This window comes from Triticum dicoccoides, chromosome 3B (genome assembly GCF_002162155.2).
Source record: "Triticum dicoccoides isolate Atlit2015 ecotype Zavitan chromosome 3B, WEW_v2.0, whole genome shotgun sequence".
Lineage (NCBI taxonomy): Eukaryota > Viridiplantae > Streptophyta > Magnoliopsida > Poales > Poaceae > Triticum > Triticum dicoccoides.
This window is the reverse complement of record NC_041385.1, coordinates 750,751,450-750,816,561: the sequence shown is the minus strand read 5'-3', so window position 1 is coordinate 750,816,561 and position 65,112 is coordinate 750,751,450. Positions and strand designations below refer to the sequence as shown.

The 65,112-nt window shown below is 47.5% G+C and overlaps 2 protein-coding genes across 2 annotated transcripts; one reads left to right on the top strand and one right to left on the bottom strand.

Moving 5' to 3' along the window:
• Positions 1-13,103: 13,103 nt before the first annotated feature.
• LOC119278259 (aspartokinase 2, chloroplastic-like) lies at positions 13,104-17,696 on the top strand. Its single transcript, XM_037559618.1, has 13 exons — positions 13,104-13,544; positions 14,057-14,139; positions 14,222-14,262; positions 14,352-14,506; positions 14,948-15,097; positions 15,172-15,267; positions 15,438-15,554; positions 16,202-16,321; positions 16,412-16,504; positions 16,588-16,704; positions 16,929-17,045; positions 17,177-17,239; positions 17,364-17,696. Exons 1-13 carry the CDS (start codon positions 13,149-13,151, stop codon positions 17,505-17,507), a joined length of 1,692 nt encoding a protein of 563 aa, XP_037415515.1. The 5' UTR covers positions 13,104-13,148; the 3' UTR covers positions 17,508-17,696.
• An 8,247-nt stretch (positions 17,697-25,943) lies between these two features.
• LOC119278258 (auxin response factor 4-like) lies at positions 25,944-30,869 on the bottom strand. The gene is made up of 15 exons (XM_037559617.1): positions 30,648-30,869; positions 30,453-30,559; positions 30,222-30,317; positions 30,028-30,084; positions 29,767-29,928; positions 29,596-29,680; positions 29,268-29,358; positions 29,030-29,194; positions 28,806-28,925; positions 28,625-28,697; positions 28,378-28,546; positions 27,416-28,284; positions 26,923-27,113; positions 26,663-26,833; positions 25,944-26,462 (listed from the first exon to the last, which is right to left on the bottom strand). Exons 1-14 carry the CDS (start codon positions 30,688-30,690, stop codon positions 26,671-26,673), a joined length of 2,391 nt encoding a protein of 796 aa, XP_037415514.1. The 5' UTR covers positions 30,691-30,869; the 3' UTR covers positions 25,944-26,462; positions 26,663-26,670.
• Between the last annotated feature and the right edge of the window lie 34,243 nt (positions 30,870-65,112).

Genomic DNA, 65,112 nt, shown 5'->3' with positions numbered 1-65,112 from the left:
GTCGCCTCCGCTTGCTCGCCCACGTAGCCACCGGCCCCTCCTCGACGAGCCACTGTGTTCAGACGCGCCGTCGACGTCCACAACTGCGACCCCGACCACCCGCTCGAGTCGAAGCCCGCTACAGCACCGCCCCGACCAAGTCATCATCCTCAGCTCCGACGAGCACCGTCGCCCCGCTTCATCACTTCTGCTGCTCCTAAGCGTTCACGGGGCCACCGTGTGCCCGCTAGGTGAGCCTCCGCGTCGCTCCCTTCCCTCTCTTTCACGCTCTAGCGCGCTCCGTCGCCGTCCCCGCAGAGGTGAGCTCCGCCGCCCGCGCGCCGTACGCGCTCCCGAGCCCCAGCGCGAGCCACTAGCGCGCTCCAGGGCGCACGCAGCACCGAGCCATAGCCCCAACCGCACCCCCCTAGGCCGCTTCCCCCGCGATTCGAACGGGGCCCAAGCGCCACCGCCGCTCCCCGTCGCTGGTCCGGCCAGCTCCGGCCTCCCTAGCATCGCCTATTCCCACCACTCGACGCGGCATCGACCCAGCGATAAAAGGCCCACCCTTGACTCCGTTCATGCCCCTGTCGCCGACTCCGTCCTCGCCCAACTCCGGCGACCGCGGACCTCGACGCCGGTGCCGTTTCTGGCTGTCCCAGCCACTGCCGTTTCCGTGGTTGGACGCGCGATGACGTCAGCGTTCGAACGCTACCGGCCACGCCCTTTTTGACGCCCCCTAGCCCTTTTCCCGATCCCCTCCCGTGCGCGCCGCCGCGGAGTTGGCTCGCCGGAGCTCCCTCCGGCGTGGCGCCGACGTGGCCGACCTAGCCCCACCCCTAGGGTCACTGCCTGGTGGCCCCAAGGGCCCGGGCTGACCAGTTGACCGAGTCAACGCAGCTGATAGGGTAGCCCCAGTCGCTGACGTAAGGGGCCCGCACCACCTGCTAATTAATTAATTTGATTAAGTTAATTAGTTTAACCTAGTTAGTCATTGACATGTGGGGCCCAAGCACTAATTAACTCTGTTTAGCTAAAGTAAACTGCTGTTAGCCCCACTGTCTATGACAGGTAGGACCCAGCTGCCAGGTTTGACCTGAACAGCTGCGGTTGACCTGTTGACCTCATGCTGACACAGTAATTCCTTTTCTGTTAATTTAAATAATTTCAGAATTTGTTTTAAAACTTTGAAAAATCATAAAAAAATAACCGTAAGTCAGATGAAAATGTTTTCTACATGAAAGTTGCTCAGAACGATGAGGCGAATCCGAATACGCGGCATGTTTACCTATTAGATGCCTCTAACTATCTGAACATGAAACTTTCCCCCTCCGGTCATCTGTTTAACACAGGTCCGGAACCGGAAAAACATTTCCGGTTGAATCCCCCCTTCACCTATATTGTGTAGCCATGCGTTAGGTCACACCCGGCACAACATCTTGCCACGTTATGCTTTGTGATGCTATGTTTGCTTTATATTTACTGTTTCTTCCCCCTCTTCTCTCCGGTAGACCCCAACGATGCTGCCCCTGTGATCGACTACGTCGACGACGACCCCTCCTTGCCAGAGCAACCAGGCAAGCCCTCCTTTGATCATCCCGATATTGCCCATTCCATTCTCTCATGCTTGCATTAGATTTTGCTACTGTTATTGATTGCTCCTATTCTGATGCATAGCCTGCTTTTGTATCTGCTGTTGTACCTTACCTGCTTATTCTAAACTGCTTAGTATAGGTTGGTTAGTGATCCATCAGTGACCCCCACGTTGTCCTTGTTGCCCCTGCTTCATCATTGAAGACCCGATCAACGGGATCGAAGACCAGGCCCCGGCACCGCACATCACTTTCCCCTTAGTTGCTCGACACTGCCGGGTTACTATCGAGTGACGAGGGTGAGACCTCTACAGCACTTCTGATGTTAACCTTGTAGTGTAGCTATTCGGTCGTGGTCATCGAGGGTGATTCCGCCTTAACCACTTCCGATAACTATGTCGTGCAACCCCTCAAGTGTGAACCTCGGGGGTGATTCCTCTTACGTTCACCTTGATGATTACGTCGAGTGGAATTCACCGGGGGTGATTCCTCGGGTTTTCCCCTTGATGTTTAGACACACAGTTACTATGATTACTATGACTTTACACTGAACCATGTTACTAAAGATGGGTCGACCATGAGGGGTACCCGCGCGAGCATAATTGCGAGTGATGTGGAGTCGGGTTGACCTGGAAGGTGCCCGAGAGATAATTATGAGGCGTGGCCGGGCATTCTTAGCCCTTGCCGCAAGTCCTCGAGACGGGGCAACGGGGTCACATCTTTCCTGAGTCTCTGCTTGTTACCGCGCGTTCCTAATCCACTACGATTTGGATATTTGATCGGAGGGGCCTCTGGCCTGATAGCACTAACCATCACGTGGGCATAGTATGGGCGTTCTGCATCGTATACATCAGCTGAAGCTTAATAGACGTCAGCGACTGAGCGGCGCGCGCCGGGTTGGACTGGTAAGCACCTACCTTTTTAAGGAGGTAGCTAGGTCTGCTCACCGGCCGCGTTCACAACGTGCAGGAGTTCCCGGGGAGATGGCCCATGAGCCCTGGGGGCATAGGTTTAGTCCAGCGTGCTGGCCTCTCTATTAAGCCTAGGTCGGGTTGTGGCGTATTGTTTGGCCGAGGCCGGCATGACCCAGGAAAATGTGTACGGCCGGAGTTAATCGAGCGTGGTGGGTAAGTTGGTGCACCCCTGCAGGGAAGAAAACATCTATCGATAGCCTGTCCTATGGTAACGGACACTCGGAGTTGTATCCTGATCGATACAACTAGAACTGGATACTTATGATGAGAACTGGATGGTGATGAGAATTGGATTGTGATGATAACTGGATAGTATGGCTCTGGGATTGCTTTCTCGCAGGGTGTCGAGAAAGGATCTCCGGCCGAGGTTGATAACACTACTACTACTTTACTCTATGCTACTCTACTCCCTCCTGATTGCTGCAAGATGGTGGTTTTCCAGAAGATGCTAGTCTTCGATAGGACTAGGCCTTCTCTCTATTCTGGCATTTCTGCAGCCGTGTCCACATATACAACCCATTTCATTGATACCGATGCATATGTAGTGTAGATCCTTGCTTGCGAGTACTTTGGATGAGTACTCATGGTTGCTTTGCTCCCCCTTTTCCCCCTTTCTTCTTCTTTCCGGTTGATGCAACCAGATGACGGAGCCCAGGAGCCAGATGCCACCGCCGATGCTTACTACTACATGGAGACCGCCGATGACCAGGAGTAGTTAGGAGGCTCCCAGGCAGGAGGCCTTGCCTTTTCGATCGTAGATGCTTTTGTGCTGGCCTTCTTAAGGCAAACTTGTCTAACTTATGTCTGTACTCAGATATTGTTGCTTCTGTTGACTCTTCTGTATTCGAGCTTATGTATTCGAGCCCTCGAGGCCCCTGGCTTGTAATATAAAGCTTGTATTATTTTAATTTGTGTCTAGAGTTGTGTTGTGATATCTTCCCGTGAGTCCTTGATCTTGATCGTACACATTTGCGTGTATGATTAGTGTACGATTGAATCGAGGGCGTCACATGCAATAATGATGATATATGATGGACTTATTGGGATGAGAAAAGCTGGTATGAACTCGACCTCTCTAGTTTTTGTAAATATGATGAGTTCATCGTTCCTGAGTCAGCTTATTATGAAGTAAACATATTTGCAATGACATTTAGAGATTATAGTTGCTTGTGCCATGCTTGATTAGCTATGAGTTATAATGGTTGACCTTGCGTGCCAACATGCTATTAGAATGATTATGATGTGGTATAATGGGATGGTATCCTCCTTTGAATGAATTGAGTGGCTCGACTTGGCACATGTTCATGCATGTAGTTGAAACAAATCAACATAGCCTTCATGATATTTATGTTCATGGTAGATTATATCCTACTCACGCTTGTACTCGGTGTGAATTAATTTTAATGCATGTTTATGACTATTGTCGCTCTCTCAGTTGGTCGCTTCCCAGTCTTTTTGCTAGCCTTCACCTGTACTAAGCGGGAATACTTCTTGTGCATCCAAACTCCTTAAATCCCAAAGTTGTTCCATATGAGTCCACTATACCTTCCTATATGCGGTATTTACCTGCCATTCCAAGTAAATTTGTATGTGCCAAACTCCAAACCTTCAAATGAAATTCTGTTTTGTATGCTCGAGCAACTCATGTTTCAACTAGGGCTGCCTATATCTTCCATGCTAGGTGGGTTATTCTCAAGAGGAGTGGGCTCCGCTCCTCATTCACGAGAAAGGGCCTGTAATCGGGATGCCCAGTCCCATGATTCAAAAAGATCAAAGCAAATCAAAATAATTAAACAAAACTCCCCCAGGGCTGTTGTTAGTTGGAGGCACTCGTTGTTTCGAGCAAGCCATGGATTGATGCTTGTTGGTGGTTGGGGGAGTATAAACCTTTACCATTCTGTTTGGGAACTGCCTATAATGCATGTAGTATGGAAGATACAGCCATCTCATAGTTGTTGCGTTGACAGCAAAAGTATGCCGCTCAAAATGTTATTCAATCTCTACTTTAAAATCGAGCTCTGGCACCTCTACAAATCCCTGCTTCCCTCTGCGAAGGGCCTATCTATTTACTTTTATGTTGAGTCATCACCCTTCTTATTAAAAAGCACCCGCTAGAGAGCACACTGTTATTTGCATTCATTACTATTGGTTTACATTGGGTATGACTTGACTGGATCTCTTTTACCATGAATTGCAATGTTTAGTCAGTCCTTGGTCTTTAAAGGTGCTCTGCATTTATGTTTTCGGTCTCAGAAAGGTCTAGCGAGATACCATTTTGTTATATCATGTTATGATTGTTTTGAGAAAGTGTTGTCATCCAAGTTTTATTATTATGGCTCGCTAGCTGATTATTCTATTGATATGAGTAACTGTGAGACCTAAGTGTTATTGTGAGTATGGTTAGTTCATAATAATTGCTGAAACCTGAATGCTGGCTTTTCATGTTTACAACAACAAGAGCAAACAAAGTTTATAAAAGTTTTTCTTTATCACTTTCAGTTTATCAACTGAATTGCTTGAGGACAAGCAAAGGTTTAAGCTTGGGGGAGTTGATACGTCTCCAACGTATCTAATTCTCCAAACACTTTTGCCCTTGTTTTGGACTCTAACTTGCATGATTTGAATGAAACTAACCCGGACTGACGTTGTTTTCAGCAGAACTGCCATGATGTTGTTTTATGTGTAGAAAAGAAAAGTTCTCGGAATGTCCTGGAAATCCACAGAGGCACTTTTTGGAAAATATAAAAAATATTGACGAAAGAATCAAGACCAGGGGGCCCACACCCTGTCCACGAGACAGGGGGCGCGCCCCCTCCCCCTGTGCATGCCCCCCTATCTCGTGGGCCCCCTGGACCTCCACCGACCTCAACTTTAACTCCATATATTCATGTTCGGGGAGAAAAAAATCAGAGAGAAAGTTTCATCGCGTTTTACGACACGGAGCCGCCGCCAAGCCCTAATCTCTCTCGGGAGGGCTGATCTGGAGTCCGTTCGGGGCTCCGGAGAGGGGGATTCGTCGCTGTCGTCATCATCAACCATCCTCCATCACCAATTTCATGATGCTCACTGCCATGCGTGAGTAATTCCATCGTAGGCTTGCTGGACGGTGATGGGTTGGATGAGATTTACCATGTAATCAAGTTAGTTTTGTTATGGTTTGATCCCTAGTATCCACTATGTTCTGAGATTGATGTTCCTATGACTTTGCTATGCATAATGCTTGTCATTAGGGCCCGAGTGCCATGATTTCAGATCTGAACCTATTATGTTTTCATGAATATATGTGTGTTGTTGATCTTATCTTGCAAGTCTATAGTAACCTATTATGTGTTATGATCCGACAACCCCGAAGTGACAATAATCGGGATACTTCTCGATGATGACCGTAGTTTGAGGAGTTCATGTATTCACTATGTGCTAATGCTTTCTTCCGGTTCTCTATTAAAAGGAGGCCTTAATATCCCTTAGTTTCCACTAGGACCCCGCTGCCACGGGAGGGTAGGACAAAAGATGTCATGCAAGTTCTTTTCCATAAGCACATATGACTATTTACGGAATACATGCCTACATTACATTGATGAACTGGAGCTAGTTCTGTGTCACCCTATGTTATAGCTATTACATGAGGAATCGCATCCGGCATAATTATCCATCACTGATCCATTGCCTACGAGCTTTTCACATACTGTTCTTCGCTTATTTACTTTGCCGTTGCTACTGTTACAACTACTACAAAAACCCAAAAACTATTATCTTTACTTTTGCCACCGTTACCTTTATTATCATACTACTTTGCTACTAAATACCTTGCTGCAGATACTAAGTTATCCAGGTGTGGTTGAATTGACAACTCAATTGCTAATACTCAAGAATATTCTTTGGCTCCCCTTGTGTCGAATCAATAAATTTGGGTTGAATACTTTACCCTCGAAAGTTGTTGCGATCCCCTACACTTGTGGGTTATCACTAAGCACTACGGAAACTATGACGGGGGATAAACTAGAGGGGACGGGGTTGCCGGCACACATCTTGGTGTTTCTCGATGTGTCTTTGGTGCTAGCCCTGCCCCTCTATTTATATGTTGAGTCTTGGGGTCGAAACATGGAGTAAAGGCCTCCACAAAGTCGGTTTCACCCGAAAGGCAAGAGTCCTTCTCGGACTCCAGGGCCAGACGCCAGGGTTCCCGGCGTCTGGACCCAGACGCCAGGGACCCTGGCGTCTAGCCCCTGGACTCCGCAAAACTTCCTTTTGCGCTTTCCAAAAACCTTGTGGGCTTTCCCCTTTGGCCCAAATAACGTGTTCTCGTACCCAAACATTTTGGGAAACATCCGGAACCCCTTCCGGTGAATTCCATAACACTTCCGGAGACCAAACAACATTATCCCATATATTAAACTTCATCTCCGGACCATTCCGGAGTTCCTCGTCATGTTCGTGATCTCATTCGGGACTCCGAACAACATTCGGTTACCAACATACATAACTCATATAATACTATATCGTCAACGAACGTTAAGCGTGCGGACCCTACGGGTTCGAGAACTATGTAGACATGACCGAGACATCTCTCTGGTCAATAACCAATAGCGGAACCTGGATGCCCATATTGGCTCCTACATATTCTATGAAGATCTTTATCAGTCAAACTGCATAACAACATACGTTGTTCCCTTTGTCATCGGTATGTTACTTGTCTGAGATGATCGTCGGTATCTCAATACCTAGTTCAATCTCGTTACCGGCAAGTCCCTTTACTCGTTTATGTAATGCATCATTCCGTAACTAACTCATTAGCTACATTGCTTGCAAGGCTTATAGTGATGTGCATTACCGAGAGGGCCCAGAGATACCTCTCCGACAATCGGAGTGACAAAACCTAATCTCGAAATACGCCAACTCAACATGTACCTTTGGAGACACCTGTAGAGCTCCTTTATAATCACCCAGTTACGTTGTGACGTTTGGTAGCACACAAAGTGTTCCTCCGGTAAACAGGAGTTGCATAATCTCATAGTTGTAGGAACATGTATAAGTCAAGAAGAAAGCAATAGCAACATACTAAACGATCAAGTGCCAAGCTAACGGAATGGGTCATGTCAATCACATCATTCTCCTAATGATGTGATCTCGTTAATCAAATGACAACACATGTCTATGGCTAGGAAACTTAACCATCTTTGATTCAACGAGCTAGTCAAGTAGAGGCATACTAGTGACACTTTGTTTGTCTATGTATTCACACATGTACTAAGTTTCCGGTTAATACAATTCTAGCATGAATAATAAACATTTATCATGAAATAAGGAAATAAATAATAACTTTATTATTGCCTCTAGGGCATATTTCCTTCAGCTCCCGGCGCAAGGGATGAGAGGCGGCGCGGCGATCTTCTGGGATAAGCAAATCATAGATGTAGTTTCTCATCACCTGGCTAGGTTCTCCATCATGGTTATGATAGAGCCGTTGCTTACAGGCGAGCCTTTCTGGCTCACCATCATCTACGAGACAATGGACGACGCGCAAAAAGATGGCTTCCTCGTCGAGCTTGCTGCTGCTGCTCCGCCAACGGGAGAGCCATGGTTGATCAACGGGGATTTCAACATGATCTACCAAGCGTGCGACAAGAGCAACAACAATATCAACAGGAGGATGATGGGTAAATTCAGACAAGCACTTGACTGGGCAGGACTGAAGGAACTAAAATGCAGAAACAAGAAATTCACCTGGAGTAACGAAAGAGAGGAGCCAACCCTCTGCAGTATTGACAAATATTTCTGCAATGACTCCTGGGACTTGCTGTATCAAGACTACATGCTGATGGCAGCATCAACCTCCTTCTCTGACCACTGCCCTTTGATCCTGGCAAAGGCGTCGACAACATTCAGAAAAGCGAGATTCAGATTTGAAAGCTTCTGGCCCAAATTCCCGCATTTCCATGAAATTGTTCTGAGAGCTTGGCAGTAGCCTGTTCCGCACGATTGCCCTTTTGTGAGGATGAAAATAAGGCTGGCAAGAGTGGCCACTGACCTCAGGATCTGGAGCAAAGCAACATTTGGCAAGGTTAGGCTGCAGTTGCAAATTGCAAATGAAGTGATCTTACAACTCGACATGGTGCAGGAACACCGAACCCTCTCGGATGCTGAGTTAAACCTAAGACGATCTCTGAAACATAAAGTGCTCGGGCTGGCTGCAATTGAGAGAGCAAGAAAGCTCCGGGCCTCCAGAGTGAGCTGGCTCCGGGCGGGTGATGCTAGCACAAGGTTCTTCCATGCCAAAATGCAAGCACGCCGAAGAAAGAATCACATTCATGCTTTCAACAGCAACAACATAATGGTGGTTGATCACCGCAAGTAGGAGAAGCTAATTTTTGATCACTTCTCCGAAGCCCTGGGGCAAAGTAGACAGAGAAAATACACCTTGAACTGGCATCATCGGAGTTGGACGGCCCGTTCACCCCAGCTGAGGTTTGGGCGGCAATTCTGGCCTCCCCCACGGAGAAAGCACCGGGCCCTGACAGTTTTACAAGGCAATTCTATCGCTCCTGCTGGCCGATTATCAAGGAGGAGATCATGGCTGTCTTTGACAAGTTTTATCAGATGGCAGGAAGCAATTTCACCGAGCTAAACACTGCGCTCATCGCCCTGCTGCCGAAGAAAAGCGGCACGGCTGAGATCAGCCACTACAGGCCCATCAGTCTAATCCATTCCATGGCAAAGCTCATTTCCAAGGTGCTCACAATTAGGCTCTCCTCTGCGCTGAATGGAATAATCTCGCCAGCTCAAACGGCCTTTCGGAAAGGAAAATGCATACACGACAACTTTTAGTATGTGCAAGGATGTGTCTGGATGTGATACGTCTCCAACGTATCTATAATTTTTGATTGCTCCATGCTACTTTATCTACTATTTTAGGCAATATTGGGCTTTATTATCCACTTTTATATTATTTTTGGGACTAACCTATTAACCGTAGGCCCAGCCCAGATTTGTTGTTTTATGCCTATTTCAATGTTTCGAGGAAAAGGAATATCAGACGGAGTCAAAACGGAACGAAATCAACTAGAGAGGTTAATTTTGGAAGGAAACCAACCTGATAGGCTTGGAGTGCACGCCAGGGGAGTCCCGGGCTGCCCACGAGGGTGGGGCGCGCCCCCCTACCTCGTGAGCAACCCGGAGGTCCACCGACATACCCCCTGCACCCATATATACCTACGTACCCTAAAACTTCTAGAACAGAAGATAGATCGGGAGTTCCGCCGCCGCAAGCCTCTGTAGCCACAAAAAACCAATCGGGACCCTATTTACGGCACCCTGCCGGAGGGGGATCCCATCACCGGAGGCCATCTTCATCATCCCGGCGCTATCCATGACGAGGAGGGAGTAGTTCACCCTCGGGGCTGAGGGTATGTACCAGTAGCTATGTGTTTGATCTCTCTCTCGTGTTCTCTCTCGTGTTCCTCTATGGCACGATCTTGATGTATCCCGAGCTTTGCTATTGTAGTTGGATCTTATGATGTTTCTCCCTCTCTACTCTCTTGTGATGAATTGAGTTTCCCCTTTGAAGTTATCTTATCAGATTGAGTCTTTTATGAGAACACTTTATGTATGTCTTGCGTGGGATAACCGTGTTGACAATGGGTTATTCTATTGATCCACTTGATGTATGTTTTGGTGATCAACTTGCGGGTTTCGTGACACTTGGGAACCTATGCATAGGGGTTGGCACACGTTCTTGACTCTCCGGTAGTAGCTTTGGGGCACTCTTTGAAGTACTTTTATGTTGGTTGGATGAATCTGAGATTGTGTGATGCATATCGTATAATCATGCCCATGGATACTTGAGGTGACAATGGAGTATCTAGGTGACATTAGGGTTTTGGTTGATTTGTGTCTTAAGGTGTTATTCTAGTACGAACTCTTTTATAGATCGATCCGAAAGAATAGCTTTGTGGTGGTTTCGTACCCGACCATAATCTCTATGTTTGTTCTCCGCTATTAGTGGCTTTGGAGTGACTCTTTGTTGCATGTTGAGGGCTTGTCATATGTTCTATCTATGTTATTATTGTTGAGAGAACTTGCACTAGTGAAAGTATGAACCCTAGGCCTTGTTTCCTATCATTGCAATACCATTTACGCTCACTTTTATCGGTTGCTACCTTGCTGTTTTTATTATTTCAGATTACAAAAACCTATATCTACTATCCGTTTTGCAGTTGTATTACCATCTCTTCGCCGAACTAGTCCACCTATACAATTTACCATTGTATTGGGTGTGTTGGGGACACAAGAGACTCTTTGTTATTTGGTTGCAGGGTTGTTTGAGAGAGACCATCTTCATCCTACGCCTCCTACAGATTGATAAACCTTAGGTCATCCACTTGAGGAAAATTTGCTACTGTCCTACAAACCTGTGCACTTGCAGGCTCAACAACGTCTACAAGAAGAAGGTTGTGTAGTAGACACCAGGATGCTCCACAGGGAAAAAAGCAGGCCCTGCTCTTCAAGCTCGATTTCGCTCGTGCCTTCGACTCTGTATCCTGGGCTTACCTGCTCGAGCTGCTGCATCGCATGGGGTTCTCGCAGCGTTGGCGAAAATGGATGGCCCTGCTTCTCTCCACTGCTTCCTCCTCCTGTCTGCTAAACGGGGCGTCGGGCCCAAGTTTTTTGCACGCCTGCGGGCTCAGGCAAGGATACCCACTCTCGCCACTGCTCTTCATCTGACGATCGACCCTCTGTATCGTCTTTTGGACACTGCCACTTCAACCGAGCTCCTGGCACCGCTACCGGGACGGGGAGCAAGCATGCGGTTGAGCTTGTACACCGATGATGCAGTTATATTCGCCAACCCAGTCAAACAAGAGATCGACACCCTACTCGAGTTGCTGCACTCCTTTGGTGAGGCGACGGGTCTGAAACTAAACCAAAGCAAATCTTCAGTGATCCCGATGAACTGCGACGACGAACTGCTGGCAGAGGTTTTGCAGGGTTTTGGAGGCTCGATCGCCAGCTTCCCCACAACCTACTTGGGGCTGCCAATATCACCTAAACGGCTGAGGCTGGTTCACTTCCAATTCCTAATCGATCGGGTGAAATTGCGTCTGGCGGGAAGGAAGGGCAAGCTCATGACTCTGGCGGGCCGGCGCGTTTTGGTGCGTGCGGTGCTCTTGGCACTGCCCACTTTTGCGATGACTGTGCTCAAGGTGCCGAAGAAGATCCCCAAGGAAATTGACAAGGCTCGGCGCCGCTTTCTCTGGGCTCAAGACGATGCGCTATCTGGAGGCAAGTGCAAGGTGGCTTGGAGCACGGTGTGCTCCCCGACGGAGAAGGGCGGGCTGGGGCTTCCTGGCTTGCAGCGATTTGGCTCCGCCCTTCGTCTGCGCTGGCTGTGGATATCCTGGCTGCAGCCGGTAAGGCCCTGGGTTGCCTTCCCTTTGCCATGCGACAAACTGGACAAAGAGCTCATTGCCAAAGCCACAGCTGTCTCGATCGGCGAAGGCCAAAAAGCGGGGTTTTGGACATGCCCTTGGCTTGACAACTCCCCGCTGAGTGAATCCTTCCTAAGCCTCTTCAAGCACTCGCGTCGGAAGAATCGGACGGTGGCTGCTGCACTTGAAAATGACCAGTGGATCAAGGACCTTCGCCACGGTGACACGGCATCCATCATTGTCGATTTCTTGTGCCTCTGGCGGCGACTTCAGCAGGCTGAGATCGTTCTCGACAACCAATTGCATGACCAAATTGTTTGGACTACTGGAGGGGGCACAGCTTACTCAGCCAGTGCGGCATACAAGATGCATTTCAAGACCATGCCGACCACGAGCCACAGAAACATTGTTTGGAAATGCTAGGCGCCAGGAACTGTCAAGATGTTCGCCTGGTTGCTTCAGAATAACAGGCTATGGTGCAACGACAGACTGCAGAGGAGGGGATGGCCGAACGGATATTTCTGCAGTTTATGTATGCGGAACCTGGAGTCCGCGCTACACCTGATGTGGGAATGCCCCTTCGCCAGAGCGATTTGGAGATCTGCTTCGGGCTGGAAAGGATGCACGGCGCTGGGCTTGCCTTTGCAACCTGCTCATAGCTCCCTACAGCACTGTCTGGAGATGATCAAGCACACCGCCGTCAGCGAGAGAAGGGGCCTCAAAACTATGTTGCTCCTGATCGCTTGGCACATTTGGAAGAGAGAAATGCATGCGTTTTCAGAGGAAAGGCCCCACGAATCAACGACGTCCTCCAGGCGAAGATCAGGCTGGACTTTGCGCAATGGCGGCTCACCGGAGCAGCATACATTGAGGCCCCCTTCAGGGACGAGGCTGCGAGATAGTCTAATCGAGCTGGCACTAGGGTGCCTTTTCTCTTTTTTCTATTTCTTCTTCCTTTTGCTTGTCTCCGTTTAGCCATGATCACTTGATCCCCATGTTTTCCCGTATACTTCCTTCTAAATCAATGAAGCCGGCTCATCCCGGGTCTTTCAAAAAAAAAAAACTGGAAAATCACCATTACGCCTGAAGTGTCTCTATAACGTAATATAGGAAAGCCGCCTTCGCTCGTCGTACAGTGAAGGAGTCAGCAGTCCAGTCCCCCCCTGCTGCCGGAAGATATGGCGATCGCGCTCAGATTCGCCGCCACCCCGCCCCGCCTCGCCGCGCCGATACCTCCGACGAGTGCCCCTCGCGCACATGGAGGAGTTGCGCGCGTCGGCGCCCAGGGCGGGACTCGCTGTGGCAGGAGACTGGCAATGGCGGCCGCGGATTCCGCTCGCTGTCGGGCCAAGAGAGAGGGCGACGGCGACAGCGTCCTCGCGGGAGTCGCCGTCCACGGAGGAACCGGAGCGGAAGGGGAAGATCAGCTGAGCGTGGTAATGAAGTTCGGTGGTTCGTCCGTGTCGTCGGCGGCGAGGATGAAGGAGGTGGCGGGGCTCATCCAAGCTTTCCCCGAGGAGCGGCCCGTCGTCGTCCTCTCCGCCATGGGGAAGACCACCAATCTACTCCTCCTCGTACGACTGCTTTCTGGTCATTTTTTCAGACTTACAGCCAAAAAAAGTTGTAAGGCTCACTGTTTCAGTACATCAAGAATCTTCAGTCACGGAAGTGTTAGTTAAAGTGAAGTTTGCATCTTTTGTCATAATCAAGCTGAAATTCGTCAAGAATCTGTCAAGATTCAGCCGATGCTATAAATTATACCTTTGTACTCCCTCCGTCCCAAAATTCTTGTCTTAGATTTGTCTAGATATGTTAGATTTGTCTAGATATGGATGTATCTAACACTAAAACTTGACTTGATACATCCGTATTTAGACAAACCTAAGACAAGAATTTTGGGACGGAGGGAGTACATGATTGCAGAACTGCAGTAGGTCAACAATGGCTGTAAACAATACAAAGAGAATGTAACTGAAGACTAAACCTTACCTTGGGATTCACTATATCATTATAGCTAACATGTTTGAGTCTCTGAGCACATGTGAACTTCTGCTAAAATGCATGGTGTGTTTGCTCTCATTTTTAGGCTGGAGAGAAGGCAGTGGGATGTGGAGTGACCCGCGTTTCAGAAATAGAAGAGTGGAACAAGCTCAGAGATCTCCATATCAAGTACGTGCGCTTTTCAGTCAGTTTACTAGGGGAACGCGTTTCACACTTCCGGTTTACAGTGACTTCTTTACTGTCAATCCAGGACAGTTGATGAACTTGGACTGCCAAGATCTGTTATACATGGTAACCCCGCTAACTGATCTCTTGTGGATCTGCTTTCCAGTTTTCTTTGAAATTATAAGCTTACTGTTTGTAGTGAACAAAACTTGTAGCTAAGCTAGATGAACTGGAGCAGCTCTTGAAAGGTGTTGCCATGATGAAAGAGCTGACACTTCGCAGCACTGACTACCTTGTGTCATTTGGAGAATGCATGTCCACACGGGTTTTTGCGGCTTATTTAAACCAGATTGGCGTCAAAGCACGTCAGGTACTTCTTGATGTTGTTCTTGCTTTTCACTGTGAACCACTATGCTTCACAGTTTATGACTTATAACAAGTTAGCAACATAAATGAATACACTGGAGTATAGTTACGTCTATAATTTTGTTACAATAGCATATAAGTGTCCCTCCGCCATGGAGGATAGTCTCAAAAGTTTGATATCTTGTCCCTGAATTTCATATCACGATTCACTCCATGTTCTCAACACATGTGGTGTTAGTAGCATCACACCACTTCTCGGCATCATGCATTTCCATTTAGTTTCCACATTAGGTATGTGCTTCCTTCCCCTAAGGTCTCAGCCTGGTGCAAGGGCCCATGAAGTTAGCTAGCCTCTAAATTCCCAGCGGATTAAATTTCTGTTGCATTTTGTTTCATTATTCGAAATCTTGTTGGTTCTAAATTGTCTTCATTAACGCCTTTGCAGTGTGACGCGTTTGATATTGGTTTCATAACGACAGACGATTTCGGTAATGCTGAGATATTGGAAGCAACTTATCCTGCTGTTGCAAAGAGATTACATGGGGACTGGATTCGGGATCCAGCAATACCTGTTGTTACTGGGTTCCTTGGGAAGGTATTCTCACAGATGAATGAGCTTTCTGTTTGTGGAGCAACTTTTTAGTTCATTGCGGTTGCCATCATTTGCAGGGCTGGAAATCAGGTGCCGTTACTACTTTAGGCAGAGGTGGCAGTGACTTGACTGCTACAACCATTGGTAAAGCCTTGGGATTGAGAGAAATTCAGGTCCATGTGAAATCTGAAATAGATAATTAACAAACCATACTATTGATTTCTAGAAAAAAAATACAGCCTAAAATTGACTGTTCCAGTTTGTTATCATGCCAATTTGTTTAATAGTTGTATCCCTCGTTATTAGAAGTTTTGTCTCAAAGTTTACCTCTGCTTCGCGATAGGTGTGGAAGGATGTTGATGGTGTACTTACTTGTGATCCAAATATCTACCCAAATGCAAGGACTGTCCCGTACTTAACATTTGATGAGGCTGCTGAACTTGCTTATTTTGGTGCCCAGGTATGCTGTTTTGTGTATATAAGAAGTTAAGAACAATATGTTCAAGAAGAAGATTATGTACTGAACTGAATTTCTTTAGAACATACCCATGTGTGTGCCATTTGTATCAAGAGAAAGCGTCCAAATGATGCTGGAAAAACTGCACTGCAATGATATCTCAAAATGGAGATAATTCATGTTTCTTTGTTGCAGTTTCGTAGCACTCAGAAAGTTAGAAAATGAATTGTGTGGTTTAAATCCTTGCATAAGGAATACATGTTTGATTATCTTTATTTTTCTGGGAGGACATTTGGTGTGCTAGTCAAAGATCAGAAGATCTTATCGGTTTCAGCTCTTGCCTACCCCAACTTGTTTGGGACTGAAGGCTTAGTTGTTGTTGTTATTGTTGGGAGTCAAAGAACAGAAGATATATTGTTCTTCAGAAATTAGAGTTTTATTGAAAATATTCGTTATTTAGAATTAAAGGTGTACAGGCGTACTTGCATCTATCCATATGCATTATCTCAGTTTCGGTTACCCTTCCTGGAGTGGTTATCAGGCTATGAGCCTTTCATGCAAGGATTTGCGTATTCTGTAAAAAGTTACATCTACTGTTAAAAAGTTGTTTTTTTTGCTCATAGTTATTCATTGTCGTGCTTCTACAACAGGTTTTACATCCACAATCGATGCGACCTGCTAGAGAAGGTGATATACCAGTTAGGGTTAAGAATTCATACAACCCTAAAGCTCCAGGCACCCTTATTGCCAAAGGAAGAGATATGGATAAGGTTTGTACGTAGTATATTAATTAGGTATGTTCTCACATCAGAACCGTTTACCTCTGAAGCAGCCATCGACTTTGTCTCCCCGCTACATAGGTCGTGCTTACAAGTATAGTTCTGAAGTCAAATGTCACTATGCTGGATATAGTGAGCACTCGGATGCTTGGTCAATTTGGTTTCCTGGCAAAGGTATGTCAAGCTGCCGAAACATTCAGTTTGGTTCGCGTTTGTTGATTCTGATCGTTATCCACTATTTGTATACGCTTGAGCAGGTGTTTTCTATATTCGAAGATCTAGGCATATCTGTAGATTGTGTGGCGACTAGTGAGGTCAGCATTTCTGTGTCGCTCGACCCATCGAAGATCTGGAGCAGGGAACTTATTCAACAGGCAAGTTCATCCATGTCCATGCTAAGTGTCAAGTAGCTGTACCTGTGATTGAACTGTGCTCCTTCATGTGGAAAACTAGAACCATGGCTCTGTAAAATGAGTGGATTGTTTGTTTCTTGACCATTGCTTCGGAAAATGTAGTATGGTTTGGTAGCATATGAAGCAGCTTCCCCCCTTTGATACGCTCTCGATCTCCTCTTCACTGTCCTTTCTAAATTTTGTAGGAGCTTGACCATGTGGTGGAAGAGCTGGAGAAAATTGCATTCGTCCATCTTCTCCAACAAAGAGCGATAGTCTCGCTCATCGGGAATGTGCGAAAATCATCTCTCATACTAGAGAAGGTAGGGTGCTGATCTGGTAACCAACTTTACACAGAAACATTTCCTCAGGGGTGACAGTCGCAGACAAACATCACACTAACCTTTTTTTTTGCGGGGGAAACATCACACTAACCATATATTCTCATCTCAAGGCCTTCCACGTGCTGAGGAGAATCGGGGTCAACGTCCAGATGATCTCGCAAGGCGCATCAAAGGTAACCAACCAGCAACGCCCATTGCATCAAACTACTGCATTATAAAGAGTAAAAGAACATCTATCCACGGTGTCTGTCTGTCGAATTAAATCATTGTTGGCGCTGCCTTTGTGAACGTTGCCAGGTGAACATGTCCCTGATTGTCCATGACAGCGAGGCGAAGCAGTGCGTGGAAGCCCTCCACCAGGCCTTCTTCGAGGGTGATGACGATGGCGATGATTGCTTGATGGCAGAATTCGACGAGGAGAACCTGCGGCTTGAGCTGTGATGAGTATTCAGTAGTGTGTGTTTTCAGTCAGGGCGTCTGGGAAAACCGCTGCTGCAAAACCAAAACAACGGCCGGGTGTGGACTTGTAGACTGTGATGTATCTACACGTGGAGTCGCGGACGATGCGTACGTGCGTGCACACACACATGTACATGTACTACGTGGTATCGAAGCATGCAGCGTACAGAATGTCGGTCGTGGCTCGTGAGAGGCTAGCGGTTTGAGTTTGGCATGTACTCCCTCCGTTCCTAAATATAAGTTTTTGTAGAGATTTCACTATAAACCATATACGGATGTATATAAATGCATTTTAGAGTGTAGATTCACTTATTTTGCTTCGTATGTAGTCCATAGTGGAATCTCTACAAAGACTTATATTTAGGAACGGAGGGAGTACATACCATCCCCGAAACCTAAGGGCTCCCTTGGTGGCGACTTAGGGTTCGACGTGGAAACCGATCGGCGGCCGCTGATCCCATCGGCGGGCTGCCATAAGCATGGCGACGCGGACTATGGCGACACCCTCCCCTTATGCCAGCGTGCATGGGAACTCGGGCTCCAGCAACCCTAGGTCATAGCTTGAGGAAGCCTTTGGGAAGCTGGACATCTCCTTGGAAGAAGCAACACCGCTTGTGATCAATGATCGCGTCGACGGTGGTCCGGTGAAGTGGCTGCTAGCTAGAAAGATCCTGCACTGCAATCAGTACCATATCCAGACCATTGGCTCTTCGGCCGGCTTGGGGAAATCCGAGAGGACTGCAGTTCCGCTCGATGGGGATGAACATGTTCGTTGCAGAGTTCGAGGCCCAGAGAGATCGTGATAGGATTTGGGTCGGATCCCCATGGCACCTGAATAAACATTCGGTGATTTTGGCCGAGTTCGACGACTGCATGCAGCCTGATGAAGTCAACTTTGACAAGCTCCGGGTGTGGGCTAGGGTTTTGAACCTGCCTACAATCTGAGAGATGATGCATGGTCCCTATCGATCGCCCAGATGATTGATAACAGAGCTGAAAGTGCTAAGTTTGATCATAATGGAGGGTATCTTTGCACCAAAGTTACTATTGAAGTTGACAAGCCCCTCCGGAGATGGATCCTCATTGACTCAGCGAGGAGGAAGAAGGTGGACTCGTATGATATTCAATATGAACAGATACCTTAATTTTGTTTCTCCTGTGGATGCCTTGGCCACTCAGATCTGTTTTGTCAGAACCCAGGGACTAGAGATGAGAAAGGTGAATTGCCCTTTTGTCCGACGTTGAGAGCCCCTGAAGAATATAAGAAGCAACCGGCTAGTGAGAGTTCGTCCAGGGGACAAAGCTCGGACCCTAGCAAACAGGGAACGGGGAACTCGAGCACCAAGACCAAACCGGATGGTGAGAACGAGGTAGTCTCGCCTGTGAAAAACAAGGAGATGACACGTGACAAGAGGAAGGATGCCCCGAATGCGGTTTACAAACCAAAGCAGCCGAAGCAACTACTACTTACGGCTACTACGAGCGCGGATGCTCATGAGGACTCGGCCACAAACACAGCTGGTCGGGAGGATGGCAACGAGTTCGTTAAAGAACCAAAGAAGAAGAAGCCTACACCAGAAAATTCGGCAGAGACCGGTGACCGGTCCTGCCCGGCCAAATGAGTTGTATCAGTTGGAACTGTCGGGGGCTTGGGAACCCCCAGGCAGTTCGAGAGCTTCGCAACATTGCGAAGTTGGAAGGTCCCACTCTCCTGTTCGTCATGGAAACAAAAATCAAAGGGAAGAGAGTTGAAGCTTTGCAAAATCAGCTAGGTTTGGGTGGATGTTTTGCCGTTGATAGCATGGGCCTAAGTGGTTGCTTGGGTCTCTTTTGGTCTAAAGATGTAATTGTTGAATTGAAGAATTTTAGTTCTGGACACATAGATGTGATGGTGAAATACAAGGACCAACACTCTTTTGAGTGGAGGTTTACTGGTTTTTTCGGAGCGCCCAGAGTGGAGGATCGACATCATAGCTAGTGTTTTTTGCGTACTTTGCACGCCTTGCCTCATTTGTCTTGGATTTGTGTGGGTGATTTTAATGAGACTCTCTTTGCATGTGAACACTTCAGCCGGTCGGCACGTCCGGAGAGCCAGATGAGAGCCTTCAAAGAAGTTACCGATGAGGTGGCCTTCCAAGACTTGGGATGGTCTGGTACAACCTACACCTGGGACAATCGTCAGTCAGGTGCGGCGAATGTTAAGGCAAGGCTAGATAGAGCTTTTGCCAATGAGGAACTTCGGCAACATTTCCAGCATTTCGGCAACATTTCCAGCATATCAGAATTAGACAGCTTCCTTCCATAGAGTCTGATCATTGCTATGTTGTAGCGGAAATAAAAGAGAATCTACCCAATGTTCCGAGAGTTAAGAAACAATTTAGATACGAGAATGTGTGGGCATCGCATGTAGATTGTGATTAGCTTGTCACAAGAACTTGGTTGCAAGCTAACCGCGGCCCAGGTCTCCAAGGTATAGCTGCGACAACACTCGCGAGTACCATGGCTGCGCGAGGGCGACCATAACACATCTTACTTCCAAGCACAAGCAACACAAAGGAAACGAATGAACAGAATCCAAGGGTTGCATCGGCTAGATGGTTCTGTATGTACTAGTGAAGCCGAGGATAAGAGTGAGGTTCAATAGTTCTTTCAAAATCTATATGAATCTCAGGGTTTCCCACATGCAACCGAATTACTCAATCATGTGCCAGCCAAGGTATCTATGGATATAAATGTTGATCTGACGAAGCCATATACTCTGCGCTCTTTCAAATGGCCCCTTCAAAGGCGCCAGGAGTAGTAGATGGATTTACTGCCGGTTTCTACCATCGACATTGGAGTCTAGTTGGTACCGATGTTACCCGGGAAGTGCTGGAATTTTTTGAATGGGGGCGAGTTACCATCAGATCTGAATGACACGTCCATCATGTTGATCCCGAAGGTACGACACCCCTAGTCGATTTCTCAATATAGACCTATAGCTCTCTGTCCGGTTTTGTACAAAATTGCAGCCAAATACATTACAAACCAGATGAGATCAATGATGGGTATGATTATCAGCGAAGAGCAAAGTGCCTTTATTCCCGGTTGCCTGATTACTGACAATGTTTTAGTGGCATATGAAAGTGTGCACACAATGAAAAGGCGAAAAAAGGAAAAATTATGCTTGTGTTGTCAAGCTAGACATGATGAAAGCCTACGACAGAGTTGAATGGCATTTTCTGGAGGTTATTCTAATTCGGCTAGGTTTTAGCATGGTCTTTGTTTGACTGATCATGAAGTGTGTATCTTTAGTACGGTTCTCTGTTCGTGTTAACGGAGAATTGCTACCCTATTTTACTCCCTCTCGTGGATTCAGACAAGGTGATCCGATTTCGCCGTATTTGTTTTTAATATGTGCTGAAGGTTTCTCCTGTCTTCTCAAGTACTAGAATGAGGCACATATAGACAGAGGTATTAGAGTCAGCTACAGATCATCTTGGGTCACACATCTTTTATTTGCAAATGATAGTCTTATATTCATCCATGAGATTCTTCGAATTTACGGAGAAGCGTCGAGGAAGTGTGTAAACCATGATAAGAGTTCAATATACTCTCTCCGTCCCAAAATTCTTGTCTTAGATTTGTCTAATTACGGATGTATCTAGTTACATTTTAGTGTTAGATACATCCGTATCTTGGCAATCTAAGACAAGAATTTTGGGACGGAGGGAGTATTTTAGTTTGAACACACCAGCTCAGTTGAGACAATAGTTGAAAGCTATTCTGAATATTGCAGTGGAGGCTTTCAGCGAACGCTACTTGGGCTACCTACCGTTGTTGGACGTATTACAAGTGGAACTTTTGATCACATCGGAGAGAGGGCTCGTGGTAGAATGTAGGGATGGTCTGAGAAGCTCCTGGCGTGTGCACGACGTGAAACACAAATGAGTATTTTTTCAGTGGTACAGGCAATTCCCACGTACTCGATGAGTATTTTTCTGCTCACCAAGAAAGTTTGTAAGAGTCTGACTTCCCCCATGGCAAAGTTTTTCTAGAGCAATTCTCTTGACAAGAATGCTATGCACTGGGTTTCATGGAAAAACCTTGCTACACCAAAGTGCAAAGGAGATATGGGTTTTTGAGAACCCCATCAGTTTAATCTTGCACTATCAGGGAAACACAGATGGAGGTTCTTAACGAACCCAGATTCTCTATGTGCGAGAGTATTAAAATGACGTCACTTCCCTGATACGGATTTCATGCATGCATCTGTTCCCAAATCTGCTTATGCAACTTGGAGAGATATTATAGCAGGCAGGGAAGCTTTGGTTGTTGGTCCAATAAAAAGAGTTGGTATGGGACTTCCATCAATGCCTAGACGGATAAATGGATTTCTGGAACTATTTCTATGTCCCCTATGTTGAAACCCATGAACACCAATGTCCAGTTTGTTTCGGACTTGATTGATGTGGACAATTGGTCATGGTGGCATGATCTTGTACGATCAACATTCATCACACCTGACACCGAGGCAATCCTTAACATACCTATTAGGCGTGGGGGTGGAGATGATTCATATGCTTGGGCCTTTGAGAGATCGGGCAACTACACTATTAAATCGGCGTACCGTGCTCTAGTGACTCAGAACGAGCATCAAGCTCTAGGAGAAGGGACGACTACCGACACCTCATGAGATGAAAAACAGTTGTGGAATGCTTTGTGGAAGCTCAAAGTTATCCCAAAAGTTCACGTGTTCTGGTGAAGAGTACAAGGAAGATCCTTCCATATGAGTGCACTCTCAAACACCGGCATATTGCAGTCATGGACCGATGCAATGTTTGCTTAGCAAAGGAGGAAGACCTCATGCATGCTCTCATTCTGTGCTCCCATGCACAACGATTCTGGGAGGAAGCTTGGGTTGGTTCGGCATCAGGCTACCACGTCTACACCTGGATTCTTGAGCTCGGGATATTCTATGTGATACACGGTTTGCAGAGGAAGATCGCGCTAAAATAATCACCATCATGTGGACAATATGGCACTCTCGCAATCTATCAAGCATGGAGAAGAAGGAAGAGATCCGACTGCGGCTCTCGAAAATACCAAGGAGGCTCTGGCGCTCCTCGAACTCCCACGGAACCTTCCCATGGTTCTGCCAGGGCATAGTTGGAGGCCACCGGAATCAGGAGTCATCAAGATCAGTACTGACGGGGCTCTAAATTTTGTTGACGAAAGAGGCGGTGCGGGCGGTGTAGCACGCTCCTCCTCGGCACTTTTGGGAGCTTGGAGCAAGCCCTACATGGCTATCTCAGACCCACTGATCATCGAAGCCTTGTCACTCCAAGAAGGAGCTCGGTTTGTGACACTTCAAGGTTTTTCGCATGTGATCATGAAGGTGGACTGCCTGGAGTTGGTGACACTCGGAACACTCGCCACAATTCCCGTTCAATTTTGTTGACGAAATAGGCGGTGCGGGCGGTGGACCTATCTAAGAAGAAATAGGAGAGCTAGTTCATAATTTTGCTGTCTTTAATATTCAGCATGTAAACCGGTCGGCTAACTTACCGGCATATCTTTGTGCAAAACGAGCTTGCACCCTGATTGTGACCGAAAGTTGGCTCGACAAAACACCACCTTTTCTGGTAACCAGCTTATTGGCTGATTGTCCAGGAAACACTTTCATGCAATAAAGCTCTCTGATTTGATCGCAAAAAAAAGTACTCTGTGTGAATTTTTTATTTCTTTTTGCAGGGATACTACATGTGATGAATACTGAATAATCGAGTCAGATGACCGGGCCTGTGGTGGTCGTCCCGACCGTCTGGTACATGTAGACGATGCCCACGTACGTACGTACACACTACACAACACCTGTACTTCTACATGTGATGAATAATCGAAGTCCCATGACGGGGCCTGCGGTCGGGCTCGTCTCGACCGTCTGCTCACCGGCCGGTCGATCGCCGTTGACAATGTGTCAACGATGACAGTGGTCTCCGGTGGCCGTGTAAACATACGGACGAGATTTGTCAAAAAAGATGTCTTGCTGCTGCTAGTCTTCGTTCGCGGTGCAGAACTGCAGACCACTGTTGCCATGCCATGATCAGTCTCTCGTGATCGTGAGCCTCCCTCCATCCACTACGGCACGGCATGGATGATGATGGATGGATGCATGCACCACCAACGGAGACGACCAACCAACCAACCAATACCTAGCACCACGACGCGGCGGCCGGCCATGGACAGTGCATGCATGCACATGCACCGATGCACCGTGCACGCGAAGGTCCATGCCATTGCCATGCCACTGCGACCACACAAGGGAGCACGTAGCATGAGGAAAACGAGCTCATGATGAATGCCGACCAAAACCGACGGGCCGGCCGGCCGCCACCCCGGCGAACCAAAGTGCGGCAGACGGGACGAGAGATCCGAGGCGAGCGGCAGGGCGGGCCCCTTCCTTCCCCTTGGCGCCAGCGGCCCACGGGCACGCACGCAGCAGTAGGGGTAGCGACTAGCGAGTGAGCAGTAGTAAAAGCGAGGCTTGTCGCGGCGCGCTTGGACTCGCGCGGATTCGATTCGCCGTGTCAGCCCGCGACCGGCGCGGCGAGAGGTGTGGGCGTACGAAGGCCGGCCGGCCGCCCGGGAATCGACCGATCGATCCCCGGTGGCGGGCCCGCCCGAGCCTGCCTGCGCCAACCCACGCGCTCGCCTCTGCGACCACCCACGACCGCCACGACGACCGGCTGCCGTGGAGCCGGGGTCATGTCACGTGACCGCCCGCGCGCGCCAACAGTGCCGGCCGCGGGGCCCACCTGTCGGTGCCCGCGCCTGCCGGTCACGCAGGACGGGCGGGGGCCCGCGGGTCAGCCGGGCAGGCAAAGATTCCACGTCCTCCTTCCCGGCCACGAGGCAGACTCCGGACGGTGTTCGTCACCGCCGTCGTGGTCGGCGTCACGCTCCGTTCGCTCCTCCGGTGCAGGCCCAGTCAAAGCTGCCCGCTGGTTAAGCGTGTAGTCAGATAAACTTACCAGTCCTGGTAACATGTTTTTTTCGAGTAATAATAATCCTGGTCGTGGCATTTCGGGGGCGCCCGTGGTCAAAGCTTTGCTCACTCGGTCCTCCAGGACCAGTATGCATGTACGTGCGCAATCCCTGGCTGGTTGGTTGGTTGCACCCGCCGTGCCGCTCACTCCCTCCCCACTTCCGGTCACTCGTGACCACGCCACGATCCATCTCCGTCAGTCAACACCCTCTCCCAGCCATGATTAGCAGCAGTGGTATATGCTAAACAGTGGACGGGATCACAGAAGAATCCACGCACTTGGTTAAGAAAAAGCTTCCCACGAGGACGGGCCGTTCATCACAAAAAAAAAAAGATACGTACGAACGCTGATCTATTGGCACTTCTGTTGGTTGTTTGCATGGTTCATACGATACGAACCTGTGGGCTGTGGCGCGTTGGTATCGACGCCCGTGCCGAGCCTATCGCCTCCCCCTCCGGCCGCCGGAGCGGGGAGGAAACGAACGGGACTTGCTTGCACACAAGAGAGACCTCGCGCACGCCCCCCACGGCCGTTGCGGTTGCTTTACCGGCACGGCGGCTGGCTCCAGCGTGTCACTCCCTTCCACCTCTCTTCCCAGCGGCGTGGACCAACAGCACGCGCGCCACAGGTCGCCCAGCCAACCGAGACAGATACACACACGCAGTAACACAGACAGGCATACAAATACAGAGCACGAGGCCAAAACGGACACCTCCACCGTCGACCTCATCTCGGTCTCGCCGGCGGAGATGGCACGGCACCTAGTGGCAAAGAGATTGGCGCTTTCTCCCCACGGAGAGGGACGGGCGGGGCAAGCTGGTTGGCCCGTGTTTGTTTTCCACGGGAACGGAAACAGGGCCGAGACAAGGGAGGCATGCCAACCAGCGACGGCCACCACCACCAAGTCCGCGACGCCTTTCTTTGCCCCCTTCCTACCACTTTCACCTCCCTCGTACCAACCAACCCGGCACCAACACCGCCACTGCGTCGACCGAACAGCAGCCCGATGCGTCCACACCAACGGCCTCCATTTGGCGCCGGCCTGTAGTCCCCCACTCGGCCAACGACAGATGAGGCCAGGCAAGGGACCCACCGGAGCCACTCAGCCGAACGGGTGGATGGACGGACGGACACGCTTGCCTTCCACTGCTCCGTGGTATGTATCCATCCATCCGACTGATAAATCAATCATGCCGCCCACAGCGGATCAGTTGTGCGTGCGTGTGGGATTGCATTGCGATTGCACATACGGTGCCCAGCGCCCATCATGCGTCCCGGGATCGATACAGACAGCGACGGGCCACCGCACAGCACCACCACCGGGTCTCGTCCCACACACTCTATAGCCATTAATAGTACTACGTGAATGACTTATTCACCTAGACGGAGGTAGTACATTAAACAGGATCAGACGTACATATACCATCGTCTTTGCCAGTGTTTTACTACTCCGGAACAGCTACTGCGGGTCGGTTAAATAATACAGGGTACTTGCTTACGTACTTACTAACGCTAGCTAGCAAGGTAGATAAATATTTACATCAGGGTGGTTGGGGGGGGGAAAGAGGAGGGAGGGCTAAGGATCAAGCATGCATTCAAGCAGGGGGCAGCGACAATAATAAATCTTGGCCCTAAATCTTACTGCCAAGAGCAAGCAAACCAGCGGATAAACAATCGCGCAGCGCAGCAAAGTCGCTCTTCTCTCTCTCTACATTACCTAGCAAGTAATAACTAAATCCAAAGGGTTGGGTTGGGTTGTCGTTGCTGCATCACAAGGGGGAGGGGGCGATCACCAAAAGACATCAGGAGTTACTTCATTGGCTGGCTGGCTGGCTGGGACCCGAGCGAGGGCAGGACAAAGCTCCCCGTCCGATACCTCACCTCATGCCTCAAATCGGCTTAACGCAACCTGCAGGCACCAAGGCCAACAACGACCCAAAGGTTAGTCGCTTTCGGTGATGCGAATCATATCATAGCAAAAACAATAATATCCTGTGACCATGCTTGCACGATCAGGAATCCACCGAGGGAGTTAAGGTCAAGTAGAATTTGATGCATTTGAACGACATCAGCTTAAACCAATAGAAAGGATTCGGGAGGCACACATACCTAGTTGCCTAGTTATCTAAATGGCTTGACGTGGCGAGATGAGCCTTCTCGTTTGCGCCATCAGCATCTCCAGAACCTTCTTCCTTTCTTGGGGCAGATGATTTCGAGTTCATCTTCTGGACCTCCTCCTTGGTGTAGATAAAGATCTTGCGCACTATGTTGCAGAACTCCCTGCTCACAAAACAATGCAGTAAGTAACAGGAAGCGGATTTGTGTGACGTTCGTATCAAAGCAAGCACGAAGATAGATAGAGGGCTTACTCCCATGGATCATCTCCCACCAGCATCATGTCACCCTCAGGATCAGTATACACAATCTGCCAATCTTTGTTTGAAGACATCAGTTCACCATCAAACTCAAACATCCTGTCTAGCTCAGCTGTGAGTTCGTCATAGTCACCAAACTTTGACAGATCCACTGATCTACCAAGTGCAACACCTTGCTTGTGAACCTGCAAAACCATGGGGAGTATCATAAAAGTTAGTGGTCGGACCAAACAAATAACGCAAGAATACACGATTAAGCAGACAGGATAGTGCAATTGAATTCAGCTACCATGTATACAGTATTTAAGAATGTGCGAACACATAGTATCCTGCTATATCTTGCTCATAATAACATAAGTAACAAAGAGATTCACGCACAGAGGCAACAGATTTATGACAAAGTGCTCAAGGCTTGCTCAACTCAGGTTGTAAATAGCAAGTATATTGACCAGCATATGGCATGAACATAAAGAAAGCATGACAATACCTTTGTGCAACTCCTTGTGGAAGCACCATGGGACTTGCTTTGGACGTCTTTCGAACTGTGAGGAGCTTGCTGAATGCTTTTTTCATTCTCAGTAGTCCCAGCAGTGCTTACGGACAGCTCAGGAATACAATCAGCGTGTGTATGCTGCAGTTGAGTTAACGATGCGGATGCTTGAATTTGTAGCACAGGCTCGTGGATTGCAGCCATTGAGGAGCTCAAATGGTTAGAAGGGGTGCTGGTAGTATCAACTTTAAACCCAAAAATCTTGAAACCACTGCCTTCTCTTGCTTTCTCCAAGTCAACAGGAGCTATTGATGCGTGAGGCCGGATCACTCGGGGTTGTTCAACCGGGGAGAACTGCTGCTGCCTTAACCAATTTGATGGGTGCTCTTCAAATCTGAAACCTTGTGACTGATCTCTTGGATTACCGTACACGGTGCTTTGGCTATTCCAGAAATGAAACTCATTGGCCTCTGTCTGCATCTTTGTGTACGGGTCTGAGAAGTGACGAGCAGAACTGTGATCCTGGAACTGGTTCTTGAATGAGCCATGACGATTAGGAGCCTCATCAAAGGTCTGCATGAAGAAGCCCTGGGAATCACCAAAAGATTGAGCACCAGAACTAGCATCACATCTTCCCAGCTGCATCCAATTATCCATAGAGGGCCTCTGCTGAAACGCGGATGCATGGTTTTTTCCGATGTTGGGGGATGGAGACCACATCATAGGCTTCTGAACAGTAGCATCAGAGTCATTGCTGGCAGTCAGGTTGTTGGTCCTCAAGGTCATGTGCTCTTGACCTTGCAAGACCATGTTATTTTGATTTCTTTGTTGTGCTTGAGCAGAATCCATATCAATCTTAGTTGCACCTGCAAATGGCAGCAACATTTCAAGAGCGTCACATTTGGAATTATATTTTTTTCATCAAGCTTCTAGTAAGACTAACGAGCTTATATGATTACCTTCTTTTGTGAGAACAGATGATTCAGGAGAAACTGGAGGAACATTTGGTCTAGGTCTTTTGACACGAGAAAGAGGAAGCGGGTTAACAGGAGGTGATGAAGCAGGCTCTATTTTCCAAGGAGAGACTCTATCTGGACGAGGAATAGTTGACGGCTCATCCCAACGCACCTATGTTTCAGAAGAAATCCTCCATGAACATGTCACCCTTCAAGTTGTACAAAATAACAATAGTGATCAAACAGTTACCTTAAGGGATCTCCAGTTTGATTCAGGCCACAATTGGTCAAGATTTTCACTGCCAACTATAGTACCAGTAAACCTACATGACAATGGAAACAACAGATTAGAAATGATCTACTCGGTGCTGTTGGGGGATCTTGCACACAAAACTATACTTGTAGGGAAAGCAAATACAACAAATAATCACCTCTGCTCTGGTGCCTCTTCGCCTTCAAACCTCATCCTGAATCTCATCCCAATTGAATAATTGTTTTTCACAGACTCCATATATTGATCATATGGTATAATGAACTCTGAAGGGCTCGTTCTAGAATCAACCAAAGATTGGACACAAGTGTAAGTACTCAGAATGAGCCGATGGGAACAAATATTACATATAGAAGAGTATGATTGCCGTAGACATGTTCATACCTAGGTTTGTAGTAGACAGTGAACATGCTTTTCGTGTTGATGGCGTGCCATGCAGTTGCAAGGACTCCAAGGTGCATGCTATGACTAGATATGACTGAAGAAGGCACGTTGGACAGCTGTCTCATAGCCCTCCTAACACCAACACGAAGCTCACCACTCTCTCCTCTGCATGGAGCACAACACATTTAGCACCGGGTTAAGAAATGTTATGCTGGTGATCAAGGAAACAGCAACAGACCTGAGGAAAATGAAGGCATCCCCGGCTACAAGCCTTTTGGAACTGACAAACACACTCCAACCGCTCTGAAGGAGATGCCTCCTAGGTTGCCCTGTTGATTTGCACTCGGTTAACACAATTATCATCGATGCCATCAACATCATCAAGTACAAGATAAACCCTCACAATTTATAGACAGATTTGATGCGTAGATGTGTTGGGGTGTCACTGATTGCTAAGCTACAACCAAATGGTCTACTGAATTTATCAGCTTCAGATCACACACACTGGCATACATGGCGATGTAAAACTGGCACAGATCAGAGCAAGGCAAGGAACAAAAACTTACCACGGAAGATGTGGCGGAAGCGCCAGTCCATGCCATGCAGATCCTTTGCCACAAGCTCTTGTGTTGGAGGCGACTGGGTCATGTCCTGCCAAATAGATCAGGTCAGCAAATGCCACAAAACCGAAGGCAACAAGCCCCATACGCATAATCTGGTGTAGAATGGACACATACCAGGGGAGGGAGGCACTCGTCAGCGTGGCGGCGCAGCACGGAGAAACCGCCATGCGTGCTGGTGTCGGATGCCGTCAGAGTCTTGCAGAAGGACCGTACTGCCGGCCTCGGAGGCGTGGCGCCCGTCGTTGAGGTCGACTTGTCCACCGCCATCTCATTTTGCTGAGGAATTACAGGGAGAGGAGGGAAATTAGCACCTCAAGCGGAAGAGGACGAAAATCCCCAAAGTTTGAACCCAGCGAAATTCACGGTAGAGCTTACTTCGGGCTCCGGCATGAGCATGACCTGCGCGTAGACCTCGTCGGTGTCCGCCTCCGCCTGGCAAAATCCCTCAGACAAATCAGCTGACCGAATCGAATTTCCCGGCAAACGAACAAGTAGAAGACAATTTTCCTAAGGCGGGGCGGAATTGAGCAAGGGAAGCGGGCGAGAAAGGGGAGGGGTTAAGCAGGCACCTTGAGCTCGACGTTGATGACCCGGCAGAGCAGCTTGGAGGGCAGATCGTAGAGGCGCATCTGGTTGCCGGCGACCTGGTTCATGGAGGCCTCCACCTGGAAAACGAAAAACACCGCGAGAGACAAGCAAATTCAGCGCGCGAACCGAAGCAGAAGAGCCTCCCCGCACCAAACCGCGAGGCGGGGGTAGAATTAAGCGAGGAGGAAGGGAGGGGGGCGGGCTTGACCGACCTGCTCGATGTGGCCCTGCGGGAAGTAGAAGACGAGGTCCCCGACGCGCGGGACGGTGACGAGCGGGCCGGCGCAGGCGTGCCAGAGCTCGTCGTAGAGCGGATCCCCTGCTCGGAAAACCAGCGCCGGTAAACGTCAGTAACCAACGAGGTGGAGGATTGCGGCCCTGCTGGCCAGATCCGGAAGCCTGCGTACCTGCGGAGGGGGCCTGCGGCGGCGCCATGGCGGCGGGCGGCATCTGCTGCTGCTGCTGGCCGGCGGCGTGGCGGGAGGAACCCTAGCCGCTGCGCGAGGCGAGGGGGCGAGGGTGGGGTGGGAGATGGAGGAAAGGGGAAGCGAGAGGAGAGAGGAGTAGTAGTAGCGGAGCGGCAGTAGAAAGAGGAGAGGGGAAGGAAATGTTTTGTGGGGAGGACGGGAGAGGGGATATGGGGTAGGCGGATTTGGTGGTGGTCTCTTTGTAGGGGGTAGAGAGAGAAACACACTCACCCACGCGCAAAGCGGAGGAGAGAGAGAGACAGACAGACGGGCGCCCGAGCCGGGTCGACGGGCCGGGAGCCGACCCGTCAAGCCGAGCCGACTGTGGTGGTGGTGGTGCTGGCGGTGCTGGACCGGTGGCGGTGACCGGACCGCGTGGACGGGGGGTCGGGTCGGGGTCCGGCGGGCTCGGTGGCGCGCGGTGGGGCCGGGGTCGTGGTCTGCGCTGCGCTGCGTTGCGTGTGCGGGGGCGGCCTGTCTGGTCTGGTCTGACCGGGGTGCAGCGAACGGGGTGGGTGGGCGCAGCACTGCCGCTGCCGCACCTACGGGACAGCTTTTTACGACCGAGCCCCATTCATTTCCCGCTGGGACGCGCCAGCCAGCCAGTCAGTGCCGCCCGCCCGGCCTCCACACGCGCGCCACGCCCTCACCTCCTCTCCTCTCCTCTCTCTGAAAACATTTATTTTTGGATCATGTCTCTTTTTTTCTAATAAATGAAATGAACGTGCTTCGGTTTCGTAGAGTGAAGCGAGTAAATTGTCGCCAGTTTCACTTGCTACCGTCAGGCGTTGCGATCCATTTAATTATATTAACCGCAAGTAAATCGAGAAGGATATAAATTAACAGCATATACAACTACTCCTAGTACTTGTGTTCTAAATTATTCCTCTCCTTATTTTTGTGGGCGTTGATTTGTCAGGAGTTGGGGGGTTTGTATTCGTGTGTGTACGCGGGTGGTAACAAGCTCGCTGTTGGAGCAAAAGGATGGGTATTTCCTGGTGGATTGATGTGGACGTGCGAGGCGCCTGCTTTGCTTCCTTTCGCCACTTGTTTGCGTCGCCCGGTTTTTCTGCACAGACTCGTCGATCGGGCGACAAGGCCTTTCTTTCTTGGGCTCGGGCGGTAACGCGATAAGCACACATGACGGCAGCACATGCTTTTCCGTTTCCTCTTTTGCGGGTGGTACACACTGCGGTGTTGCAAACGGCTCAACGAGATGGGGTTACTGACTGATTAATGCGGGGTACTCGACTCGACCCAAACGAAAATCAGTGTGGAGCGACGTGGATGTCTGGGTGTTATCCTTCTTTTCGAGAGAGGGGGGAATGGACGATGATGATGATCAATGAGGCCACCGCCCCTTCTTCTTTTGCAGACCGAATAACTATATTATGCTTTGCGGTGTTTATTTGTCTGTGGCCAATTTTCGTTGCCGTGCCTGAGAAATTAAGAGAATGATTTGGAATCTTGATGTACACTCTCCATCCCTGCCTGGATAAACGTATTTTTGAACGACGATGTCCTGCAATATGTGTCATTGCCTTCTAAAACAATTTACGTTTTCCAATTTTACCTGTGTGCTTCCGAATAATTTTACTTCCTGGCGTCGTATGCGAGGACACGCATTTACTATCGCAAGACGGTAGAGCCGTAGAGGTGTGATCCCCGCAGCCTACAATCTCTCATAGCCGTTGTCATCCACCAATACCCCCTCCGCCCAGTTGCTGAGACAAGTGGATGTAACGAGTACATACGAAAATATAACTACCCGAAGACACGTCCCCAAGCTTTGTGTGCTGAAGTTTTCAAATTTTGGGTGAGATCACGATGGATGAATGAATAAGAAGCGGCATGGCACTAAGCTTGGAAATGCCCAAGGTAAAAATCAAGGAAGACTCGAGCTTCTAAGCTTGGGGGATGCTGTAGGATCTAAAGTATGTATAGAGGGAAGGTGATTAGACTGCTTGACCAAATAAAACCTAACTCTTTCCCAATTTTAGCTGTGGGCGGATTTTAGCAATTCTAACAAGTCAAGCATCACCTTACACATGCAATTCTACGAGTATAGCAGCGGAAAGTAAAACATTGCACATGTAAGTAAAGGAGGGGTTTGGAGAAGACAAACGCAATGGGGACACAAAAATTTTTGGCGTGGTTCCGGTAGGTGGTGCTATGGTACGTCCATGTCGATGGAGACTTCAACCAACGGAGGGTAATGATACGTCCATTTTGCATCATGCTTTTATATCAATATTTATTGCATTATGGGCTGTTATTACACATTATATATCAATACTTATGGCTATTCCCTCTTATTTTATAAGGTTTACCATGAAGAGGGGGAATGCCGGCAGCTGAAATTATGGCTGGAAAAGGGGCAAACATTGGAAACCTATTCTGCACTGCTCCAAAAGACCTGAAACTCCACGAAACTTATTTTTGGAATTAATAAGAATTATTGAGTGGAAGAAACACCTCAGGGGGCCCACACCCTGGCCAGGAGGGTGGGGGGCGCGCCCACCCCTACTGGGCGCGTCCCTGTCTCCTGGGCCCCCTGGTGGCCCTCCGGTGTCCATCTTTATATGAAGGCTTTTACCCTGAAAAAAATTATGGGCAAGCTTACAAGACGAAACTCCGCCGCTACGAGGCGGAACCTTGGCGGAACCAATCTGGACACTTCCCTCCAGGAGGGGGAAATCATCACCATCGTCATCACCAACGATCCTCCCATCGGGAGAGGGTCAATCTCCATCAACATCTTCACCAACACTGAAAGGATCGATACGGTTGACTAGAGGGGGGGGGGGTGAATAGGCAACTAACAATTTTTAAGCTTTTCTTTAACAATTTAAACCTTGCGACAAAGTAGGTTGTCTAGATATGCAACTAAGTGGACAACCTATATGATGCAATGACAACTAGCACACAAGCAAGCAATAGATACAACACAAGTAAGCTTGCAAAAGTAAAGGCACGAAATAACCAAGAGTGGAGTCGGTGAAGACGAGGATGTGTTACCGAAGTTTCTTCCTTTTAAGGGGAAGTACGTCTCCGTTAGAGCGGTGTGGAGGCACAATGCTCCCCAAGAAGTCATTAGGGCCACCGTAATCTCCTCACGCCCTCACACAATGCGAGATGCCGTGATTCCACTATTGGTGCCCTTGAAGGCGGCGACCGGACCTTTACAAACAAGGTTGGGGCTATCTCCACAACACTTGGAGGCTCCCAACACCACCACGAAGCTTCACCACAATGGAGTATGGCTTCGAGGTGACCTCAACCGTCTAGGGTGCTCAAACACCCAAGAGTAACAAGATCCGCTAGGGATTAGTGGGGGGAATCAAATTTCTCTTGGTGGAAGTGTAGATCGGGGCCTTCTCAACCAATCCCGAGCAAATCAACAAGTTTGATTGGCTAGGGAGAGAGATCGGGAGAAAATGGAGCTTGGAGCAACAATGGAGCTTTTGGGGGAAGAGGTAAGTCAACTTTGGGGAAGAAGACACCTTTATATAGTGGGGGAAACAATCCAACCGTTACCCCCCCAAACAGCCACGCACAGAGCGGTACTACAGCTTGGGCAGGGCGGTACTACCGCTGATAAGCGGTACTACCGCTCCCTTCCAGTGGTACTACCGTGCTAACAAGGAATGCAGGGTCCTGGCCCCAGAGCGGTACTACCGCGGAAGTATTGGCGGTACTACCGCTTGGAGCGGTACTACCACCCCTACTGCCGCTACTAGTACCGTAAAACCCGACACGAAAAACAGCGGTCGAGAATCGAGGCGGTAGTAGCCCGGAACCACCGCAGTACTACGGCCGAAGTTCGCAAGCGGTACTACCGCTCGGGGAGCGGTACTACCGCTTGACGTGCTTCGGCAGTTCTACCGCTGAGGACCGCGGTACTACCGCTGGGACAGGACAGGCAGGCACAGATAGGAAAGATAGCTCCAATGAAGCGGAAAGAAGCATCGGGTGTGATAAGGATGTGTACGTGTTGATTCCACCCTAGCCTTACCAAAGCGGATCCCCTCTTGATAGTACGGTGACTCCTACGAAACTAGATCACCAGCAGAGAAACGAAGGAGCTACACCATCTTGAATAAAACACCGAGGGGAAGTAATCGTCTCGTGCCAAAGGATGAATCTCTGAAAGAACTCAACGCACACGATTAGTCCGCAAAAGCATTGTCATCAATCACCAAAACATCTTGGGGATAAATATGCCCTTACAATCTCCCCCTTTTTGGTGGATTGATGACAATGCGGGATTTGCACAAATAGGAAAGATATAGGATAGGCGCAAAGCCCCACTGTCCTAAAATGTAGAAGGGCTCCCCCTGGATGTGTGATGTCTAGATAAGTGCTTTGGACTGCACGACACAGATACCAGGATCAACGCTCCCCCTACATTTTAGAGACCAACTACATAAGCAGGATATATGAGAGCAACATAGATAACATGATAAGCATGCAACTCATAAGCTAGATAGACATAGATAATGATACTCGAAAGATAAGGTAGCATATGTCTCACACCATATGACTGGAACTTAGGTCTCACTGACACAAACCAGACACAAACCAAACAAGGCAAACTGCGAGAAAACACAGAAGACGGAAGACACAACACAAATCCCTAAACTCTCTCCCCCTTTGGCATCGAGACACCAAAAAGGAGAGGGAGTGTTGCTACAGCTCCAGGTGATAGCAAGAGAGGGACTCAAATATCAGGTCTCAGCGAGATCGTCTGTGCCACCATCGTTGGTCGAGAAGTGCTCGGCATCAGAATCGGTCCACGGGCAGTGCTGCTGAATCCACTCCTCCTCCTCAGTAAGCTGGTCCTCAGATCCACTGTTAACGGTGGCACCCAACTGACGCATGAGCTCCTTGTGACGACTACGAGCCTTCTTCTCACCCACATGAGTCGTGTACTGACCGTGAGCCTCCATGCAGAACAGCTTCTTCATCTTGAGCTTGAGCTTCTTTGCCCAAGAGGGCTCTGCCGCAGAAGGCACATAGTCATCATCATCCTCAGCCTCAGCCTCAGCCTCCTCCTTGGTCTCCATGGCAGTAGAAGACGAAGGGCCTCCAGATTTAGGGACCTGAGAGCCCCAGTTGTCCTTCTTCCTCAGACGCTTGATGTCGTGAGAAACCAACTCTCTGGTCTCTAGCATCACCTTGGGATAGACACGATCCCAGGCCTTCTCAATAAGCAGCATGATGAGCGGACCATAAATCGTGCACTTGCGCTCGGAGATAGCAGATAAAAGCTCAGACCACATAACATGGGATATATCCAGGGACTCTCCGGTGTTTTGTTCCTTCTCACGCTGGCAGAAAAGAAGCATGTCCACGAGATAAGAATGAATCATATCCAGATTCCCGATGCGAGGGAAAAGAGTCTCATGGAAGACACGGTTAATAATGTCCAGAAAGGCAGGCAGCTCATATGTTTCCTTCTTCGTCTCAGGGTTGATCTTCAAAGTGCAGTAGGGCCATAGAGCTTGCTTGTGAGTGGAGGTGGTGTTGTGGTGTGGGCGAAAGCCGACAGGAGACGCAAGCCCTTGATCTTCCACCCCAATCAATTCCATGAACGCCTTCCACTTGACTGAAAGCAACTTGCCATTGGTCATTCAAGTCAGTGTCCTGTCCTCATCAGTTCCGAGATGAACCGTGGCATAGAATTGGGGCACAATATCAGCATCATAATCTTTGTTGAATTGCATGACACCAAGAATGTTCAGTTGAGTGCACATCTGAAGAGCTTCACCAAAGTATTTAGGATCCTTCTCCATATGGTCGATGTCGATGGAGTGCACGTTAACAAAGATGTTCTTCTTGGCCTTGAGAACATCAAAGAAGATGGCAAACTGAAACTTGTTCTAGAACGGACGGTTGACCAAAGTGGGATCTTGGTCTGCCTCATAGGGGTTGCGGCGACGTCTTGCCCAGAACTCCTTGGCTTGCATTTCTGGCACAGTTTTGCCAGATTGCTTCGGCTTGACACCAGGCTTCTTCTGGAGTTGGGGTGGAGGAGGAGCACTTGAGGAACCTCCTACAGACTCAGTTGTGCGGTACCGCTTTGACGTGGCACGGCCGGGGTTGATACGCCGAGCCTGATGCTCAGGAAGCTCATCACCTGGAACCACACACAAGAACACGCAAACAACCAGAAAGAACGAGCATAAGCCACCAAACACAACCAAAAAGGATCACTGATTTGTTGGAAATATGCCCTAGAGGCAATAATAAAAGGATTATTATTATATTTCCTTGTTCATGATAATTGTCTTTATTCATGCTATAATTGTATTATCTGGAAATCGTAATACACGTGTGAATACATAGACCGTAATATGTCCCTAGTAAGCCTCTAGTTGACTAGCTCGTTGATCAACAGATAGTCATGGTTTCCTGACTATGGACATTAGATGTCGTTGATAACGGGATCACATCATTAGGAGAATGATGTGATGGACAAGACCCAATCCTAAGCATAGCACAAGATCGTGTAGTTCGTTTTGCTAGAGCTTTTCCAATGTCAAGTATCTTTTCCTTAGACCATGAGATCGTGTAACTCCCGGATACCGTAGGAGTGCTTTGGGTGTACCAAACGTCACAACGTAACTGGGTGACTATAAAGGTGCACTACAGGTATCTCCGAAAGTGTCTGTTGGGTTGACACGGATCGAGACTGGGATTTGTCACTCCGTATTACGGAGAGGTATCACTGGGCCCACTCGGTAGTGCATCATCATAATGAGCTCAAAGTGACCAAGTGTCTGGTCATGGGATCATGCATTACGGTACGAGTAAAAGTGACTTGCCGGTAATGAGACTGAACGAGGTATTGGGATACCGACGATCGAGTCTCGGGCAAGTAACATACCGTCTGACAAAGGGAATAGTATACGGGGTTGCTTGAATCCTCGACATCGTGGTTCATCCGATGAGATCATCGAGGAGTATGTGGGAGCCAACATGGGTATCCAGATCCTGCTGTTGGTTATTGACCGGAGAGCCATCTCGGTCATGTCTGCATGTCTCCCGAACCCGTAGGGTCTACACACTTAAGGTTCGGTGACGCTAGGGTTGTATGAATATGAGTATGCAACAAACCGAATGTTGTTCGGAGTCCCGGATGAGATCCCGGACGTCACGAGGAGTTCCGGAATGGTCCATAGGTAAAGAATTATATATAGGAAGTGCTGTTTCGGCCATCGGGAAAGTTTCGGGGTCATCCGGTATTGTACCGGGACCACCGGAAGGGTCCCGGGGGTCCACCGGGTGGGGCCACCTATCCCGGAGGGCCCCGTGGGCTGAAGTGGGAGGGGAACCAGCCCCTAGTGGGCTGGTGCGCCCCCCCTTGGGCCTCCCCTGCGCCTAGGGTTGAAAACCCTAGGGGAGGAGGCGCACCACTTGCCTTGAGGGGTACTCCAACCCCCCTGGCCGCCGCCCCCCTTGGGAGATTGCATCTCCCAGGGCCGGCGCCCCCCTGGGGGCTTATATAAAGGAGGGCAGGGGGAGGGCAGCAGCACCCTGTGTCTTGGCGCCTCCCTCCCCCTACTACACCTCGTCCTCCTCCCGCAGCCGCTTGGCGAAGCCCTGCCGGAGTTCTGCTGCATCCACCACCACGCCGTTGTGCTGCTGGATCATCATCAACCTCTCCTTCCCCCTTGCTGGATCAAGAAGGAGGAGACGTCATCCGGTCCGTACGTGTGTTGAACGTGGAGGTGCTGTCTGTTCGGCACTTGGTCATCGGTGATTTGAATCACGGCGAGTACGACTCCATCATCACCGTTCTCTTGAACGCTTCCGCACGCTATCTACAAGTGGTATGTAGATGCAATCTCTCTCCCATGACTCGTTGCTTAGATGAACTCATAGATGGATCTTGGTGAAACCGTAGGAAATTTTTATTTTCTGCAAGGTTCCCCAACAGTGGCATCATGAGCTAGGTCTATGCGTAGTTCTCTATTGCACGAGTAGAACACAAATTTGTTGTGGGCGTGGATCTTGTCAACTTGCTTGCCGCTATTAGTCTTTTCTTGCTTCAGCGGTATTGTGGGATGAAGCGGCCCGGACCGACCTTACACGTACGCTTACGTGAGACAGGTTCCACCGACTGACATGCACTAGTTGCATAAGGTGGCTAGCGGGTGTCTGTCTCTCCTACTTTAGTTGGAGCGGATTCGATGAAAAGGGTCCTTATGAAGGGTAAATAGAAGTTTACAAAATCACGTTGTGGTTATTCGTAGGTAAGAAAACGTTCTTGCTAGAACCCAATTGTAGCCACGTAAAAGATGCAACAACAATTAGAGGACGTCTAACTTGTTTTTGCAGCAATTGTCATGTGATGTGATATGGCCAGAAGTTGTGATGAATGATGAATGATATATTGTGATGTATGAGATCATGTTCTTGTAATAGGAATCACGACTTGCATGTCGATAAGTATGACAAACGGCAGGAGCCATAGGAGTTGTCTTTATTTTTTGTATGACCTGCGTGTCATTGAAGGACGCCGTGTAAATTACTTTACTTTATTGCTAAATGCGTTAGCCATAGAAGTAGAAGTAGTCGTTGGCGTGACAACTTCATGAAGACACAATGATGGAGATCATGATGATGGAGATCATGGTGTCATGCCGGTGACGAAGATGATCATGGAGCCCCGAAGATGGAGATCGAAGGAGCTATATGATATTGGCCATATCATGTCACTACTATATAATTGCATGTGATGTTTATTATGTTTTATGCATCTTGTTTACTTAGAACGGCGGTAGTAAATAAGATGATCCCTTATAATAATCTCAAGAAAATGTTCCCCCTAACTGTGCACCGTTGCTAAAGTTCGTCGTTTCGAAGCACCACATGATGTTCGGGTGTGATAGATCCTTATGTTCACATACAACGGGTGTAAGACAGATTTACACATGCAGAACACTTAGGGTTAACTTGACGAGCCTAGCATGTACAGACATGGCCTCGGAACACAAGAGACCGAAAGGTCGAACATGAGTCGTATGGAAGATACGATCAACATGGAGATGTTCACCGATGATGACTAGTCCGTCTCACGTGATGATCGGACACGGCCTAGTCGACTCGGATCATGTAACACTTAGATGACTAGAGGGATGTCAATATGAGTGGGAGTTCATTAAATAATTTGATTAGATGAACTTAATTATCATGAACTTAGTCTAAAACTTTTGCCAAATATGTCTTGTAGATCGAATGGCCAACACTCATGTCAACATGAACTTCAACGCGTTCCTAGAGAAAACCAAGCTGAAAGATGATGGCGGCAACTATTTGGACTGGGTCCGGAACCTGAGGATCATCCTCATAGCAGCCAAGAAAGCATATGTCCTAGAAGAACCGCTAGGTGAAGCACCCATCCCAGAGAACCAAGACGTTATGAACGCTTGGCAATCACGTGCTGATGATTACTCCCTCGTTCAGTGCGGCATGCTTTACAGCTTAGAACCGGGGCTCTAAAAGCGTTTTGAGAAACACGGAGCATATGAGATGTTCGAGGAGCTGAAAATGGTTTTCCAAGCTCATGCCCGGGTCGAGAGATATGAAGTCTCCGACAAGTTCTATAGTTGTAAGATGGAGGAAAACAGTTCTGTCAGTGAGCACATACTCAAAATGTCTGGGTTGCACAACCACCTGTCCCAGTTGGAGATCAACCTCCCGGACGAAGCGGTCATTGACAAAATTCTTCAGTCGCTCCCACCGAGCTACAAGAGCTTTGTGTTGAACTACAATATGCAGGGGATGGTGAAGACCATTCCTGAAGTATTTTCAATGCTGAAGTCAGCAGAGGTTGAAATCAAGAAAGAACATCAAGTGTTGATGATCAATAAGACCACTAAGTTCAAGAAGGGCAAGGGTAAGAAGAACTTCAAGAAGGACGGCAAAGATGTTGCCGCGCCCGGTAAGCCAGTTGCCGGAAAGAAGTCAAAGAATGGACCCAAGCCTGAGACTGAGTGCTTTTATTGCAAGGGGAAGGGTCACTGGAAGCGGAACTGCCCCAAATACTTAGCAGACAAGAAGGCCAGCAACACTAAAGGTATATTTGATATACATGTAATTGATGTGTACCTTACCAGTACTCGTAGTAACTCCTGGGTATTTGATACCGGTGCCGTTGCTCATATTTGTAACTCACAGCAGGAGCTGCGGAATAAGCGGAGACTGGCGAAGGACAAGGTGACGATGCGCGTCGGGAATGGTTCCAAGGTCGATGTGATCTCCGTCGGCACGCTACCTCTACATTTACCTATGGGATTAGTTTTAAACCTCAATAATTGTTATTTAGTGCCAAGTTTGAGCATGAACATTGTATCTGGATCTCGTTTGATACGAGATGGCTACTCATTTAAATCCGAGAATAATGGTTGTTCTATTTATATGAGAGATATGTTTTATGGTCATGCCCCGATGGTCAATGGTTTATTCTTAATGAATCTCGAACGTAATGTTACACATATTCATAGTGTGAATACCAAAAGATGTAAAGTTGATAACGATAGTCCCACATACTTGTGGCACTGCCGCCTTGGTCACATTGGTGTCAAGCGCATGAAGAAGCTCCATGCTGATGGAATTTTAGAGTCTCTAGATTATGAATCATTTGACACATGCGAACCATGCCTCATGGGCAAAATGACCAAGACTCCGTTCTCCGGAACAATGGAGCGAGCAACCAACTTGTTGGAAATCATACATACCGATGTGTGCGGTCCAATGAGCATTGAGGCTCGCGGAGGATATCGTTATGTTCTCACTCTCACTGATGACTTGAGTAGATATGGGTATGTCTACTTAATGAAACACAAGTCTGAAACCTTTGAAAAGTTCAAGGAATTTCAGAATGAGGTAGAGAATCAACGTGACCGAAAGATAAAGTTCCTACGATCAGATCGTGGAGGAGAATATTTAAGTCACGAATTTGGTACACACTTAAGGAAATGTGGAATCATTTCACAACTCACGCCGCCTGGAACACCTCAGCGCAACGGTGTGTTCGAACGTCGTAATCGCACTCTATTGGATATGGTGCGATCTATGATGTCTCTTACCGATTTACCGCTATCATTTTGGGGATACGCTCTAGAGACAGCTACATTCACTTTAAATAGGGCACCGTCTAAATCCGTTGAGACGACACCGTATGAATTATGGTTTGGGAAGAAACCTAAGCTGTCGTTTCTAAAAGTTTGGGGATGCGATGCTTATGTCAAGAAACTTCAACCTGAAAAGCTCGAACCCAAGTCGGAAAAATGCGTCTTCATAGGATACCCTAAGGAAACCATTGGGTATACCTTCTCCTTAAGATCCGAGGGCAAGACCTTTGTTGCCAAGAACGGATCCTTTCTGGAAAAAGAGTTTCTCTCGAAAGAAGTAAGTGGGAGGCCCTGTTCAAGAATTCATCCAATTAACCAGTTAACTTGCCGATTAATCCCTACTCCTAGGGTCACCGAGTAGCCGATAAACCGATAAATCGTCCGATTAATTGATTAAATGGCCGATTAACTTGTCGATTAGCCTATTAATCCCCTACTCGCCAGCCAACTGAGCAACTACCAGTTAACGATTTCCTCAACAATGGTGGGAGGAAAGTAGAACTCGATGAAGTACTACCTCTTGAACCGGAAAGTAGTGCAGCTCAGGAAAATGTTCCTGTGGTGCCTACACCAACTGGAGAGGAAATTGATGATTATGATCAAGGTACTTCGGATCAAGTTGCTACTGAACCTGTAGGTCCACAAGGACACGTTCCACACCAGAGTGGTATGGCAACCCTGTCCTGGAAATCATGTTGTTAGACAACGGTGAACCTTCGAACTATGAAGAAGCGATGGCGGGCCCAGATTCCAACAAATGGTTTGAAGCCATGCAATCCGAGATAGAGTCCATGTATGAAAACAAAGTATGGACTTTGACAGACTTGCCCGATGATCGGCGAGCGATAGAAAACAAATGGATCTTTAAGAAGAAGACGGACGCGGATGGTAATATTACCATCTATAAAGCTCGACTTGTCGCTAAGGGTTATCGACAAGTTCAAGGGGTTGACTACGATGAGACATTCTCTCCCGTAGCGAAGCTGAAGTCCGTCCGAATCATGTTAGCAATTGCCGCATACTATGATTATGAGATATGGCAGATGGACGTCAAAACGGCATTCCTTAACGGGCATCTTAAGGAAGAACTGTATATGATGCAGCCGGAGGGTTTTGTCGATCCTAAGAATGCTAACAAAGTATGCAAGCTCCAGCGATCCATTTATGGGCTGGTGCAAGCATCTCGGAGTTGGAACATTCGCTTTGATGAGATGATCAAAGCGTTTGGGTTTATGCAGACTTATGGAGAAGCCTGCGTTTACAAGAAAGTGAGTGGGAGCTCTGTGGCATTTCTCATATTATATGTAGATGACATACTTTTGATGGGAAATGATATAGAACTTTTGGACAGCATTAAGGCCTACTTGAATAAGTGTTTTTCAATGAAGGACCTTGGAGAAGCTGCTTACATATTAGGCATCAAGATCTATAGGGATAGATCGAGACGCCTCATAGGTCTTTCACAAAGCACATACCTTGATAAGATTTTGAAGAAGTTCAAAATGGATCAGTCCAAGAAAGGGTTCTTGCCTGTATTACAAGGTGTGAGATTGAGCTCAGCTCAATGCCCGACCACGGCAAAAGATAAAGAAGAGATGAGTGTCATCCCCTATGCTTCAGCCATAGGATCTATTATGTATGCCATGCTGTGTACCAGACCTGATGTAAACCTTGCCGTAAGTTTGGTAGGAAGGTACCAAAGTGATCCCGACAAGGAACACTGGAAAGCGGTCAAGAATATCCTAAAGTACCTGAAAAGGACAAAGGACATGTTTCTCGTTTATGGAGGTGACGAAGAGCTCGCCGTAAAGGGTTACCTCGACGCTAGCTTCGACACAAATCTGGATGACTCTAAGTCACAAACCGGATACATGTATATGTTGAATGGTGGAGCAGTAAGCTGGTGCAGCTGCAAGCAGAGCGTCGTGGCGGGATCTACATGTGAAGCGGAGTACATGGCAGCCTCGGAGGCAGCGCATGAAGCAATTTGGGTGAAGGAGTTCATCACCGACCTAGGAGTCATACCCAATGCGTCGGGGCCGATCAAACTCTTCTGTGACAACACTGGAGCTATTGCCCTTGCCAAGGAGCCCAGATTTCACAAGAAGACCAGGCACATCAAGCGTCGCTTCAACTCCATCCGTGAAAATGTTCAAGATGGAGACATAGATATTTGCAAAGTACATACGGATCTGAATGTTGCAGATCCGTTGACTAAACCTCTATCGCGAGCAAAACATGATCACCACCAGAACTCTATGGGTGTTCGATTCATCACAATGTAACTAGATTATTGACTCTAGTGCAAGTGGGAGACTGTTGGAAATATGCCCTAGAGGCAATAATAAAAGGATTATTATTATATTTCCTTGTTCATGATAATTGTCTTTATTCATGCTATAATTGTATTATCCGGAAATCGTAATACACGTGTGAATACATAGACCGTAATATGTCCCTAGTAAGCCTCTAGTTGACTAGCTCGTTGATCAACAGATAGTCATGGTTTCCTGACTATGGACATTAGATGTCGTTGATAACGGGATCACATCATTAGGAGAATGATGTGATGGACAAGACCCAATCCTAAGCATATCACAAGATCGTGTAGTTCGTTTTGCTAGAGCTTTTCCAATGTCAAGTATCTTTTCCTTAGACCATGAGATTGTGTAACTCCCGGATATCGTAGGAGTGCTTTGGGTGTACCAAACGTTACAACGTAACTGGGTGACTATAAAGGTGCACTACAGGTATCTCCGAAAGTGTCTGTTGGGTTGACACGGATCGAGACTGGGATTTGTCACTCCTTATTACGGAGAGGTATCACTGGGCCCACTCGGTAGTGCATCATCATAATGAGCTCAAAGTGACCAAGTGTCTGGTCACGGGATCATGCATTACGGTACGAGTAAAAGTGACTTGCCGGTAACGAGACTGAACGAGGTATTGGGATACCGATGATCGAGTCTCGGGCAAGTAACATACCGTCTGACAAAGGGAATAGTATACGGGGTTGCTTGAATCCTCGACATCATGGTTCATCCGATGAGATCATCGAGGAGTATGTGGGAGCCAACATGAGTATCCAGATCCTGCTGTTGGTTATTGACCGGAGAGCCGTCTCGGTCATGTCTGCATGTCTCCCGAACCCGTAGGGTCTACACACTTAAGGTTCGGTGACGCTAGGGTTGTATGAATATGAGTATGAAGCAAACCGAATGTTGTTCGGAGTCCCGGATGAGATCCCGGACGTCACGAGGAGTTTCGGAATGGTCCGGAGGTAAAGAATTATATATAGGAAGTGCTGTTTCGGCCATCGGGAAAGTTTCGGGTTCATCCGGTATTGTACCGGGACCACCGGAAGGGTCCCGCGGGTCCATCGGGTGGGGCCACCTATCCCGGAGGGCCCCGTGGGCTGAAGTGGGAGGGGAACCAGCCCCTAGTGGGCTGGTGCGCCCCCCTTGGGCCTCCCCTGCGCCTAGGGTTGAAAACCCTAGGGGGGAGGCGCACCACTTGCCTTGGGGGGTACTCCAACCCCCCTGGCCACCGCCCCCCTTGGGAGATTGCATCTCCCAGGGCCGGCGCCCCCCCTGGGGGCCTATATAAAGGAGGGCAGGGGGAGGGCAGCCGCACCCTATGTCTTGGCGCCTCCCTCCCCCTGCTACACCTCGTCCTCCTCCCGCAGCCGCTTGGCGAAGCCCTGCCGGAGTTCTGCTGCATCCACCACCACGCCGTTGTGCTGCTGGATCATCATCAACCTCTCCTCCCCGATTGCTGGATCAAGAAGGAGGAGACATCATACGCTCCGTACGTGTGTTGAACGCGGAGGTGCTGTCCATTCGGCACTTGGTCATCGGTGATTTGAATCACGGCGAGTACGACTCCATCATCACCGTTCTCTTGAACGCTTCCGCACGCGATCTACAAGTGGTATGTAGATGCAATCTCTCTCCCATGACTCGTTGCTTAGATGAACTCATAGATGGATCTTGGTGAAACCATAGGAAATTTTTTATTTTCTGCAACGTTCCCCAACATGATTAGTAAAAGTATGGTGGAACCTGGTAGAGAGCGGTAGTACAGCGACCTGTGAGCGGCAGTACCGCTCCAAGCGGTAGTACCGCTCCAGAGGGAGCGGTAGTACCGCTCGAGATGGGAAACAACAGTTTCCTACTGCCGTGGTAAGATCCGGCACTACCGTCCTACCAAATTCAAAAATACTCCTACCAAACACCAATCCAAACTGCCTAGATGCCTTCTCCATCCTACTCAAGCCTAGATTTGGCCAAAAATCTAGAGATGCAACTACTATTGCCCCTAAGATGCTAGATTGGAAATCTAGACAAGAAGAGAGAGGGAACGGGGGCAATACCGGCATCCATGGCAAGAGGACAAGGTGGGGATCGTCTCCATCGAAGGAAATGGAGAGGAGCGCCCCGGAGAGGGAGATCCGCTGGAGCCCTCCCGCGGTGCCGATTGCTAGAGAGACGAACAGAGCGTGGGGGCGAGCGAATGGGTATGGGGGAGAAGAAAACTCCCCCTGCCCCCGATATAACCCCCTGCCCCCGCCTCACAGCAGTAGTACCGCGCTGGTGGGCGGTAGTACCGCTTAGAGCGGTAGTACCACACACCACCAGCGGTAGTACCGCTCAGCAACCAAGAGGCCTCTAGACACACGGCTTAAGATCAAAAAGGAATGGAAAAACACAGCCAAGAAGGAGGAAAGACCAACATGGCCACAAACACACTAACAACGGACCAGAACACACCTCTTCAAGAGAGGGCGGTGGCCGAGGCCACCTATGTTTGAGTCAAGAGGTATGGCGTCGCGAAGATTTTAACCTTGGACCCATGACCAAAAATCGTCCTTGAAGCACTAGTACCATAAAAAATATGGTTAAAGTGAAAGACTAGATCAATTTATGCATAATGGGGGGAGGGAGAGTTCATTGAGAGAACAACACCCCCCTATGTCCATGCCTACATCTAGACTAGACAACAAGTAGAGTGAGGAGGGGTGTGCACGGGCTCAAGTCACATTGCTCGAATCAATGATATTTAGCTCATGCCTTAACTCGCGAAATCTTGCTTCATCCAAGGGCTTCGTGAAAATATCTGCATGGTTATCATGAGTGTTGACATACTTGAGCTCGATCTCCCCTCGCCTAATGTGATCCCGGATGAAGTGATACCGAATCTCAATATGCTTCGTCTTGAAATGTTGCACCGGGTTGAGCGAAATCTTGATGGCACTTTCATTGTCACACCAAAGAGGCACTTTGTCACAAATGACACCATATTCCTTTAAAGTTTGCCTCATCCATAAGAGTTGTGCACAACAACTACCGGACGCCACATATTCCGCTTTGGTGGACGAGAGAGACACACAACTTTGCTTCTTGGAAGACCAACTCACCAAAGAGCAACCAAGAAATTGGCACCCTCCGGAAGTGGACTTCCTATCCACCTTGTCTCCCGCCCAATCAGAATCCGTAAATCTTTCAAGCTTGAAGTTTGCTCCTCTTGGGTACCAAAGGCCAAAGTTTGGGGTATGAGCCAAATATCAAAAGATTCGCTTGACCGCCACAAAATGGCTTTCCTTTGGTGTGGCTTGAAACCATGCACACATATCCACACTCAACATGATATCCGGTCTAGATGCACAAAGGTAAAGCAAGGATCCAATCATAGAGCGATATACCTTTTGATCCACCGCTTTACCATTGGGATCAATGTCAAGTTGGCACTTGGTAGGCATTGGAGTAGAAGTCGGCTTGACATCACTTAGCTTGAATCTCTTAAGCATGTCTTGAGTGTATTTGGCTTGGTTGATGAAGGTACCTTCTCTTCTTTGTTTGATATCAAAACCAAGGAAGAACTTCAACTCTCCCATCGAAGACATCTTGAACTTAGAGGTCATGAGAGCGGCAAATTCTTCATTGAAAGCTTTGTTAGGGGAACCAAAGATAATGTCATCAATAATAGTTGGCACACAAACAACTCCCCTTTGACCTTCTTAGTAAAAAGAGTGGGATCGATTTGCCCAACTTCAAATCCACGATCTTGTAGCAACTCGGTAAGGTGGTCATACCACACACGTGGGGCTTGTTTAAGGCCATAGAGTGCCTTATCGAGTTGATACACATGATCCGGGAAGTAAGGATCCTCGAACCCGGGGGGTTGCTTGACATAAACCAACTCATTAATAGGACCATTAAGAAAAGTTTCACATCCATTTGTTGCAACTTAAAGTTGTGATGGGAAGCATAAGCAATCAACAAATGTATGGATTCAAGACGAGCAACGGGAGCAAAGGTTTCACCGTAGTCGATACCCTCGACTTGGGAGTAGCCTTGTGCTACCAATCTTGCCTTGTTGCGAATGATGTTCCCATGAGCATCTTGCTTGTTCTTGAAGATCCACTTGGTTCCAATGACGTTGTGGTTCCCCGATGGCCTTGGCACCAATCTCCACACCTTGTTGTACTCGAAGTTGTTGAGTTCTTCATGCATGGCATTGAGCCAATCCGAGTCTTCGAGCGCCTCATAGACCTTTTGGGGTTCAACACAAGAGACAAATGCGTGATGTTCACAATAGTTTGCTAATTGTCTACGAGTGCTTACCCCCTTTCTTAGAATTCCAACCACATTTTCCATGAGATGGCCTTTGGTGGTGAGCTTGGAAGCAATCTTCGCGGCACGACGCTCTAATTCCTCCTCGGATGTGGAAGGAGGAGGGTTAACTTGATTATCTTGAATGCCGTCTTGAGCTTGTTCTTGATCTTGAGATTGCTCATGATCTTGAACTTGCTCGAGGGGGAGAACTTGACCTTGGGCATCAATTGGAGGTTCACCACCATCTTGAGATTGATCTTGCCCTTGGTCTTGTTCATGAGGTTGAGGGCCTACACTTTGTTCTTCGGAAGTGTGGGGGTCTTGAGTAGGTGAAGGCTCCACTTGAGTGGAGCATTGTCCTTCTCCTTCGGCCACAAGGGGTTCCTCAATGGGTAGAATATGACCAATACCCATTCTTCTTATGGCTTGGGGAGGAATTTCATCACCTACATCACAAGTACCACTTTGCTCTACTTGGGAGCCGTTATTTTCGTCAAACTCCACGTTACACGTCTCCTCAATGAGTCCGGTGGACTTGTTGAGAACACGGTAAGCATGAGAGTTTGTAGCATAACCAACAAATATGCCCTCATAAGCTCTAGCCTCAAATTTAGACAACCGAACACCTTTGTTGAGAATGAAACACTTACACCCGAACACCCGGAAGTACTTGAGATTGGGCTTGTTTCCGGTGAGTATCTGAAAATGCTAGTATCGACTAGAGGGGGGGTGAATAGGCGATTTTTATGAAAGTCTTCAAAACTTAGAAGTTTCGAAGACAAACAACAGAAATGACCTAGTTGATATGCAGCGGAAGATAAACTGCCATAAGCAAGCCATAGTCAAATATGCAATGATGTGAAAGTACAGAACTAATAGCAGCTAAGTAGTAAGGATCATGATGGAAGATAGTGTGAAGCCAATCAATAGTAGTAGTCAAGCAATGAAGTCAAATAGATACACAGATAGGCAGTGACTTCACGAAGACAAACTTAAGTAAAGGATGGAAAGGGATAGAACCAGTTGCTTGTTGAAGACACATGATTTGTTGGACCAGTTCCAGTTGCTGTGACAACTGTACGTCTGGTTAGGGAGGCTGAGATTTAACTCAGAAGACCGTGTCTTCACCTTATTCCCCTTGAGCTAAGGACACCTAGTCCTCGCCCAATCACTCTGGTAAGTCTTCAAGGTAGACTTCCAAACCTTCACAGACTTTGTTCACTCGGCAATCCACAATGACTCTTGGATGCTCAGAACGCGACGCCTAACCGGCTGGAGGATACACAGTCCTCAAGTGTAATAAGTCTTCAGGTCACACAGACAGAAAGACTTCAGTGATGCCTAACACTCTTTGGCTCTGGGTGTTTGGGCTTTGTCCTTGCAAGGATTTCTCTCTCTCAAATGCTTCGAGGTGGGTTGCTCTCAAAACGACAAAAGCCGTGCACTAACTCTGAGCAGCCACCAATTTATGGTGTAGGGGGTGGGCTATTTATAGCCACAAGGCAACCCGACCTGATTTGTCCGAAACGACCCTGGGTCACTAAGGAACTGACACGTGTTCCAACGGTCAGATTTCAAACACACGCGGCAACTTTACTTGGGCTACAAGCAAAGCTGACTCATCCAGCTCTGGATTAGATTTGCTCTCATTGTCTTTGCTCGAAGACATAGGATTTGGGTTGAGCATCACTTCAGTCACTCTGACTTAGTTCACTTGGACCCCACTTAACAGTACGGTGGTTCCTATGACTCAACAAAGAAGAAAAGGAAACAATGAAACCACACAGTCTTCACGCTCCATAGTCTTCACGCAATGTCTTATCATGTCATAGTCTTCAATATGAATATCTTCTCATACCACCATTGTCTTCAATGTCTTCATACATTTTTAGGGGTCATCTCCGGTAGGTAAACCGAATCAATGAGGGACACTACCTGCGTTATCCTGCAATTCTCACAAACGCATTAGTCCCTCAACCAACTTTGTCGTCAATACTCCAAAACCAACTAGGGGTGGCACTAGATGCACTTACAATCTCCCCCTTTTTGGTGATTGATGACAAACTGGTTGAAGTTTTCAACGGGGATAAAGTATGTGAAATTGTAAAGGATAGGAATTGTCTTCATAAGTAGCAAGGGCTCCTCCTGAAGATGTGCATATAAGTAATTTTGCTTTTGGAATGCAAATGCACATGGCAGGTTGTACTTGTGGAGATCCACTTCAACTTATGAAGATAATTCATCATGCATGAAATGATATAGCAAATAGGATGACATGCATAATGAAAAATGGACGTCTGCAGGATGATCTAAGTGCGGAAGTTATCATCGCACATGCGGAATTTATCATCGCATCGCAGTAAAGAAAATAAGTAGTAGACGACCATCAAGTTTAGGTGTTACAACTCAAAGAACCAAATGTTTTAAGAAGCAAGAGTTGTAAGCACGAGGCAAAATATAATGCAACCGCCCATATGAACCCGCTTGAAGACTGTCAACTCATACGCTTCTCCCCCTTTTGTCAGTAAGGACCAAAAAGGTTTGAAGACATAGAGCATCTACTCATCCTCATGAGTAGGTGAAGCAGCAGGGTTATCGTCGATGGTTGGCGGTGCAGACGAACTTGGTGCAATGTCGATGCGCGCAGTAGTAGGAGGTGGTGAAGTAGCATCATCTTCGTCATCGATCACTCTGGCATTGACAGTTGCCGCAGAGGAAGAATATTCAGAGTCTTCAAGAGATGGAGTGCGACGTAGGACAACAGTCCGTGGAGGAGTGGAGTCAAACTGGAATCTTTCATTGAAGCCATCGTCTTGAAGATCTGCTTTAGCACTAAGCAGGGTCAAGCTCTTCCATGATCGCCGGCAAGTTTCATGAGCAACAAAGGCATTCTTGGTGGCAAGGTTACGAATGCGATTGACATCCACCAAGAGGCTTTGCATCTGTCTTTTGAGCCAAAAGTGATGTTTATCCTGTTTCTGATGAAGGGCCACAAGAAGTTATCGGTCATTGAGAACGCGAGAACGCTTCCGAGGCCTTTGGGCGATGGTGCTTTCAGTGGCTTCAGTAGGTGCTCGATGAGGCAGACGAGTATTTCCAGCCAATGGATAGATTCGTGTTGCTACTTGAACACCTTCAATGGGTTGAGTGAAGCTTTGGTGCTCGGCATTCTGAAGACAAAGAGGCTTCTTGGCAGGGTCAGAGTATATGGCTTCAACTGACATACCAACCTCTGGTAAAAAGATCAGATGATTGTGAGAAGATGGTTGATAGTTGACAGATGAGTGTCGCTTGATGAGGCGCATGACCCATGGAGCATAAAACTTCAGACCAAACAGATCAGATCCAGAAGCAGCAAGTTGCCTGATGAAGAAGTCTTGAGTATTGAAGTTGATGCCATTGAGAATGTAGAAGAGCAAAGTCTTCATAGCTCCTTCAAGCTTGGCCGCTGATGAATGTCCTTTGATAGGCCATAGAGTCCGCCTGATGATATGATATATTGTGCGTGGCAGATACTTAAGGTCTTCAACAAAGAACTCTGTTGGATATTCAGCGTCAGATGGCAAAGGCTTCATCATGCTCAACATCTGGCTCATGTTGGGTTCTGGCTTATGGAAGATGCTCTCCAATGCATTGCGGTGTAGCTGACAATCAGGCTCATATAGCTCGCCAGGAGTGGCTAGCCCTGTAAGCTCAATGATGTCAAGAGCTTTGGCTTCATGATGAACGTTTCCGGTCATCCATTCGAGGACCCATGTCTTGATATCTTTGTTGTAGCCGCGAATGTGTAGAGTAGCATAGAATTGAAGCAATAGCTCTTCATTCCAATGTTCTTTGTCTGTGACAAAGCTGAGCAGACCAGCATCACGAAAACAATCAAGTGCTTCTTCTAAGCACGTCAGTCCAGCAATGGCTTCAGTGTCGAGGCGCATATGAGGGAAAATGCGCCCTTGATCATACAGAACGCAGGAGTAATAGCTTCTCTGCTGATAGCTCCAGAACCGATCTGATGATATCCTTGGCTTGGAGTAAGGGTTCTTGGCACTGTCAAAGAAGGTATTTTGTCTTTTGAAGCCATTAGCATTGAAGGACCCTGGTGAGTTTGCAGTACCTGGAAACCTTGGCAGTCTTGGCTTGGGCTTCTGGACCTGAGGCCTATGCTCAACATGATAATCAAATTGAGGTCCAGAGGCAGTAGGCGGAGGTACCAGAATGGGCCATCGAACAGTGGTTAGCTGACCATGGTTGTATGCTTGCTCAATTGTATGGGGCCTTGGTGGCGGAGCGGGAGCAGGGGCAACAGCTAAGGCTTCAGGCTGCACAATAGGTGCTTCAGGAGCAGTTGCCTCATTAGCTTCAGGTGCAGTGGCCTCATGAGCTTCAGGCACACTGGTTGGTTCAAGCTCCACATTAGCTTCAGCCATGACAACGTCATTGGCTTCATTGTCGTTGGTGGTGGCAGCTTCAGCATTTTCAACCTCCTCTTGATGAACAGGAGGGTCGGGCACTGGCACGTTCACATCAGGAGCAGCTTCTTCAATAACTGGGGGAGTAGGGACACATACATCTTCTTGATTTTCTTCGGCTGATGCAGCCAGAATGTCTTCAGCAGCTTGGGCTTTAGACATGGAGACATTCACAGTTGGAGTGGGTTCAAAAAATACTTGACGTGCAACAGGTTGGCGTTGCACTTCTCCTTCTAGAACGCTCGACAGAGGGACTTGAGGCCTTTGTCCTTTGCGAAGCCTGCGAAATGCTAGCAACGCCTTTGGAGATGGAGTTGGCTGGGCCTCAAAGTCTTCATCTTCTTCTTGCACGGGTGGTGTAGCTTGTTGTTGTTGTTGGGGAGTACTCGGGGAGTCTTGTTGCTGTGGGTGATCAGCCCACGATGCATCCTGAGCAATTGGCGTCAGAGGACAACCAATGCTGATGAGTTCGCTATTCGTAAGAACAGGCGATGATACCACGTTGTGTTCGATCTGAGGAAGAACTTCATCATCTTCAACATTGTCATCATGACCAATGTCTTTAGCAGCGGTGGGTTCAGCTGCTGGTATATCTTCAGCTTCATGAGCCTCTGTGGAAGCAGGCTCATGAACTATCATCCTTCTTTCTTGATGTTCTGACGCAGGGCGAACCACTGAAATGGGTTCAACAACTAAGGGCTCTGTGGGAGCAGCCCTAGACTTCTTGGTCTTGTGCTTCTTCTTGGAGGGAGCGGCATCAGAGGCTTCAGTATTCTTCCTCTTTCTGGCTTCAGCCTTGGCAGCCCTCGTCTTCTTCTGTTCTGAAGCGGTTGTAGTGACCTTTGGCTTCGAGCCAGTCATGCTGCTTGGGAAGATAATGCGAGGGGCTTCTTGGCTTGAAGGTGCAGGCTGGTCAGCAGGAAGCTTCTTCTTTTTCTTTGCAGCCATCCTGGGGTCAATGCCAGGACGTCCAAGTGACTTGCGCTTCTCAGCCTCATTGTAGGCAAGCACACACTTATCAGCCAAACTCTTCATGCGCTCACGAGAGCCTTGAGCTTCTTGGCGCTTCTTAAGAAAAGCTTCTTTAAGCTCATGCAGCATGACCTTGAAGTTTCTGACGTCTTGAACACTAAGCTTCGCCACATGCTTCTTGAATTGAGCCATCTCATAATCAATTTTGTTCTTCAGCTCAATGACGCACTGAGCAAGAGCTAACTCAGAAGCAATGGCGCCATTGAAAGAGACGCTGAGGCCAATTGGAAGCTGCAAATCTTCAAAGCTTAGATTGGGGGTGTCGAACCACTCATCAATGAAGTTGTGGATGATTGCCACATCAAAGATAGGCAAGTTGTTGAAGATTTTTGCCTCTTCCTTGCTCTTTATCAGTTGCTCAAGGGCATCATCAGCAAGATCTTCATCACTGGACAGGTCAATGGGTTCTTCTCGCAGAATGGCGGCAGGAGTCAAGGCTTGATCAGTATGCCTGACAAGTTGCTTTTTCTTCTCCGTCTTCTTGGAGATGCGGGAAAAATCTTCAGACTGCACACTGGCTTCAGGAGGTGCAGTGGCTAGTGGCTTCACACGAGAAGCTTTTGGAGGAGCAGCTGATGATGAAGCCTTAATCTTCTTTGGCTTCTGCGGCCTTGGAGGAGGAGCTACGGCTTCATCAGAATCAGCATCATTGTCAGAATGATCCACTTTGGCACCTTGTACCAAGATGTAGGAGATGAGGCCATCAAGGTTTGCAAAGGGGCCAATTCTATTTTCTTCAGCTTCACGTGTGCCATCATCACGGGGAGCAGAGGGACCAGGATTGAAGTCTAATCCCCGTGACTTCTTGTTTTCCTTTGCCTAAGCCTTAGCAAACTGGAAGTTGCGCTTGAAGAGATTGTCGTCACGACACCAGAGTAATGATGATGGGTCGGCTTCTTCAGGCTGTGGTCCACGGACCATGCAAGGATAGAAATCTTGTGCAATAGCTTCAACTCTGTTCTTGGGTTGAAGACCTTGATAGAGAATATCGCCCCAAGGACTCTTGATTGCATTCTTCTCTGCATATTCCTTGGTTACGAACTTGTACTTGAACCACTCTTCAGCCCAATAGCGTCGAATCCATTGGATTCGTGTCTTGCGCTGATGATATGTCTCTTCAGGATCTGTCTTGTAGAGCTCTGCTAGGTCATCAGGCAGATCTTTGGATGTTCCTTCTCGGCGCTGTCTGCCACCCTTCCTTGCTGATTTTTCTGCAGCCATGAACTTCAAACTGAATGGCTTCAATACATTCAAAGGCTTCAGAGACTTTCGCTTGCTGGTCAAGCAGGAACTGGCTTCAGGAGAATTGATATGATGTTGTAAGTATTCGCACGAAGAACTGGATGAATAGGAGACCGAGCAGTTCAGCCCACCGTGCCCTAACTTGGCGACGGAGGACACCTACGGCGACGGCGGAGAGGACGATGTCCGCGGCCGGCGTGAGGACGGCGTCGGAGAAGTCGCGGCAGCTAAGCACTTCGTCGCTGGCGTCATCGAGAGCTAGCGGTGGCGCTAGGGTTTTGACGAGGTGGAGAGGTGGAAGAAGGATTTCTTTACCGCAGGGGACAAGTATTTATAAGTAGGTGAGCGGCACAGCACAATTATGCAGGTGCCCCTATTTGTTCACATCCGTGGGACATGTGGCAAGCATGCAACATACTCAGAGTTGTCCCACGTTCCCACGCCCGCCAGGCATGTCGGAGAGTTGTTCCGGCTTCTCCGGATTTCAACAATAAGGATAAGTCATTTAAAACAAATTTAATGTTTGTCTCTTTGCCTTCTGCTGACTAGGACGCGGAGAAGACATTCGACAGTTTCAATAGAATGCATATGATTTGGACAGATAGAGTTTGAGATAGAAAGCATAGAGAGGTTAGGGTCCGATCACATTCACTTAGTTCAAAAGATTCAACTTGAAGACATAGCTATAAGTGAATGTTGTAGAGGACAGAACACTAGTATATATGTATATGCAATCAAATCATCATAGCACAGAAAATCATGAAGATAAGTTGAAACTGAAGACAAACCAATTGCGAAGTCTTTGCAAAAGTAACGCCATGAGTAAACACTTCAAACAGAGAAATTTGGTGGTGGCGTTACCCACCGTATAGGAAGTATTAGACCCAAACACGACGCACAATTATCGTGGCGCTCCGAAGTCAAATTCCATGTTAATGTATTCACACTCAGAGTGTAAATCTTCATTGATTGAAGATATACATTACTTTGTGTGTTGCACATCTAAGTCATCAACATGCATAAGTGTTAGGATGTGTGCCTGATCACAGGACATTAGAGGATTCCAAGATATTTAGCTCACACCATAACTTGCAAAACCTTTTCTCATCCAAGGGCTTTGTGAAGATATCTGCCAGTTACTCTTCAGTGTTGACGTGAATGATGTCAATATCTTTCTTCATGACATGATCTCTGAGAAAGTGATGACGAATTTCAATGTGCTTTGTCTTCGAGTGTTGGACTGGATTGTTGGCTATCTTGATGGCACTCTTGTTGTCACAGAAGAGAGGTACTTGTTTCAGGTTGATGCCATAGTCCTTGAGAGTTTGCTTCATCCATAGAAGCTGAGCACAACAGGATCCAGCAACAAATTATTCAGATTCAGCAGTTGAGAGTGATACATAATTCTGCTTCTTTGAAGACCAACAGACAAGTGATCGACCAAGAAAATGACATGTGCCTGATGTAGACTTGCGATCCACCTTGTCACCAGCATAATCAGCATTCGAGAATCCAACCAAATCAAATTTTGAGCCCTTGGGATACCATAATCCGAGTGTTGGGGTCTAAGCCAAATATCGAAGAATTCGCTTCACAGCTATGTGATGCGATTCCTTTGGTGCCGCTTGGAATCGAGCACACATGCAAACACTAAGCATAATATCTGGCCTAGATGCACATAGATAAAGTAAAGAACCAATCATGGAGCGGTATACCTTTTGATCGAACTCTTTACCATTGTCGTCGGGACCAAGGTGGTGTTTGGCTGGCATTGGCGTCGTATAACCTTTGCAGTCTTCCATTCCAAACTTCTTCAGACAATCTTTGAGGTATTTTTCTTGAGATATGAAGATGCCATTGCTTTGCTGACGAATTTGAAGACCAAGGAAGAACTTTAGTTCTCCCACCATGGACATCTGATATTGCTCTTGCATCATGTATCCAAACTCATCACTATACTTCTGGTTGGTGCAGCCGAAGATAATATTATCCACATATATTTGGCACACAAACAGTTCACCATCATATGTCTTCATGAAGAGTGTGGGATCGAGGGATCCTAGTTTGAAGCCTTTGCTCTTCAGGAAGTCTTTGATCGTATCATACCATGCGCGAGGAGCTTGTTTGAGGCCATACAGTGCTTTGTTTAGCTTGTAAACCATATCAGGATGTTTTGGATCTTCAAAGCCAGGTGGTTGAGCAACATACACTTCTTCAATTTTGCCATTGAGGAAAGCACTCTTCACATCCATTTGATATAGGAAGATGTTGTGATGATTAGCATAGGCTAGCAGTATGCGAATAGCTTCAAGCCTAGCAACAGGAGCAAATGTTTCATCGAAGTTAATTCCTTCAACTTGAGTATATCCTTGAGCCACAAGACGTGCTTTATTTCTGACAACTTGACCATGCTCATCTTGCTTGTTTCGATATATCCATTTCGTTCCAATAATGTTATGCTTGTGAGGGTCAGGTCGCTTGACAAGTTCCCAAACATTATTCAGCTTGAACTATTGAAGTTCTTCTTGCATGGCTTGAATCCATTCAGGTTCCATAAAAGCTTCAGCAACTTTCTGGGGTTCTGAGATTGACACAAATGAAAAGTGCCCACAGAAATTTGCTAACTGTGTTGCTCTTGAGCGAGTAAGCGGACCAGGCGCATTGATGCTGTCAATTATCTTCTCGATTTGTACTTCATTTGCAACACGAGGATGAACATGACGAAGACTTTGCTCTTGCTGATCATTGTCATCATTGGGAGGATTGTCTTCGGTCTGAGCATTGTCTTCAGGTTAATTTGGTGCAGAGATGATAAGTTCCTCTTCAGGCTGCGCTTCAGAAGGCATGATTTCACCAGTTCCCATCAGCTTGATAGATTCACTAGAAGGAGCTTCATCAAGTGTACTTGGCAGGAGTTCTCTTTGTGAACCATTGGTTTCATCAAATCTCACATCCACAGTTTCGACGATCTTGTAGTGAAAGAGGTTGAAAACACTATAGGAGTGTGAGTCCTTTCCATAGCCAAGCATGAAGCCTTCGTGAGCCTTAGGTGTAAATTTTGACTTGTGATGGGGATCCTTGATCCAACATCTAGCTCCAAATACTCTGAAGTAACTGACATTTGGCTTCTTGCCAGTAAGGAGCTCATAGGATGTTTTGTTCAGAAGCTTATGGATGTAGACACGGTTGATGATGTGATAGGCTGTATCAATAGCTTCAGGCCAGAACTTTCTTGGAATCTTGTATTCATCTAGCATTGTTCGAGCCATCTCAATGAGGGTTCTGTTTTTGCGCTCAACGATGCCATTTTACTGAGGTGTGTATGGAGCAGAGAACTCATGAGTGATTCCCATTGTATCCAGATACAGATCAAGTCCTGTGTTCTTGAATTCAGTGCCATTGTCACTTCTGATATGCTTGATCTTCACGCCATAATTGTTCATTGCTTGATTGGCGAAGCGCCTGAAGACATCTTGCACTTCAGTCTTGTAAAGAATTATATGAACCCATGTGTATCTTGAGTAGTCATCAACAATGACGAAGCCATAGAGACAGGCAGTTGTTGTGAGGGTGGAGTAGTGAGTAGGTCCAAATAAGTCCATGTGTAGCAGCTCGAAGGGTTGAGATGTCGTCATGATTGTCTTCGAGGGGTGCTTTGCCCTTGTCATCTTTCTAGCTTCACAAGCACCACATAGATGATCCTTCTTGAACTTGACATCCTCGATGCCAATGACATGCTTCTTCTTGACGAGAGAGTGTAAGTTCCTCATGCCAGCATGTCCTAGCCTTCGTTGCCAGAGCCAGCATTCTGAAGCTTTTGTGAGAAGACATACGGAAAGCTGTGGACCTGCTGAGAAATCTACCATGTATAGATCATCTTTCCTATATCCTTCAAAGACTAGAGACTTGTCAGATTCCATTAGTACAAGGCAACGATATTTTCCAAATAGCACAATTGTGTTTAAGTCACAAAGCATTGAGACAGACATTAAGTTGAACCCAAGGGATTCAACAAGCATCACTTTATCCATGTGTTGATCCCTAGAGATTGCAACTCTACCTAGACCCAATACCTTGCTTTTACCAGTGTCAGCAAATGTGATTTGACTCTTGTCGGATGGACGTAAGGTTGAGTCCATGAGAAGACTTCGATCACCAGTCATATGATTAGTGCATCCGCTGTCAATAATCCATTCTGAAGCTTTTGGTGACATGCCCTACAGTGCAGTTAGGAGGATATGCTTCACAAGGTATGTTGTGAAGCATAAGCATTTGACGCATACTAGGATTATCACAGCTTAGATCAAGATTAGATCACACAGTATGACAGATAAGAGATTCATATGTGGAATACATAGTAAGTCATTTTATCATGCGTCCCTTTATGTTTTAGGTCCCCAACAATAATATCAGACGCCTTTGATTGCTGGCTGGAGACCACATTCTGCAAAAGAGAGTTAATTCTTCTTCACCACCCACATTTTCAGGGGTGGCTTAGAAGCAATGAGTCTAAGTGTAGCATCTGAGAATTTCGGCTTTGAAGCCCTAGCAAATAGCCTTGCAGGAGATGAATGATACTCATGTGAATAAGCAAAAAAGTTCTTAGTTCTATGAACATAGCGGTTTGAAGACACATGCTCATATTCATGAGTTTGAGTATGATTTCCCTGCAAAACATTGGCGTTAGGGTGACTCAAGTGAGTCCTGTGTTCGTATGAAGCCGTTGGACCATATGATGCCTTTGGTCTGGGGTTTGTCTTCTTCCCTAGTGGTGTCATGATGACATTCACCGGAAGATTCTCAAGGCAGCTTTTGGGAACCCAGATCTTCTTCATAGGAGGTCCATTCCTGCAGTTAGTACCAATATACCTGGCAAACACTTCACCATTCTGATTTTTGAACAGTTTATAGTTTGCGTCAAAGGATTCATCAATGATAATAGGATTAGCACAGGTAAATCCAGATAAAGTGGATGGATCCACTGAAGGTTCCTTTGCAGCAACCCAAGTGGTTTTGGGATACTGCTCAGGCTTCCAGTAGGAACCATCAGCATTCATTTTCCTCTCGAACCCAACACCCTCTTTCCTAGGGTTTCGGTTCAGAATCTGCTTTTTGAGGACATCGCACAGTGTCTGATGCCCTTTCAGACTTTTATACATCCCTGTTTCAAGCAATGTCTTCAACCTAGCATTTTCATCAGCAATAGTAGTGGTATCCTCCGCAGAGGGGTTAGTAACCACATCAGTAGTTGAAGACAATGAAACAGCAGTAGCAGTGGAACATTCAGCAACAGATGTAGCGTTATCACGCTCAATGCATTTTAGACATGGTGGTTCAAATTCATCCTGAGCGGGACCAATCTGTTGCGCGCGAAGTGACTCATTCTCTATTTGAAGATCTTCATGAGTCGCTTTCAATTTCTCAAGCTCTTGCTTCCTTTGAAGATAATCATAGGAGAGCTTTTCATATGTGGTTGAGAGCGTCTCATGAAGACTTTCAAGTTCTTGGTACTTAGCATGAAGATTTTTTATGTCTTCTACTAAGGACTGTGAACGTGTCATTTCCGCGTCCAACAGGTCATCGCTTTTATCTAATAGTTTTTGAGTATGTTCCATAGCCCTTTGTTGTTCATTAGCAATTTTAGCAAGTGTTTTGTAGCTGGGTTTGGATTCACAATCAGAGTCATCTTCACTTGATGTTTGAAAGTAAGCATCGCGTGATTTTACCTTGGCACCACGTGCCATGAAGCAGTAGGTGGGAGCAGGATCGTCCATGTCATCAGCTTCAGCGTTGGTGTGGAAGTCATTGCCTTCTGTGTTGAAGATGGACTTGGCAACATAGGCTGTGGCTAGAGCCAGACTTGCAACGCCAGGGTCGGACTCCTCTCCAGATTCCACCTCCGCCTCCTCAGAAGCAGACTCCTCCTCTGAGTCCATTTCCTTGCCAACAAAGGCACGAGCCTTGCCTGATGAGCTCTTCTTGTGTGATGAAGACTTGGAAAAAGGCTTTGAGGATTTCTTCTTCTTCTTGTCGTCAGAATCATATTCCTTGCTCTTCTTCTTCTTCTTCTCATTGTCCCACTGTGTACACTTAGATATGTAGTGACCAGGTTTCTTGCACTTGTGGCAGGTTCTCTTCTTGTGGTCATGGGTGGAAGCTTCATCATTCTTGGAGCTGGATCGTGAAGACTTTCTGAAGCCCTTCTTCTTGGTGAACCTCTGAAACTTCTTCACAAGCATGGCAAGTTCCTTTCCAATGTCTTCAGGATCATCAGAACCGCAGTCAGATTCTTCTTCAGATGAGGAAACCACTTTTGCCTTCAAGGCGCGAGTTCGGCCATAATTGGGACCATAGATATCTCTTTTCTCAGAAAGCTGGAACTCATGTGTGTTGAGCCTCTCAAGTATATCAGAAGGATCGAGTGTCTTGAAGTCAGGACGTTCTTATATCATGAGGGCAAGGGTGTCAAAGGAGTTGTCAAGTGATCTCAGCAGAGTCTTGACGATTTCATGCTTGGTGATCTCAGTGGCGCCAAGAGCTTGAAGCTCATTTGTGATGTCAGTCAGATGATCAAACGTGAGCTGGACATTTTCATTGTCGTTTCTCTTGAAGCGGTTGAAGAGGTTGCGAAGAACACTGATCCTTTGATCTCTTTGTGTCGAGACGCCTTCATTGACCTTGGATAGCCAGTCCCAGACTAGCTTCGACGTTTCTAGAGCACTCACACGGCCATACTGTCCTTTGGTCACATGACCACAGATGATGTTCTTTGCAGTAGAGTCCAGTTGAATGAACTTCTTGACATCAGTGGGGGTGACACCTTCACCAGTTTTGGGAACGCCGTTCTTGACGACATACCAGAGATCGACATCAATGGCTTCAAGATGCATGCGCATCTTATTCTTCCAGTAGGGATATTCAGTTCCATCGAACACCGGACAAGCAGCGGAGACTTTGATTATCCCTGCAGTCGACATAGCTGAAACTCCAGGTGGTTAAACCGAATCACACAGAACAAGGGAGCACCTTGCTCTGATACCAATTGAAAGTGCTAGTATCGACTAGAGGGGGGGGGGGTGAATAGGCGATTTTTATGAAAGTATTCAAAACTTAGAAGTTTCGAAGAAAAACAACAGAAATGACCTAGTTGATATGCAGCGGAAGATAAACTACCATAAGCAGGCCATAGTCAAATATGCAATGATGTGAAAGTACAGAACTAATAGCAGCTAAGTAGTAAAGTTCAGGATGGAAGAAGTGTGAAGCCAATCAACAGTAGTAGTCAAGCAATGAAGTCAAACAGATACACAGATAGGCAGTGACTTCACGAAGACAAACTTAAGTAAAGGATGGAAAGGGATAGAACCAGTTGCTTGTTGAAGACACATGATTTGTTGGACCAGTTCCAGTTGCTGTGACAACTGTACGTCTGGTTAGGGAGGCTGAGATTTAACTCAGAAGACCGTGTCTTCACCTTATTCCCCTTGAGCTAAGGACACCTAGTCCTCGCCCAATCACTCTGGTAAGTCTTCAAGGTAGACTTCCAAACCTTCACAGACTTCGTTCACTCGGCAATCCACAATGATTCTTGGATGCTCAGAACGCGACGCCTAACCGGCTGGAGGATACACAATCCTCAAGTGTAATAAGTCTTCAGGTCACACAGACAGAAAGACTTCAGTGATGCCTAACACTCTTTGGCTTTGGGTGTTTGGGCTTTGTCCTCGCAAGGATTTCTCTCTCTCAAATGCTTCGAGGTGGGTTGCTCTCAAAACGACAAAAACCATGCACTAACTCTGAGCAGCCACCAATTTATGGTGTAGGGGGTGGGCTATTTATAGCCACAAGGCAACCTGACCTGATTTGTCCAAAATGACCCTGGGTCACTAAGGAACTGACATGTGTTCCAACGGTCAGATTTCAAACACACGCGACAACTTTACTTGGGCTACAAGCAAAGCTGACTCATCCAACTCTGGATTAGATTTGCTCTCATTGTCTTCGCTTGAAGACATAGGATTTGGGTTGAGCATCACTTCAGTCACTTTGACTTAGTTCACTTGGACCCCACTTAACAGTACGGTGGTTCCTATGACTCAACAAAGAAGAAAAGGAAACAACGAAACCACACAGTCTTCGCGCTCCATAGTCTTCACGCAATGTCTTCTCATGTCATAGTCTTCAATATGAATATCTTCTCATACCACCATTGTCTTCAATGTCTTCATACATTTTTAGGGGTCATCTCCGATAGGTAAACCGAATCAATGAGGGACACTACCTGCGTTATCCTGCAATTCTCACAAACGCATTAGTCCCTCAACCAACTTTGTCGTCAATACTCCAAAACCAACTAGGGGTGGCACTAGATGCACTTACAGTATCTCATAAGGAGTCTTGTTCAAGCCTTTGCGGAGATAGAGCCGATTGGATGCATGACATGTGGTGTTGATGGCTTCGGGCCAAAAGTTGTATGGAGACTTGAACTCGGCCATCATGGTCCTTGCCGCATCCATCAACGTCCGGTTCTTCCTCTCCGCAACACCATTTTGTTGAGGGGTATAAGGTGCAACATATTGATGCTTGATCCCCTCATCACTAAGAAATTCATCCAAGGTGTAGTTATTGAACTCGGTGCCGTTGTCACTTCTTATTGTCAAGATCTTTGCATTATGTTGACGTTGAGCTTCATTTGCAAAGTCGATGACGGTTTGTTGAGTCTCACTCTTCCTCTTGAAGAAGTATACCGAAGTGTATCTTGAATAATCATCCACAATCACCAAGCAATACTTTCTACCCCCAATACTATCAAAGGATGGAGGTCCAAAGAGGTCCATGTGAAGGAGCTCCAAGGGTCTCTTCGAGTAGATGATAGTCGTGGGAGGGTGAGCCGTCTCATGTAGCTTTCCTTCGATACAAGCACTGCAAGCACGATCTTTGGCAAAACTAACATTTGTTAGTCCACGTACATGGTCCCCCTTGAGAAGACTTTGCAAAGATCTCATATTGACGTGGGCTAAATAGCGATGCCAAAGCCATCCCACATCAACTTTAGCCATTAGGCATGTCGCGGTCTTAGTGGGTTTCTCCAAAAAGTTAATCACATAGAGACCGTTCTCGACATGCCCAACAAAGGCTACTTTAAGAGTCTTGCTCCACAAGAGGGCCACGGTATCAATATCAAAGAAGGTGGCAAAGACCATGAGTGCAAGTTGACGAACGGAAAGTAAATTGAACGTAAGGGACTCAACAAGCACGACTTTCTCGATCGTTAAATTGTGAGAAATGACAACCTTGCCAAGACCCAATACCTTGGAATGTGAGGCATCACCCCACTCGACATTGGTGGGCATAGATGGGATCTTTTGCATGTCCACCACCAAGTCCTTGCTCCCGGTCATATGATTTGTTGCTCCACTATCGAGCAACCATGATCCCCCACCGGAAGCAAACACCTACAAGAGATCAATGCTTGGTTTTAGGTACCCATTGAGTAATGGGTCCTTTGATGTTAGTAACAAGGGTCTTAAGAACCCAAATAGACCATTCAATGTACTCATAAGAAGAACCAACAAATTTAGCATAAACATGCCCATCATTAGCACGACACAACACATAAGAGGGGTTAAAGTCGCCGGCGTTGTTGGGAGAGATGGCCTTGCCCTTTGTGGCTTCACCACTCTTCGCATTGTTATTCTTCTCCTTAGGAGCACCCTCTCCCTCCTTCACAAAAGTTTGCTTAAGCGGGGGAGGTCGTTTGGTCTTGTTATTCTTCTTCTCATTCTTCTTCTTGTTCTTGGACTTGGGTGAGAACCCAACTCCCTCCTTGCCCACAACTTCCTTTTGATTGCTCAAAAGGTCATTTAGGTTCTTCTCACCTTGTATGCATGACACAAGACCTTTCTCGAGT

Bases quoted from the DNA above. Each gene is read 5' to 3' on its own strand.
- LOC119278259 (XM_037559618.1), top strand. From the start codon at position 13,149: ATGGCGATCGCGCTCAGATTCGCCGCCACCCCGCCCCGCCTCGCCGCG. The intron at 15,098-15,171 runs GTATTCTCACAG...CATCATTTGCAG, and splicing joins TTACTGGGTTCCTTGGGAAG to GGCTGGAAATCAGGTGCCGT. The intron at 17,240-17,363 runs GTAACCAACCAG...GAACGTTGCCAG, and splicing joins TCTCGCAAGGCGCATCAAAG to GTGAACATGTCCCTGATTGT.
- LOC119278258 (XM_037559617.1), bottom strand. From the start codon at position 30,690: ATGCCGCCCGCCGCCATGGCGCCGCCGCAGGCCCCCTCCGCAG. The intron at 28,926-29,029 runs GTATGAACATGT...GGTTGATTCTAG, and splicing joins ACTGTCTACTACAAACCTAG to AACGAGCCCTTCAGAGTTCA. The intron at 28,547-28,624 runs GTAACTGTTTGA...TCTGAAACATAG, and splicing joins CAAACTGGAGATCCCTTAAG to GTGCGTTGGGATGAGCCGTC.